At 45.8% G+C, this 71,129-nt stretch overlaps 2 protein-coding genes and 1 pseudogene across 3 annotated transcripts in view; 2 read left to right on the top strand and 1 right to left on the bottom strand.

Annotated features, from left to right (window-relative positions):
- Positions 1–10,881, bottom strand: part of LOC101610526 (double homeobox protein B-like) — a 13,632-nt gene extending 2,751 nt beyond the window's left edge. The window contains exons 1-4 of the mRNA XM_045137720.1: positions 10,799–10,881; positions 4,712–4,798; positions 3,870–4,024; positions 402–507 (exon numbers count right to left, since the gene is read on the bottom strand). Coding sequence (XP_044993655.1) covers positions 402–507; positions 3,870–4,024; positions 4,712–4,736 — 286 coding nt within the window. The 5' untranslated portion in view covers positions 4,737–4,798; positions 10,799–10,881. The remainder of the gene's footprint in view (positions 1–401; positions 508–3,869; positions 4,025–4,711; positions 4,799–10,798) is intronic.
- A 28,625-nt stretch (positions 10,882–39,506) lies between these two features.
- On the top strand, positions 39,507–48,064 carry Tmem254 (transmembrane protein 254). Of its 2 annotated transcripts, none has more exons than XM_045137701.1 (4): positions 39,507–39,642; positions 41,190–41,293; positions 41,489–41,548; positions 46,007–48,064. In XM_045137701.1, exons 1-4 carry the CDS (start codon positions 39,553–39,555, stop codon positions 46,125–46,127), a joined length of 375 nt encoding a protein of 124 aa, XP_044993636.1. In that variant the 5' UTR covers positions 39,507–39,552; the 3' UTR covers positions 46,128–48,064. The 2 variants fall into 2 exon arrangements, with proteins under 2 accessions (XP_044993636.1, XP_004658054.1); XM_004657997.2 differs by lacking the exon at positions 39,507–39,642 and adding an exon at positions 39,860–39,964.
- Positions 48,065–52,515: 4,451 nt separating this feature from the next.
- LOC123455834 lies at positions 52,516–54,375 on the top strand (annotated as a pseudogene).
- Positions 54,376–71,129: the final 16,754 nt, after the last annotated feature.

Below are 71,129 nucleotides of genomic sequence, written 5' to 3'. Positions count from 1 at the left end.
TTGTTTGTTTTTGGTTTTTCGAGATAGGGTCTCACTCTAGCCCAGGCTGACCTGGAATTCACTAAGTAGACTCACGGTAGCCTTGAACTCATGGCAATCTTCATACCTGTACCTCCCGAGTGCTGGGATTAAAGTCGTGCACCACCGTGTGCTGCCTTTTTTTTTTTTTTTTTTCCGAATTTACTATGTAGCCAAGGATGCCACGGGACTTCTGCATCCTCCCCATTCTACCCCCAAATGCTGGGATGATGCCACGTGCCACTACATCTGGTGATGTAACGTTTATGTCTTTGACACTATGGTACCAGGGCCTGCTGAGAGCGGTCCCTTATTTCAAGCATGTTTACAGAACCTTTGACCTAACAAGTAGTATTGCATAAACAACGATGGTAGGATTTTACCTTTAGCTTTAAAGTGAGGCTTTTCCTGTCCTTGGCTTTGACATTCTTCCAAGGAACCTTCCCACTCTAGTCGCTTCTGATTTTTTCTGTGCTTTTGAAACCAAGTCTAAGTGGGAAAAGAAAACAGGGTGCCAGGGAGTGGAGAAGAAGATTTGGCATCGGCCCTTGAGGACACATCCACAAGAGAAAGGCAGGAATGTGTTATTCCAATATTTTTTTTTAAAGTTTTTTGAAGCAGGGTCTCTCTCTAGCCCAGGCTGACTTAGAACTCTGTAGTTCCAGGATGGCCTTGAATTCTCCTCCCTCTGCCTCCCAAGCATTGGGATTAAAGGCATGTGCCACCACACCCAGCCAAGAATGTTATTTTTATCTCAAAACTACCAGCATGAAACTCAAGATAGCACTTAGCATTCAAATTAACATGTCACCTCTGGTCATTTTAATAGCACCCAGTCAATTTCTTTGGGTTAAAATATTATTGCTGCTGGGCTGGAGAGATGGTTTAGCAGTTAAGGCATTTGCCTGCAAAGCCAAACGACCCAGGTTCGATTCCCCAGGACCCACATAAGCCAGATGCACAAGGTGGAACATGCATCTGAAGTTCGTTTGCAGTGGCTAGAGGCCCTGGCACACCCATTCTCTCTCCAACCCCCTTTCTCTCTCTCATAAATAAATTTTAAAAAAGTAAATACAATAAAATATTCTTACTGCTAGCATGGTGATACATGCCTTTAATCCCAGCACTTGGGAGGCAGAGGTATTACCATGAGTTTGACACCATCTTGGAACTTCCAGAGCATTCTAGGTCAACCTAGGCTAGAGGGAGACCCTACCTTGAAAAACTAAATAAAAAGGCAGAATTGGTCAGAGTAAACAGCCTAACACTCATCTCTGCTTATGTCTATCTTACTTATTTCATTCCAGGGGAAGCCATAAGTAAGGAGACGCCTAGGAACCCAAATATTTAGTTTTAAAACTCTATCTGGCTGGAGAGAGAGCTTAATGTTTACGGTGCTTGCCTGCAAAGCCTAATGACCCAAGTCTGATTCCCCAATACCTACATAAAGCTATATGTTCGAAGTGGCACATGTATCTGGAGTTTGCAGTGGCTGGAGGCCTTGGCACGCCCATTCTCTCTGTCTCCCTTCTCTCCACCTCTCTCTACTTGCCAATAAATAAATATTTAAAACTATATTCACTACCATAATCAATTGGATTTGTGCCTTAATCCCTCAGCAGGAGGAGAAATTGCTCCATGTAATTTAGTGATATCTGTGCATTTTATTTGAATAACCTGGTCGTTTATTCTAACGTTTCTAACCTTAGTGACTAGCAATGGTGTTACATCCAGAGAATAATCCTGAGGGCTAGTTATGAAGGCTCCACATGTTCTCCCTATTAATTAATCAAAATAATATTCTAGAAAGTTTCAGAACAGCTGGAACCTTTCAACAAATGAAAAGTACCCGCATCACCCTGCACTGGTTCTGGATCTATTCTGACAGCCCCCATGAGCTCAGTTTCTCAGGCAGCCAATCACCAGGTGTTACAAATTCATGAACACTAATTGCACCAACCATCTCCCTTCCTAGGATGGAATGTCCAGACATAAGAAAATTCTCTTCTAACACTTCCAAAGATTGAAGTCATTAGCAAAGACTATCTATTCAAATATATCCAATGCCAAAATTTCAACTAGTTTTGTCACCTTGAAAAGTTTAAAGAATTATCTTTGGGGCTGAAGAGATGGTTCAGCAGTTAAGGCACTTGCCTGCAAAGCCAAAGGACCCTGGTTCAATTCCCCAGGACCCACATAAGCCAGATGCACAGGGAAGCACATGTGTCTGGAGTTCATTGGCAGTGGCTGTGCCCATTCTCTCTCTCTTAAATGAATAAATAAACAAACTGGGTGTGGTGGTGCACGCCTTTAATCCCAGCACTTGGGAGGCAGAGGTAGTAGGATTACTGAGTTCAAGGTCACCCTAAGACTACATAGTAAATTCTAGGTCAACCTAGGCTAGAGCAAGACCTTACCTTGAAATCCTCACCCCGCTCTCCCCTGGGGGGAAAAAAAAAATTATCATTGGTTTAAATACCATTTCATCCAGGCTTGGTGGCACACGCCTTTAATCCCAGCACTTGGGAGATTTAGGTAGGAGGATCATTGTGAGTTCAAGGCCAGTCTGAGACTACATAGTGAATTCCAGGTCAGCCTGGGCTAGAGTGAAACCCTACCTTGAAAAACAAAACAAAACAACAATCAAAAAAAAAAAAAAAAACTTGGGCTGGAGAGATGGCTTAGCAGTTAAGTGCTTGCCTGTGAAGCCAAAGGACCCCGGTTCAAGGCTCGGTTCCCCAGGTCCCACGTTAGCCAGATGCACAAGGGGGCGCACGTGTTTGGAGTTCATTTGCAGAGGCTGGAAGCCCTGGCGCGCCCATTCTCTCTCTCCCTCTATCTGTCTTTCTCTCTGTGTCTGTCTCTCTCAAATAAATAAATAAATAAAAACTAAAAAAAAAAAACTAAATAAATAAATTCCATTTTACTTGGTATAATTATGTACTTTTCAGTTAGCTATCTCTCTGATAACTGGAGCTCATCCTTATCACATCAACAATTTTTAAATAATTCAACATAGAATTTTACTTTCATTCATGTGTGTGAATCCCATCTCAGACTTTTTTTTTTCCCAGGTAGGGTCTCACTCTAGCACAGGCTGACTGGGAATTTACTCTGTAGCTCCAGGCTGGCTGCAAACTCATGGAGATCCTACCTCTGCCTCCTCTTTCTCCTATGTGCTGGGATTATAGATAGGCCTAAGCCACCAGATCCAGCTGCAGACTTTAAAATTTAAAGGCACACACACACACAAATGTTAGCTTTCCAGGTATGGGATGAACACTTGTCATCATACCAGTCAGGAGGCCAAAGCACAGGTTTGAGGACAACTGGAGTTACATAATAAGTGCAAGACCAGCCTAGGCTACAATAGAGATCTTCTCTCTCTCTCTTTTGTGTGTGTGTGTGTGTGTATATAAGCATATGTGTGTGTATGCACTATGTATACATACACAAATATACACATAGCCAGGAATTTCCATGAGATTTTACTTGCTGTTTTCAAAGAATTATGGTAATTTTTATTCTGCTGTCTAAATTCTAACAATGAAAGATTTTGTCATTATCATGCTGATACAGTTTCCTATATTCTATATTTCATAAAGCATAATGGAGTTACCTCCTGTGGAGAAATCAGGAGCTATTTATCCTTCTCCAGCAATGCCAGCACACAGCCAAGCAATCTTTCCACCTTCAATAAAAGTTAGAGTTCCTGTTTTATCTTCCCATTACATATGGAATAAACCTCTTAGCATGAGGTCAGACCTAATAGAATTGCTCAGAAATGGTTATCTTAGCTCTTTTTTTTTTTTTCAACCTTGACTCAGAGAGAAAATATGCGTAATGCCTACCAGAATTTGAGACTCTGAAATGCCAATTTCTTTGGCCAGCTGTCCTCTAGTAGCTATGTCAGGGTACGGATTCTTTTCAAACCACGCACAAAGGGTATCCTTTTGACTCTGGCTCAAAATAATCCTCCTTCGCCGGGCTTCTCTTTCCAGCAGGCCTAGCAAAGAAATAAAGGGATAAAGGAGTGTGAAGTATGAGGATGGATTAAAATGTGGGGCATGAGCCCATGCTTTGTGCTGACTCCAGTTTACAGCCAATCAGAGCCGTGCACTGTTACTTTAGAGACATGTGCTAAGCCATGCTCACTGGGACACATGGAAGTGGAAAGATGTATGTGGGGAAGGATGACAGCCAGGCATGTATGAATACAAAGCAAGAACTGACAGAAATTCCACAGGCAAATGGGAAACAATGAGACCAAAAACATGCATGCAAACTAACAGGAGGAATGAATACATTTTAAAAAGAAAAAAAGACCCCAAAGGTTAAGTCAAATATCCAAAGTTAAACTTTGGAATAAATGACACATTTTATTTAACACGATTAAATCTGAAAATTAAGAATTTCATTTCTTTTTTTCAGGCCATCTAATGTACCAATTTTATTTAATACTTTAGGGGAAAGACTCATGTGGAAGACCCCTGGCTGTCACTGTAAATTTGAAATTATAGCATCTAATGTTAAAGTATTCATCAATCAGTAAGTAACCCAAGGTAGCACTGAAAAATAGCTCTCTCTCAAAAAAAAAGTGAGTTTTGGAGTTATGGGGTATGACAGAAAAGTTCAAGGATTCTGGAAAGTATACAGGCGCTCGGGTACTGGCCCAGGGAGTCCAGCCACTTACCACGTGGAGTGCTTCTGAGGTCCATGATGGGAAGAGTCACCGGGATCCCACCGAGAGAGTGAAGAAGTGAGGAGGAGACGGACTGAGCTGCTCACAGACACACAGGGTTTATTTAGGCCTGGGGTGGCCCACCCATTTCTTAAATACCTGTTGGTTTAATCCCTTCATTAAATATTCAGCACCGCTGTGGTTAATCTTGATTGTCAAGTTGATTGGATTAAGAGATTCCTAGAAGATTAGTAAAGCCTCCGGGTGTGTCTGTGGGGGTGTTTCCAGAGAAGATTAGATCCCCAGAGCTCTGACCTAATCACTGGATTAACCCTTCAGTGGGTAAAAACTTAGAACTCTTGGGGAGGTGATGGAATTATGGGAAGTGGGGCCTAGTTGGAGTACACTTGTTGCTGGGCCCTGACCCCATCCTGTTCCTATCTCGGCTTCCTGATTGCCATGACAAGCAGCCTCTACCACAGACAGACCCCACTGTCATCAAATGCTGCCTTTCCTCAGCGGCACAGCAATGAACCCAGCTAACCATCAACAAACCCCATTAACCGTGAACCAGAAATAACTCTTTCCTGTTTTAAACACTTTCTCTCAGGCTTTTTTGTCCTAGCACTAAACAACCTGATACAATCAGCTGAAAGGAATATGAAGTAATCAGATTAATAAATTGACTGTGGGGCTGGAGAGATGGCTTAGCGGTTAAGGCATTTGCCTGAGAAGCCTAAGGACCCAGGTTCAATTCGCGGGACCCACTGAAGCCAGATGCACAAGGTAGTGCATGCATCTGGAATACTTTTACAATGGCTGGAGCCCTGGTATGCCCATTCTCTCTGCCTGTAGCCCCCTCCCATCCAATAAATAAATATGAAAAGAAGTTGAATGTGGGGTAAAAGCAAGGATTCTTTTGGTAATTTAAAATTTATATATATATATATATATATATATATATATATATATATATAGTATTATAATTTATAATATAATATTATATATAGTGTATTATTATATTATTTATATAATATATAATATATATATATTATAATATATATATTATTTTATTTTATTTTATTTTGGTCTTTCAAAATAGGGTCTCACAGCCAGTTGTGGTGGCACACACCTTTAATCCCAGCATTTGGGAGGCAGAGGTAGGAGGATTGCCATGAGTTCAAGGCCACCCTGAGATTACAGAGTGTATTCCAGGTCTGCCTGAGCTAGAATGAGACCCTGCCTTAAAAAAAAAAGGTCTCACTCTAGCCCAGGCTGACCTGGAATTCATTCTGTAGTCTCTGACTGGCCTTGAACCATGACAATCCTCCTACTTCTGCCTTCCAAGTGCTGGAAATAAAATTTTTTTTTTTAGTTTTTATTTACTTTTTTATTTATTATTATTTTTGTTTGTTTTTCAAGGTAGGGTCTCACTCTAGTCCAGGCTGACCTGGGATTCACTATGGAGCCTAAGGGTGGCCTCGAACTCACGGCAATCCTCCTACCTCTGTCTCCCAAGTGCTGGGATTAAAGACATGCACCACCATGCCCAGTTATTTATTTATTTCAGTGAGAAAGAGGCAGAGGACGTGAGAGACAAAAAGAGAGAGAGAGAGAAAGAAAGAGAGGATGGGCATGCCAAGGGCTCCAGCCACCACAAACGAACTCCAGACACATGCACCACCTTGTACATCTGGCTCTTGTGGGTTCTGGGGAATCAAACCTGGGTCCTTTGGCTTTGCAGGCAAGTGCCTTAACTGCTAAGCCATCTCTCTAGTCCCTAAAAAAAATTATCTATTTATTTATTTGCAAGGAGATAGAGAATAGGCACACCAGGACCTCTAGCTGCTGCAACAAACTCCACACACCTGATCCACTTCGTACATTTAGTTTCATGTGGGTGCCAGGGAATTGAGCCTAGGCCATCAGGTTTTGGAAGCAAGCTGAACCATCTCCCCAGAACCATCTCCCGAGTCCACCCCCCCATCTTTTTTTTTTTTTTTTTTTTGAGATAGGGTCTCACTCTAGCCCAGACTGACCTGGAATTCACTATGGCCTCAAACTCACAGCAATTCTGCTATACCATACTTCCAAGTGCTGGAACTAAAGGCCTGTGCCAGCATGCTAGGCAGAGTGAGGCAGAGAATGGGCACACTGGGCACACCAGGGCCTCTAGCCTCTGCAAATGAACTCCAGATGCACATGCTACCTTGTGCCTGTGGCTTTATGTGGGTACTGGGGAATTGAACTCTGGTCATTAGGCTTTATGTAATTTTGCCTCTATCCTATCCTAATATTCTTGCAGATATGACTTTCTGAGCTCTCTGGCTGTACCCATATGTCTTTTTGGGGGGGTTGAGATAGGGTCTCTCTCTAGCCCAAGCTGCTATATGTCATTTTGATCACACCCATAATATTATTTGCTGTGCTAGGGATGAAACCGAGGGCCTCAAAGATACTAGGTAAATATTTACATTACTGAGCTATAGCCCCAGCCCCTCGCCTCCAATTTTTATAAATATATTTTAATTTATTTATTTGCAAGGAAAGACAGAGAGAGAGAATGGGTGGGCCAGGGCCTCCTGCTACTGCCAACAAACCCCAGACACATGTCCACTTTGTGAATCTGGCTTTACATGGATACTGTGGAATCGAACTCAGGCAATCAGATTGTGCAAGCTAGTGCCTTAACTGCTTAACTTTTGTGCCATCTCTCCAGCACCTCTAATTTTTTCATCACTTATTTTATTTATTTGAGAGAGGGAGGTAGAGAATGGGCACACCAGGGCCTTTAGCCACTGCAAATGAACTCCAGACATCTGTGCCACCTTATGCAGCTGGCTTATGTGGGTCCTGGGGAATCGAACCTGGGTCCTCTGACTTTCAGGCAAGCACCATTAACTGCTAAGCCAACACTCCATCCCTCTATTTTTTTTTAAGTTGTTCTATTCCTAATTATCCTGACGTGCCCATATTATGTGATATGTGTAACATCTCACCTTGCTTCATACTTTTTGCCTTTCCACATTTCCATCAGCTTCTCTTGAAATATTGTGTTCTTTCATTTAGCTTGTCTGAATTTAGGTCTAATTGACTATTCTAAGTGCCTTAGTTTCCTGACGAAACATGCATGTAGGTGTTGCTGTGGATGTGTTTGGCACACGTGAGTAAACAATTGAGCCAGGTTACTCTAAGTGAAGTAGATTATCCAGTATAGGTGGGACTGATCCAGGCGGTGGAAGGGAAGACCAGAAATGTCCTCCCTCACAAAAGCGACAATACACAGCAATGTCAGCCAACCATCCCTGTGACATTTCTTCCTTCCTAGCCAGCCCCTCAGCTGTATGTGTGCATGTATATATGCATGCATGCATGCACGCACACATGTATGTGTGTATGTATGTACACATGTATGTATCCATAATGTCCCATAAATACACATATGTTCTATGAGCATGTTTGTGTGAAAATTAGCAAAATATTTCCATCTCCTTTCCCCACTACAGGATCATCTAATACAAGTTGTATCAATCACTAATGAGCTGGGCTGGGGAAATGGCTCAGTGGTTAAGGCATTTGCCTGCAGTTTGATTCCCCAGTACCCATGTCAAGCCAGACGCACAAAGTGGCACATGCATCTGGAGTTCGTTTGCAGTGGCTAGAAGCCCAGGTGTACCCATTCTCTCTGTCTGTCACTCTTCTATCTCTCTCTAGTTGCAAATAAATGAATAAAATATTTAAACACACACACACACACACACACAATTGAGGGAGGCAGAGGTAGGTGGTTCACTGTGAGTATGAGGTCAGCCTGGGAACTACAGAGTGAATTCCAGGTCAGCCTGGGCTAGAGTGAGACCCTACTTCGAAAAAATAATTTTTTTTTAATGGGTGAGGGAGCTGAAGAGATGGCTCAGCAGTTTAAGGTGCTTGCCCTTAAAGCCTAACAACCACAATACAATTCCCTAGTACACACATAAAACCAGCTGCACAAAGTGGGGCATGTGTCTGAAATAAGTTTGCAGTGGCTGGAGGACCTGGCGCACCCATTCTCTCTTTCTCTGTGCTGGGCATGGTGGTGCATGCCTTTAATCCCAGCACTCAGGAAGAAGAGGCAGGAGAATTTCTATAATCTTGAGGCCAGCCTGAGACTACGTAGTGAATTCCAGGTCAACCTGAACTAGAGTGAGACCCTACTTGAAAAAAAAAAAAAAACCACAAATGAACCTCACCCAAGAACTTTGTATGCCCTTTTGAGTAAATGGGTTTAGCATTGCACACTGGAGAGTTATACAATGTTAGGTAGAGCTTTCATTTCGCTGTTGTCTGGACTTGCATGTAAGAATGGCTTCAGAGCCAGGCGTGGTGGTGCACGCTTTTAATCCCAGCAGAGGTAGAGGCAGAGGTAGGAGGATCCCTGTGAGTTCGAGGCCACCCTGACACTACCCAGTGAATTCCAGGTCTGCCTGGGCTAGAGTGAGACCCTACCTCAAATTTTAAAAAAGTGGGGGGCTTTAGGAGAGGCATACAGTTACAAGTTGACACTGCTGTCAAACCTTGAATTGAAGAATTGGGTTGGATTTTTTAAACTTCCACTGAGAAATAACTTCAGTCGCCTGTAATGCTATAGTGGGGGGGGGGGGGGGAGTCTGTGCTTTCCGTACACTCACGAGCTCACACTATCTAAGATGACAAGAAGAAAAAAAAAAGACAACGAATTGTGAGAATGACTAATTGTATCTGTAGCTAAGTGCAATCAGGTGCATTAATTAACCTTGCATTGTCACATAAGTTGTGTGCGATCCTTGTGTGTCATTCCCCAAGAGCCACACGACCCAACCGACTGAAACAAAATGTATGCAGAAAACATAACCCTTATCTGGACCCACAGGACCCTAAGCCAGATGGTAAAATACCAAAAGACCACTAATGCCCTCACAGATGGGGATATGCAAATTAAGGGGAAATCGGGGATCTCGTGTGGTGTTTCCTACAGCCTGCAGAAATTACCTAATTACTGAAACTAAAGGATGTGGGGAGAACACCTCCCCACCCTGCAGCTTGGCATTCCAACGATGATGGGGCCCACCCCCACATGGCCTTTTGTGTCCTAAGGGGAAAATGTTCGCCAAGAGTCACAAAAGGGCCCAGGATGGAAGGAGTGGCAGGGCATCAGGAAGCGGGAGAAAGGGCTGAAAAAAAAAGATGGGAGAAAACAGCCGGGAGAGCCATGCGCAGAAAAGAAGGGAACAGTCTGCAGCCCCCGCCCCACACCGCAGTGCGGAGCGGGGGGAAAGGGGGCTGCGGCTCCAGTCACCAGGCGTGCCAGCCAGCCCCGGATGACAAAAGAAAGACGGGCAGCCCCAGCTGCAGGATGAGCCCGCAGGACACACACGCCTGAAAGCCCGTGGGGGATGGGAGGAATAATGACTCCTTTCTGTGCGGCAGGCTAGCATGGGGCCAGAGACCCAGCGCCTAGCCGAGCCCACGTTGCGCCCAGGTGCCATGATTGCCAGGGGCCTATTGTTTGAGGCCGAGGCGCTCTGGGGACTTGAAACCCGCAAGACAGCGAGACTGGGGATGCTCCCCCCGGGACCGTGTCTGGGTGGGAGACGACCCGAGGCGGTGGCAGAGAGGGGGCGGGTTGGGCAGCGGGGGGCCGGGGCTGTGGTGGGAGTGGTGTTCAGTGGTCCTTCCCTCCGTGAATCAGCGCCGAGGCCGAGGCCAGCCTTGCTTGCAGAATCCTCCCCTGGACTCTGGCATTGCCTCCCTGCCACGTGTGGTTTGCAGCCGCCGCCGCCGCCGGGTGAAACAAAGAGCCCCGAGCTCGGATTTGGCAGCGCTCAGATCCACTCTGTTTTCCTGCAGAGCGCGTTTACTGCTGGGCGGGGACTGACAGCTCGGAGACTGGCAGGCAGCTGGCCAAAATCCCTTGGTGCACACGCACGCACACGCACACACACACACACACACACACACACACGCCCTGCAGAACTCCATACACTTTTGATTTCCACACACACACACTCGTTGATAGCTTCGGGGGCACACCTCTAAGGCTGCAGGGGGTTAGGGTGTATGGAGTGAGTGGGAACCTACCTGGCCCTCAGGTCACAAAGCTCTTTGTGGCTGGCAGCAGCTCTCAGGACTCGAGCAAGAGAAGCTTCTAGAGTGAATGTATCCCTGATGCTGACAATTGACCCTGACTGGGGAAGCTCTCAACCAGTATACAGCAGGAGGCTGAACAGTAGGGACTTTAACAGACTTCAGCGCTGACTCACTCGCTGCCCTCCCTCCACCTGGCAGATTCCAGCTTGAGAAGACCCAGAAAGAAGTTTCTCTGGTTCTTTATCTTTGTATCTTATCTTCATCACACTTTTTCACTCTTTTTTTTTTTTTTGGAAGTACACTTTCTACGCAATTAAATTTTTAAATTTTTGTATTCTTTTTCCTTGATCTAATTTTATTTACATCTTCCTTTATTTTGTGATCACATATTTTTTTTTATCTCTTGCACTTTTTTCTTCCTCATATTCTTTTTCCCTTCCTGCCTGCTTTTTCTTTACTTAACTTTACTTCTTGAACTTTTTCCCATTTCTTTTTAATTAATTAATTATTACTATTATTACGTTCATTCCTTTTTCTTTCTCTCTCTCTCTCTCTTTTTTTTTTTTTTTTTTTTGAGAATGGGTACACCAGGGTCTCCAGCCCCTGCAAGCAAACTCCAGATACATTTGCCACCTTGTGCATCTGGCTTATGTGGGTCCTGGAGAATTGAACCTCAGTCCTTTGGCTTTGCAGGCAAGTGCCTTAACCACTAAACCATCTCTCCAGCCCTAGTATTACTTTTACCTTTATTTTTAAGTTTTATTAGCATATATTATACACATATAATAATGAATTTCATTATAACATATTTATTATATAATTATAATATATTATGATACAATAAAATTATGATATATTTCATAACAATGGGTTTATGACATGTATGAGTTCATACATGTATTTAATGTAATTTGATTATATTAATCTCCCCATTACTATCTCTTGTCCCCCTCCAACTTCAGTTGATCCCCTGTTTCACAACTTTCTATTTTTATGTCTTTTTTTAATCTAAAAAAATTTTTTTTGAGGCAAACCCAATAGACTGGAATTTTTGTTTGTTTGTTTGTTTGTTTTGTTTTGTTTTTTTGAGGTAGGGTCTCACTGTAGTCCAGGCTGATCTGGAATTCACTATGTGGTCTCAGGGTGGCCTTGAACGCACCGTGATCCTCCTACCTTTGCCTCCCAAGTGCTGGGATTAAAGGCGTGTGCCACCACACCCGGCTTGGACTGGTGTTTTTTTAGAGAGGGAGAGCAAGCAAGAGAGAGAACTGGCACGCTAGGGCCAGCCACTATAACTGAACTTCAGATGCATGTGCCACCTCGTGCACATGTGTGACCTTGTGCGTGTGTGACCTTGTGCGTGTGTTACCTTGTGCATCTGGCTTATGTGGGTTCTGGAGAGTTGAACATGGGTCCTTAGGCTTTTCAGGCAAGCACTTTAACCGCTAAGCCATCTCTCCAGCCCTAAAAAAAATTTTTAGGGCTGGAGAGATGGCTTAGCGGTTAAGCGCTCGCCTGTGAAGCCTAAGGACCCCAGTTCGAGGCTCGGTTCCCCAGGTCCCACGTTAGCCAGATGCACAAGGGGGCGCACGCGTCTGGAGTTCGTTTGCAGAGGCTGGAAGCCCTGGCGCGCCCATTCTCTCTCTCTCCCTCTATCTGTCTTTCTCTCTGTGTCTGTCGCTCTCAAATAAATAAATAAAAAATTTAAAAAAAAAATTTTTAAATAAATTTTATCTATTTATTTGAGAGAGAGAGAGAGAGAGAGAGAATGGGCATGCCAGGGCTTCTAGCCACTGCAAACAAATTCCACACACATGCACCACCTTGTGCATCTGGCTTATGTGGGTCCTGGGAATTGAGCCGGGGTCCTTAGGCTTCACAAGCAAGCGTTTTAACTGCTAAGCCATCTCTCCGCCCATAAAAGTTTTCTTTATTTATTCACAAGCAGAGAGAGATAAAGAGAAGAGATACAGCCAGGTGTCCTGGTGCACACCTTTAATCCCAGCACTTGGGAGGCAGAGGTAGAAGAATTGCCATGAGTTTGAGGCTATCTTGAGACTACATAGTGAATTCCAGGTCAGCCTGGGCTAGAGCAAGACCCTACCTCAAAGAAACAAAAAACAAAAAACACAAGGAAGAAAGGAAGGAAGGAAGGGAGAGAGGGAGGGAGGGACGGAGGGACAGAGGGAGGAAGGGAAGAAGGGGGGAATTTCTCTGGGGCTGGAGAGATGGCTCAGCAGTTAAGGTGCTTCCCTGCAAAGCCTAACAACCCAAGTGTAATGTTCCAGTTTCCTTTAAATAAAGCTAGATGTACAAAGTGACTCATGTATTTGCAGTTTGTTTGCAGTGAACTGGTGTGCCCATTCTCTCTGTCTCTCTCTGCTTGTAAATAAACAAAAATATCTTTTAAAAGAGAGAGGAGGATCTCAACACCGAGGAGGCAGAGAATCTGTTCTTTTTCAGAATGTAGCAAGACCCAAAGAGATAAACCATCTTTCACACTTCAGCCAAGACCCAGGTGAAGTCACAGAGGAAGTGGGGAGATGAGCAAGGGCGCTGCTTCCACGGAGAGCCTGGCAATCAGTGCCAGGGTGATGGAGACAGACGCTGAGGACACTCAACACCTACCAAAGCAGAAACCCAGAAGCTCCTGTGAGCTTTTCACTGAAGAAGTCTTAAAACACACCCACCACAGCTCAGGGAATTTTTCGGAAGAGGGAATGGGAAAGATTGTAAGAGCCACAGGTTGGGACAGCATACCCAGAGGCAACCCCCCTCCCGCCCCCCCCCCCCCCAATGACTGACTGCTGCTCTCACAAGGCATAAGCCACAACCCCGTGGAGAATACCAGCAACCCCAGTGAGCTGGGCCCTCAGTGGATTAGGGGCAGGGAGGATGATGGTACCAACACAAGTTGTGTCAAATAAAAAAAAAAAGAAGTAATAATTGAGATATATCAAACTGTCATCACGGAAACGAAATACCATTTATTTCTCCTCTATGTCCAACAATGGCTACCTGCAGGCTGGAGAGTCTGAGATGCCTGTAGCTGCTCAGTCCAGGAGGCGTGATGCCTTGGAAATCACTATCTGGCACTGAAGAATTCCTGGAGTCTTCAGTCCATGCTGGGAAGCCAAAGAAGCTGGGTTCCGGGCTGGAGAGGAGGCAGATTCTTCAACATGGATTCAATGAGGCCAGCGACACTTAGTCCAATGGCCCAGTTTCTATTTCTTTTCAGCCTGATAACTTCATAGGCACCTTGAAAATATAAATCAGGGCTGGAGAGATGGCTCAGCAGTTAAGGTGCTTGCCTGCAAAGCCTAAAGACCCAAGTTCTATTCCTCAGTACCCACATAAGTAGATGCACAAGGTGGTACATGAATCTAGAGTTCATTTGTAGCACTCACTCTCTCTCTATTTCTTTCTCTCTCTCTCTCAAATAAATAAATAAAGTATAAAAAATTTTTAGTAGCAGAGGCCAGTAAGCTAGAAAGGAGATATAAAGGCAATAGAAAGGGAGGGAGGGGAGACTTAATAGGATGGTATTGGATATACGTAAGTAGAAGAACAGATTAATGGTGGTGAAAAGGCCCAAGTGAGGTCAGGGGAAGAGACTGAGCAAAGGAAAGGTGGAGGGAGGGCTAATCAAAATCTAAGAGGATATAAATAAGTCATATGGAAACCTACTTTATTAGACAGTGGAACACCCAGGAGCCATAGAATGTTACTAGAAAATTTTCAGTGCCAGTGATGGGATACCTTTCAGTGAGTTGTTGGCCAGGGAGGTTGCTGATGTCCCCAAAACATTGCTGGCCATTGCTGAGGCCCTGGTTGACCACCAAGAATAGATGGTAAGACCCTATTGCTGAAGACTCCACATAGTTGGGCTGCAAGGTCACTGAGAAATCCTGCTGGAACTGAGCTGAAAACCTCCTCCATGCCAACCAGCTGGCAGAAAGCTGGAAAAAGCCACGGTGCATGCAGTTCAATGGATGAGAGAGAAATTACCAGTGAACATACTCAATAGTGGACACTGCAAGCCTTAAATTTGGCCAGATAGGCCAAATGAGCCAAAGGATGCAATAGTGGCACATCTGATATGGGGGAAACCAACTGCTCTAATTAGATTGGAGGCTGCTCCAGAAGAGGGAATATATCCCTGATACTGAAAACCTACAACAGAGGTAGTCATGAGCCCTAGGGGTGTAACATCTGCTGCTGTCTGGCTAAATATATATACTATGCTCACTAAACTGCCCAGTAAGCACTGCTCTTAATGTTCATACCCATATCTTAATGCTACTTTCACTTTTGGTTAGAAAAGCTTCTCTTTTCAGATGGCAGTGACCTTGGGATGACTCAGAAGGCACCATGGTGCTGAGAAGAAGTGACAGAGGAGTGCTCAGCACTGAAACATCTCTATCACACCTTCCAAGGCTCAGGGTCCATTGCAGAAGAGGTGGTGGAAGGAATGTAAGAGCCAAAGGAAGGATAGGACTCCTTACAACGTGCTCCTCCAGACATAAAATGGCCTGGACATCCATGACCTCGCAGTGCCTGACACTACCTACACAAGACCATCATAATAGGAGGAAAAGGTCATGACATCAAAATAAAAGAGACACTGGTTGAGAAGGTGAGGGGGTATGATGGAGAGTGGAGTTTCAAAGGGGAAAGTGGGGGGAGGGAGAGAATGACCATGGGATATTGTTTACAATCATGGAAGTTGTCAATTTAAAAAAAAAGGAAAGATAAAGAAAAGGTAGCTGGGCATGTTGGTGCACATCTTTAATCCCAGCACTCAGGAGGCAGAGGAAGGTGGATTGCTCTGAGTTCAGGCTACTCTTAAGTCTCATAGTGAACTCTAGGTCAGCCTGGGATAGAGGGCAGGGAGAACCTACCTCAGAAAACCAAAAAAAGAAAAACACAAACCACTATTGGAATACAAAGAAAAGTCCGATCCAGATATAGTAATAGTGAGAGTATTCAGTACCCCATTCTCATCAACACAGTCAAATAACAAAGGGGCTGGAGAACTTGCCCAGTGGTTGAAGAACACAGATGAGAACTGCTGAAAAACAGCAAGCTCCAAGATCAGTAAGAGACTAGACTCCAGCTCAAGTGTGAACAGGGAAGAGCACACCTTTAATTTCATCACTAAGATGCAATGGTAAAAGGATTGCTGTAAGTTTGAGACCACCCTCAGACTACATAGTGAATTCCAGGTCAGCCTAGGCTAGAGCGAGACCCTAATTCAAGAAACAAAGCAAAAAGAAAAGAAAACAAAGGGAAGAGCAATGGAGTGGGACTCCTGACATTCAGCACGGACCACTGAAGGCGTACACACACACACACACACCCCATACTACACACGCATATAAACAAAAAGTAACAGTACAAAACTTCAGAGTTAAACTTTGGCATGCATCGCGATACATTGAAAGGACTTCATTAGAACCCACAGATTATTCCAAACAACAGCTATGGAATCCTTCTGAATAGTCCAAGGGAACTTTTTCAGAAGTAGATCACATTTTAGGCTTAACACGCACACAACATAGAATCTTTTTTTTTGGTTTTGGAGGTAGGGTCTCATTCTAGCTCAAGCTGACCTGGAATTCACTACATAGTCTCAGGGTGGCCTTGATCTCATGGCGATCCTCCTACCTCTGCCTCCTGAGTGCTGGGATTAAAGGCGTGCTCCACCACACCTGGCTTCATGGTATCTATTTTTTAAAGGAAAGTTGGTTTGTTTTTTGTTTGTTTGTTTGTTTGGCATGCCGTCTCACTCTAGCTCTGGCTGACCTGGAATTCAGTATGTAATCTCACAGTAGCCCCAAACTCAGTGATCCTCCTACCTCTGCCTCCTGAGTGCTGGGATTAAAGTCATGCGCCACCACACCCAGTTTGTTTATTTTTAAAAGTATTTAATTAAATATTTTTTTGGCAAGCAGAGAGAGAAAGTAACTGACAATGGGCATACCAGGGTCTTCAGCCAGCTGCAAACAAACTCCAGACACGTGCACCACCTTGTACATCTAGCTTATGTGGGTACTGGGAAATCAAACCGGGGTCCCTGGGCTTTGCAGGTAAGCACCCTAATGGCTGAGCCAGCTCTCCAGCCCAATTCATGGTACCTTATCAGATCAATAACATAAAACTAGAAATAAATAGTACGAGAAACTAAAGAAACTACACTGACATATAGGTATTCAACAGGACACAGTGGTGGCTATTGTGTGGGAAATTAAAGAAATGAGGGGCAAACTGAAAAGTTCCTACAAAGAAATGAGGGCACACAGGCCTGCACTGGGACTGCTCACCTCTCCTTCCAGATCAAGGCAGGCTATAGGTTATGCATTCTCGGTCAGCTTTACTATTCCCAAATAAGCTGTGTCTTGGTGTTGACTATTGCTGCCGTTGACGTTTCCTGACTCATAGGGCCTTTGGTTTTTCTTCTGTCATTATTGGGGGCAGGGTCTGTCTCAGCCTCAGGCCAACCAGGAACCCATTTCAGACGAGAAATGTCAACCTCCTTGTTGACAGGATTAAGGGTGTGGGGCAATGCACTCCCTTGGGCTTTGGCTTGAATAGATTAGCTGTTTGTTTTAATCCCCACTCTTGCATAAATACTCTGTGCTGGTCTGGATTGAGCCTGTATCTTGCTCAGTCGAATTTTAGAATTAGCTGGTAAATTGTTCCACCCCATCTACTAGATCACTGGAATAGCAGACTGCCTCAACACATAGGGTCACTTCTGCCGTTTTCTTGGAGTATAAGAACTACACTTGGCCCCTTAAACTCCTACGCCGGAGACATATAAAGTCAGACTTACATGGCTAAGAACACTGCAGATAATTAGAAAACCCAAGCATCAAATGAACTCAAGATGGAAAAATCTCTACATTATAATACAAGAAACACAAAAAAAAATCAAGACAGGGCTGGAGAAATGGCTTAGTGGTTAAGCGCTTGCCTGTGCAGCCTAAGAACACTGGTTCAAGGCTCGATTCCCCAGGACCCACGTTAGCCAGATGCACAAGGGGGCACACACGTCTGGAGTTCATTTGCAGTGGCTAGAGGCCCTGGTGTGCTCTCTTTCTCTCTCTCTCTCTGTTGCTCTCAAATAAGTAAATAAAGTCCCCATAGTTTAAAAAAAAAAAATCAAGACAAAACAATACCACTAAAAGTTAAAAACTGCCAGGCGTGATGCGGCACGGCTTTAATCCCAGCACTCTGGGAGGCAGAGGTAGGAGGATCACCCTGAGTTCAAGGCCACCCTAAGACTACATAGTGAATTCCAACCTGAGCTAGAGTGAGATCCTACCTCAAAAAAAAAAAAAAAAAAAAAAAAGTTAAAAATTCATCTGAGTGAGACTGCTTTAGATGAAATGTCTGACAAAGTTTTCGAAAAACGATTATATCTCTACTCAAAGAAACCTAAGGAACTAAAGAGAATAAATTCTTAAAGAACACAGGAGGCCAACTCAATGAAATACAATCAATACAATACATGAGTAACAAAATCAAAATAATGAAAAAAATACCAATCAGAAATACTAGAAATAAAAAACAGAGGAAGTCAAATAGAAAAGTCTGTAGAAAGTCTCACTGGGAGAGTGGATGAAGGAGAGGACAGAATATGTAAACTGGAAGACCAGGTGGCAGATCTAATACAGTCCAACAATGAGAAAGACAAACTAATAGGAAGGCATGAATGGGAATCTCAAGATACTTGGGACACTATGAAGAGATCAAACATAATAATTCAGGGTATAGTAGAAGGAGAATAATTTCACTCCAAAGGAATAGTAGGTGTTTTCAATAAGATCGTAGAAGAAAATTTCCCTTAAATAGGGAAAATGTTGCTAATACAGATACAGGAAGCCTCCCAAGTGCTGGGATTAAAGGCATGTACCACCACACCTGCTTCATTTTGGTTCTTTATGGTAAATGGACATACATCACATTGGAAGTAAGCCAAAATTAATATGTCAGACATTGATTATGTTTTACTTGATAAATTTAGACTATAAGACCATGTGTGACGGCTCACACCTTTAATCCCAGCACGCTAGAAGGATTTCTGTGAGTTCAAGGCCAGCTTGAGATACAAAGTATGTTGTAGGTCAGCCTGGGATAGAGTGACTAAAAAAAAGGGAAGAAGGCCTTGAACTCATGGTGATCCTCCTTCCTCAGGCTCCCAGGTGCTGGGATTAAAGGCATGAGCCACCACGCCGGGCCGGGCTTGGGGACGTTGTTTAATTTTCCTACTTTCCATGAATCCCTTTTTTGGTCATCCCCCCCCCCCCCCCCCCCCCGCCCAGGCACTGTGACAGCGTGTCTCCAGGCTTCCTGATCTGGGATGGATGGCTCCTGGTCCTCAGATGCCCACTGCAGATATGCTTAAACAACTGGCGCCTGGTTACGAAATTCTAGACATTGAGGCAATAGATTTCTTCTTCTGTCTAGCGCAAAGACTCTCCCACAGATCAACTCTCCCTCTCTGGATTTAAGGCTTCAGAGAACTGTGGGTTTATCTTGCAGCCAAGCTGAGGCAGTTTAGGGTGACTGGGCCCCCAAGTGGGAAGCAGGACTGTCCATGAGTATGCCCCTTGCAGTCTGCACTTTACTAGAGGGCAGAGAAGGATCTCCCCTGTCCTTATCTCTTGACTAAAGGAGTTTCCTAGCTCTGTTTGTCCATAAACAACTCTGGGAAGGAGTTTCCCTTTCCTAATATTAAGGTTTCAATCTGATCCTGGAGTTGTGGTTGGCTAAGCTCAGCCCCCAAAACTTGGCATAATGGCTAGCTTCTTCTTGAGCCAACCTTTAAGCCCAGACCAATCAGCTCTGTTTTAGCCCCTGAGCCTGAAGTGGCGCCCACCGCATGAGGATTATAAATAGATGCTTACCAGGTGGGCAAGCCTCTTTTTTGGCTGTTCACCTCTCCTGAGCTTCCAGGACCTGCTCTGGTAAGGCCTCCACCTTTGTCTCAGTCCTGTTGGGCTGAGATGGGGGAACCCTTACTCCCATATGGGCTCTCTGTCCTCTTCTGTCTTCTACGCGGCAGGAACTCTGTACTTTTTCTTTCTTTCTCTTCAAGGCAGTCTCACTCTAGCTCAGGCTGACCTGGAATTCACTGTGTAGTCTCAGGGTGGCCTCAAACTCATGGCAATCCTCCTACCTCTGTCTCCTGAGCATTGGGATTAAAGGCTTGTGAAACCATGTCTTCTTAATTTTTTTTTTTTTATTTTCAAACACACACACAGAGAATGAGTATACCAGAACCTCTAGCAGCTGTAAGTGAACTCCAGATGCATGAGCCACTTTTTGCATCTGGCTTTATGTGGGTACTGGGGAATTGAACCTGGGTTGTTAGGCTTTGCAGACTTTTGAGACATTATCTCCAGCTCATTCTTTTTCCTTCCCTCTTTTTCTTATTCTTTTCTGAGGTAGGCTTTCACTCTAGCCCAGGCTGACCTGGAATTCACTATGTAGTATCAGAGTGGCCTCAAACTTACAGTGATTTTCCTACATCTGCCTCCCAAGTCTGGAATTGAAGGCGTGTGCCATCACACCCAGCATGTTTTCCTCTTTGTAGTACAGGTTACTCAAAGTCTTGTGGGGAAATAAGTCCTTTTCTTGATGAGATTACAGAATAGCTAAGCCTCTGGAGACAGTTACATTCAGGTTAGGATAAACTTTCCTATTCTGCATGTAACACACAAAGGACTATAAGTAAGCTTGTCAAGAGGAGAGATATTTTTGCATTTAAGTGGTGATTAAGTCATTTGAGAGTGATTTTGATGAGTACTCAGGGGAAATTTCAAAGCTGCCTTACAGTAGGCAAAAATTAAAAACTTAACATGTAAACTAGAGATAAAAAGATAAAAGTTAGGGCTGGAGAGATGGGTTAGTGGTCAAGAGGCTTGCCTGCAAAGCCTAAGTGCCCAGGTTTGATTACCCAGCATCCACATATAGGCAGATGCATAACGTGGTACATAACGTGGTTTGCAGCAGGTAAAAGCCCTGGTGTGCCCATTCTGTGTGTCTGTCTCCCTCTGCTTGCAAACAAATATTGATTAAAAGAAAAAGGTCTGAAAAGATAGCTTAGCAGTTAAGGCACTTGCCTGTGAAGTAGGCTTCACAGTAGGACCCAGATTTGATTCTCCAGGTCCCACATAATCCAGATGTACAAGGAGGTGCATGTGTCTGGAGTTCATTTGCAATGGCTGGAGGCCTTGGCACACCTCTTTCTCTCTGTCTCTAATCAATAAAATTAAAAAAAGAAAAATAAAAAAAGGTAAAAGACTGGTCCACTATGTGGGAGTACACATGTATTCTCTAAAAGATGAGGCGGACTAGGTTTATGGCTGTGATAAAGTTGTTACTTGAGAATAACTTATTGCCAATGTGTACTGTCTCATACATTTTGCTGTAAGTGATGTTATGAGGTTGGTTATTTTAATATATAATTATATAGAGGTATATAGTCACAAACACCTACAAATTACTGTAAAACCAGTATTGTTTGCACTAAGATTTGCTCCTTGGACCATTAGGCTTAGTTATGTTGTAGTAAATATAAAAGTACTCTAGGAGCCGGGTGTGGTGGCTCAGGCCTTTAATCCCAGCACTTGGGAGGCAGAAGTAGGAGGATCGCCGTGAGGTAAAGGCCACCCTGAGATTACATAGTAAATTCCAGGTCAGCCTGGACGAGAGTGAAACCCTATCTTGAAAAACCTAAAGAGGACTCTGGAGTCAATGCAGTGTCACTCTGTCCCTGGCAATGGAGACATAGGCCAGTGCTGCCCCCTGTAGTCTGAGGAGATTCCACCCCTCAAGGACTTCCACTCTAGAAAAGTCTTTCTATACTACAGAAAAGAATCTTCATGATGCAGGCTGGAGAGATGGCTTAGTGGTTAAGGCACTTGCCTGCAAAGCCTAAAGACCCAAGTTTATGGTTCTCCAGGACCCACGTAAGCCAGATGCACAAGGTGGTGTGTGTGTCTGGAGTTCATTTTCAGTGGCTGGAGGCCCTGGAGTGCCTATTTTAAAGATTTTTTTTTAGCTTAATTTGAAAGAGAGAGAGAGAATGGGTGCACCAGAGCCTCCAGCCACTGCACACGAACTCCACATGCATGCTCCTTCTTGTGCATCTGGCTTATGGGGAATCAAACTGAGGTCCTTTGGCTTTGCAGGCAAACACCTTAACTGCTAAGCCATCTCTCCAGCCCCATGGAGTACCTATTTAAAAAAATAAGAATTTCATGACAATTCACAGTAAAGTTAGTAAGTTTATTACATAGAAATAAGAGCACAATAGTACAGACCCAAGAAATGGCTACAATCTTCATAAGGACAGACCTTAAGTATGTGTCTAGGATCTTGTGGATTATGGAATACATTGCTCTAAGAATGTCCTCTGATTAAGTATATGAATTATATGATTAAAATTAAGTACAAAAATATGAGCTAGTTTTAAAAAGTATTTTTATTTATTTGCAAGTAGAGAGAGAAAAGAGAGACCAGAGAGAGAATGAGCATGCCAGGGCCTTCAGCCACTGCAAACAAACTCCAAATGCAAGCAGGCTTTGAATTTAGTGATCCTCCTACCTCTGCCTCCCTAGTACTGGGATTAAAAATGTCTGCAACCCCCCCCCCAAAAAAAAAAGTCTGCAACCATACTCAATTTTTCTTTTTTCATTTTTCAAGGTAGGGTCTCGCTCTAGCCCAGGCTGATCTGGAATTCATTCTGTAGTCTCAGTGTAGCCTTGAACTCACAGCAATCCTCCTACCTCTGCCTCCCAAGTGCTGGGATTAAAGGCGTGCACCACTATGCCTGGCTTTAAGAAATATTTTTAATTTATTTACGAACAGAGTGGGGAGCAGTGTGGGTGTACCAGAACCTCCTGCCACCACCGATGAATTCCAGACACATGCACCACTTTGTGCCTCTGGCTGTGTATGGGGGCTGGGGAATTGAACCAGGCCTGCCTTTTTGTAAATGAAACTGTAAGGTGCCTTGATCAAGTTGAAGGATGAGAAGAGCCTTGATACGGTCCTGCTGCTGCCGGCAGGTGACATGACTAAATGACACCTGTAGTTGGGTCTGTTAATGAACCAAAGAATTGGCAATCCAGACTAAAGAGAATTTTTCAATTACCACATTTTATTTAAGTATAACATGGACGCGAGGAAGGGAGAGGGCCAAGGAAGGGAAGGTCAAGTGGAGAGGGAGGAACTAGACCACGTGGTCCAGGAGTCCATGGAAACGAATATGACCTTGGATTAAAAAAAAAAAAGGCGAGGGGCTGGAGAGATGCTTAGCAGTAAAGGTGTTTGCCTGAGAAGTCTAAGGGCCCAGGTTCAACTCTCCAAGTCCCAGTAAGCCAGACGCACCAGGTAATGTAAGCGCTCAAGGGGACACACCTCGAGTCCAATCGCAGTGTCTGGAGACCCTGGTGCACCATTCCCTCTCTATATATCTTTTTCATTGCCTCTAAAAATAACAATAAATGTGAGAAGGAGTTTTTAAAAAGTATATTCTTCCAAGGACCCAGGCATGGGAAAAAAATAAAACCAGAAACGTTTCTCCATGAGCTCAAGTTGGAGTTTGCTGCACTCTGGAAGTAACACACACCTGTGCCAGGTGTCCCGGCCACTCGGCCTGCGCTCACAGGAGTCGTCCACCCACACCTGCAGGGAGCACGTTTGGGATGTGATTGGGGGAGAGGGCCAGACGTTGAGCCCTACAACGGAAGCAGGTGGAGGGGTGCGGGTGTGACGTCATAAGTGGGCAGTCTACCTAGGAAGCCATCTGTCTATTGTGGCCCTTCACATTAATAGGAACTGCCTGTCCCCCACTTGCCGTAGTAGTCAGAGAGATAGCACATGGCAGGCCCGCTTTCCCCCATGGCATCCAGGCCCTGAGCACAGTATTGCCCAAAGGAAGATTGTTGAAGAAACCCCATTGGTACAGAGCTGGGAGAAGAAGACCCCCTCTCTATGCTGGCTCGGCACGGTAAGGCAGAGCTTGGACTCCGGTCAGCGGCCAAGAGGTCAGGAGGGCCATACACTTCACACGAAGCGTCCTGGATCTCCCCAGCAGACTGGACAACAGAACCTGGTGAGACCCACTGGGCACAAGACACCTGAACCTGCCCAGAGGTGTTAGTGGGCGTTTGAATCAGTGTAGCCTGGAGGCCAGCAGGAGCGTCGTTTTGTGCAGGCAAGTCTCGTCTTCTTTTCCTATTAGCAAATAGTGTCTTTTTCTCTTCAGGAAGTAATCGGGCTCTTTTGTTTTGGAACCAGTTCTAAGGAGAAAAAAAGGGAAATTGTTTTTAAGTCAAATCTGCTTTTCTAGCAACATCCCACAGTGTGTTTTCACAATGGAAGAGGGTTTGAAGAGTCAATCTCCACGCACAAGCACTAACTCGCTCCCTGGGCATGAGAAGACATGGAAATCGGAGGCACTGCTTCCTGGGACTGTACACGTCCTTATGCGGCCTGGAAACTACTCTTTCTGGGTGTGCAAACTAGGCCTTCCAAGATCTCCTGCCAACCTGTCTACATTAAACAGAAGTGACCCCATCCCAGTGCCTCACCAAGCTGCCCACCAGTGTATATATACAATTCCACATATTCCTTTTTTGGGGGGCGGTGGTGGTGAGGGAGGTTTCAAGGTAGGGCTCAGAATTGGAATCCACTATGTACTCTCAGGGTGGCCTCAAACTCACAGCAGTCCTCCTACCTCTGCCTCCCAAGTGCTGGGATTAAAGGCATGCAGCACCATGCCCCGCCACATATTCTTTTTATTTATTTATTTGAGAAAGAGAATGGGCATGCCAGTGCCTCTCAGCCAATGCAAATGAACTCCAGAAGCATGTGCCACTTTGTGCATCTGGTTTATGTAGGTACTGGGGAATTGAACCTGGGTTCTTTGGCTTTGCAGGCTAGCTAGCACCTTAACTGCTAAGCCATCCTTCCAGCCCCCATGTTCTTTTTTTTTTTTTCAGTGTTATTTGTTTGCAAGCAGAGAGAATGGGTACACCAGGGACTCTTGCTAATGCAAACAAACTCCAGACCCATGCACTACTTTGTAAGTTCTTCTATGTGTAAAGAGGTACCATTTTAAACAGATAAATTTCATTCAGCTCCAATAATTTACAATGATGATGATGTCAGAAGTTCCCCACAACAAAACAAGACCTTTCTCCGTTTTAAAACTTGCATGTCTGACTTTTTACCTATCATCTCCTCTTGACCTACCCTGCCATCAAACATAACATGCACACAGTACAACCTCCAAAACACTCCTCCCCATGCCTTCCATTTCTCAAGGAAAAATTTTGTAGTAATCACTGTCTCTCCCTCTCAGTGCATGCCTGATGCCATTAACTATCATCCTCTCCACTCAAGTTCTCCCAGTTCTGGGCTGGGGATGTTGCTAGTGGGTAGAGCATATGCCTAGCATACGTGAAGGCTTGAGTCACATCCCAGTACCATATGAACTGGTTGGGTTGGCACATGCCTGTAATCCCAGCACTTGGGAGGTAGAGGCAGGAAAAAAGATAGAAATTCAAGATCATCTTGGCCACATACTGAGTTCAAGGCCACCCTGGGCTACTCTCTCTCTCAAACATATTTTCCTAGCTTAGTGCACCTCCACAGCTAACACCCAAGATGAACCAGAGTCCCCGTGATGGACGGTGATAGAAACATCTTCACCTATCCCTATTTCCAAACTTTCCTTGCAATCGCAGGTTTTTCCATCAAAGGTATGTATGGTAGAATCACAGCTCTGCAGAAATGAAAACTGACCAAGTGTTCACACACCCTTTTGATGAAACTCTTCCACAATTCAGATTATCCACAAACAGGAATAGCCATTGCAAACAACAACAACAAAAAATTGGACTTACTTGTAGTATACTCAAAGGGCAACCAATTATCCTGGCAACTTCTTCCCTGGTTGTATAATCAGGGTAAGGGTTCTTTTCAAAACATTGTTCAAGCATCAGCACAGCATCTTTTCCAAATTTGTGTCTTGGTTTCCCTTTTCCTCGGACACGTCTTGTCCCTCTCAGTAGATTGGGATCAGCTCCTTTAGCTGGGCAGCCCAACAAAGGTGGAAACAGAAATGCATTGGAGACCGCTAACAGCATTTGTAGATGAACATATAGTAAGATTTTAAAAACATGGTCATTTCCAAGTAGTGAGACGGGGCTGGGGGGGGGGGGATGAAAGGGAAAATGGGCTGGCCAGAACCTCTTGCCATTGCAAACAAACTCCAGTTGCAAGTGCTCCTTTATGCATCTGGCTTTATGTGTGTACTGGGGACTCCAACCCAAGCCATTAGGCTTTGTGAGTAAGTATGTTTAATGATTAATCAGTTTCTCCAAACAGAGTATATAATTTTTTTAAAGTAGAACTCTGCCTAATTTCCATTCATAATAAAAAATTCATTCCTATCTTTAAATTTAAATGATAAAGTAGGGCTGGAGAGATGGCTCAGTGGTAAAGATGCTAGCCTGCAAAGCCTAAAGACTCTGGTTTGGTTCCCTAGTACCCACATAAAGCAAGATGCACAAGAGTGGAGCTTGCCTCTGGAGTTTGTTTGCAGTGCCCGGGAGCCCTGGTGTGCCCATTCTCTCTCTCTTTGCAAATAAATAAAATACTTGCAAACAATGGGCTGGAGGAATGGCTCAGCATTTAAGGTACTTGCCCCCAAAGCCTAAGGACCCAGGTCTAATACCCCAATCAATACCCACGTAGAGCTAGATGCACATGTGTCTGGATATCTGCCTGTCTCTGTTTTTTTTTTCCTCTCAAATAAACAATAAAGTGAATTTTTTTTTGTTTATTTTTTATTTATTTTTTTGAGAGCAACAGACAAAGAGGTAGATAGAGAGAATGGGCGTGCCAGGGCCTCCAGCCACTGCAAACGAACTCCAGATGCGTGTGCCCTCTTGTGCATCTGGCTAACGTGGGTCCTGGGGAACCAAGTCTTGAACCGGGGTTCTTAGGTTTCACAGGCAAACGCTTAACCGCTAAGCCATCTCTCCAGCCCCAATAAAGTGAATTTATTTATGATCTGTTACCAAGGTAGGAAACAATTTTTTTTTCAAGGTAGGGATTCACTCTAGCCCAGGCTGACCTGGAATTTACTATGTAGTCTCAGGGTGTTCTCAAACTCATAGCAATCCTCCTACCTCTGCCTCCTGAGTGCTAGAATTAAAGGCCTATGCTACCATGCCCAGTGGAACAATTTTTTTTAAAAAACTTGCGCATGTGTGTGTACATGCATATAGAGAGCCAGAAACATTTTTATGTTTTATTTTTTAATAACCAAGGGCTGCAGAAGTTGAACACACTTGCTTGGAAAGCCTTCCAGCTGGGATTTGATTTCCCAATGCCCACTTAAAGCTAGATGCAAAGTGGCACATTCCCCTGGAGTTGGTTTGCAGTAGGAACAGGCTGCCCATGTTCTCCCAATCTCTCCATGCATATATTTGTATTTTATTTCTATCTAACTCTCTCCCAGAAGTGAAAACCTGCATCCACATCAACAGGATGGGGTTAACACTCAGGAAAGAATACACAAGCACTTGAGACAATTCTTTGTAAATGATGGTCCAATACAAGGGATCTTTAGGACCATGGTATTAAAAGACCTTTTAGTCTGGGCTGGTGAGATGGCTCAGCGGTTTAGGTGATTGCCTGCAAAACTAGCTACCAGAGTTCGACTCTCTAGGACCCACATAAAGCACAAAGGGGCATGTGTATCAAATTCATTTGCAGTGGCTGGAGGCTCTGGTGCATTCATCCTCTCTTTCTCTCTGCTTGCAAATAATGAATTTTTTTTTAAACACCTTAGAACCAGCAAATTAACTTTGCTGAATCTCCAAATTTTCTGTTCTTTTAAAATACATCTGCTAAGATTAAAGGCATATGCCATCACACCTGGCCAACATGGCATTTTTTTGAACATGGTATTTTTAAAAATAGCTCATTTGTTTATTTTCAAGCAGAGAGATAAGGAGACAGACCCACTTCAGGGCCTCCAGCCATTGTAAACTAACTTCCAGATGCATGTTCCACTTTATGCATCTGGCTTAATGTGGATGCTGGGGAATTGAAGCTGGGTTAGGCTTTGCAGGCAACCACCTTAACTGCTGAGCCATCTCTCCAGCCTCACTTTTTTTTTTTTTAATGAGACTTTAGTGGGCAGAGGTAGGAGGCAGAGGTAGCTATTTGAGGCCAGCCTGTAACTACCGAGTTCCAGGTCACCCTAGGCTAGAATGAGACCCTACCTTGAAAAAACAAAATGAGGGCTGGAGAGATGGCTTAGTGATTAAGCGCTTGCCTGTGGAGCCTAAGGACCCTGGTTCGAGGCTCAGTTCCCCAGGTCCCACGTTAGCCAGATGCACAAGGGGGTGCACACATCTGGAGTTCGTTTGCAGAGGCTGGAAGCCCTGGCGTGCCCATTCTCCCTCTCTCCCTCTGTCTTTCTCTCTGTGTCTGTCGCTCTCAAATAAATAAACAAAAAAAAAAAATTAAAAAAAAAGAAAAAACAAAATGAGGCTTTAAAGTAAATTGAGAGGAGGAGAAGATGACACAGTGATTAAAAGTGCTTTAAACCAGGTGTGATGACACATATCTTTAATCCCAGCACTAGGGAGGCAGAGGTAGGAGGATTGCTGAGTTTAAGGCCACTCTGAGATATTTACATAGTGAATTCCAGGCCAACCTGGGCTAGAGCAAGATCCTACTTAAAAAAGAAAATGGAAAGAAAAGTGCTTGCTTTTTATAAGCCTGCTGGGGACAGGAGAGATGGCCCAGCAGTGAATTATCGCATTTACCTGCAAAACCTGACCACCCAAGTTTGATTCCCTAGTACACAGGTAAAGCCAGATGCACAAAGGGGTACATGGGTCTGGGGTTCCCTTGCAAGAGCTAGAGACCCTGGCGCATCAATTGTCTCTTTCTCTCTGGTGGGAGTGGTGGCACGCACCTTAAATCCCAGCCCTAACTAGGAGGCCAAGGTAGGAACATCACAGTGAGTTCTAGGCCAGCCTGAGACTATATAGTAAATCCCAACAAGACCCCTACCTCAAAAAATAAAAATAAAGCCTGCTGACCCGGATTCCATTACCAAGCCACCCACATATGCTGGATATACCAAATGATGCATGCATCTAGAATGTTTGCAGCAAAAGGAGGACCTGGTGTGTCCATTCTCTCTCCCTGTGCTCTTCTTTCTCTCTTTAAGTAGTTTAAATAGCACAGAAAGAGATAATCTTTTTGTTGTTGGTTTTTGGAGATAGGGTTTTACTCTAGTCCAAGCTGACCTGGAATTCACTATGTATTCTCAGGGTGGCCTCGAACTCACAGTGATCCTCCTACCTCTGCCTCCCGAGTGCTGGGATTAAAGTCGTGTGTCACCACAGCTGAGGGAAAGAGATAATCTGTGTGATCTTCATGAGCAATGGAGTACCTTTGGGAGCCTGGAGTCAATCTTGCTACTGCTCTGAGGGTGGGCTTCCCCTCCCAAAGCACTGCAGTGGGGTCGACATTGTCTTGAAGGCCTAATGACCCCTGGGCAACTTTATATAGTCATCAAAAAGCTCAACTATAAGATGTGAGAGCCGGGTGTGGTGGTGTACACCTTTAATCCCTCCGGAGGCAGAGGTAGGAGGATCACTGTGAGTTCCAGGCCACGCTGAGACTAATAGTGAATTCCAGGTCAGCCTGGGCTCAAAAAAAAAAAAAAAAAAAAAAAAAGCTGTGGGAGCCCTCTGCTTTCAACTGGGGCTCATGCAGAGCAGGAACTCAGAGCCTAAAACCCAAAGCTCTGCAAGTTCTCCCCCCAAAACACTGATGCCTCTTCTTTCTTCTGTCTGTATTTCTCCCAACAAAGAGGAAAGCTGTTTGTCTTGGAGTTCTGACATCAGTCCTATCCATTTTTTTCCCCCAAGGTAGGGTCTCACTCTGGCTCAGGCTGACCTGGAATTCACCATCGAGTTTCAGGGTGGCCTCAAACTCACAGTGATCCTCCTCCCTCTGCCTCCTGAGTGCTGGGATTAAAGGCGTGCACCACCATGGCCAGTTGTCTATCAACTTTTAATTATGATTATTTCTTATTAACTTGAGAGAGAGAAAATGGGCACACCAGGGCCTTCAGCTGCTGCAAATGAACTCCAGAAGCATGTGCCACCTTGTACGTCTGGCTTACATGGGTCCTGGGGAATCAAATCTGGGCCCTTAGGCTTCACAGGCAAGTGCCTTAACTGCTAAGCCATCTCCCCAGGCCAATTTATGATTATTTCACTCTTCAATACAGATGCTCAAACCCAGGTCTTGGTTTTTCAAGGTAGCCCAGGCTGACCTAGAATTAACTATGTAGTCTCAGAGTGACCTCAAACGCATGTCGATCCTCCTACCTCAGCCTCCTGAGTGCTGGGATTAAAGGTGTGCGCCACCACGTCTGGCCCATGAATTTTTAATACAACACTTGGCTTTAGACCTTAATAAGAACCTCCTGCCCCCAGTCCTGCCTCACTGGTTGGAAATTAAACCTAGAGCCTTAAACCTGACCTCAGCTTTAGTATCCGATACCTTTTACCCACCTACCCAGCCTGCTTTTTACCTGCCACCTTCATTAGTTCAAAGGGCCCCAAAGCATACCATTTTACCCACAGTTTCACATATATCATCAAAACGTGAGAAATCTTTTTCATTATCTTTCAAATAACACTGAAGCACCTTCATTTTAGTGAAGTAGTGGAAACCGACCTGAGGACTTTATCCATGTGAAACAAGCACTTCATTAAGCTACATCCTCAGCTGGAGAAATCTTTTACATACCCACAAATTCATTGTAAAATACTGAGGCCTCTATAGAAAGTCATACCCTCCCCATTTTTACTGTGCAGAAACTCACTGGTCACATGAGCTGTCCCTGTCCTACATGACAGTTTGAACCCCCCACAAACCCACCCAGCATCAGAAACTCAGCCAGTTCCACACAACAGAGATTACCCCATCAAACTCACCATTGGGAGCCATGAAGACCCTGCTGGGAATCCCTCCTTAGAAGGAAAGCTTGGAACTCTTCTCAGAGTGGGGAATTCTCTGAGCGAGAGGGTGAGGAACTCTGAGGCTCACCCATTATATAGAAAATTGGTAGTGCCCACCATCGACACGCCCTAAAGAGTCCCCAATCCAGGCGCCTCTGAGGTTCACAGCTCCACCCTAGCGCCCGCCCCACCCTGCTTGTATCTGCAGGCTAAAAGGAATTCAAACTTTTTTTTTTTTAATTTTTTTTTTGGTTTATTTTTATTTATTTGAGAGCAACAGACAGAGAACAAGGCAGAGAGAGAGAGAATGGGCGCGCCAGGGCTACCAGCCACTGCAAACGAACTCCAGACACGTGCGCCCCCTTGTGCATCTGGCTAACGTGGGACCTGGGGAACCGAGCCTCAAACCGGGGTCCTTAGGCTTCACAGGCAAGCGCTTAACCGCTAAGCCATCTCTCCAGCCCTTTTTTTTTTTTTTTTGAGGTAGGGTCTCACTCTAGCTCAGGATGACCTAGAATTCACTATGTAGTCTCAGGGTGATCCTCCTACCTTTGACTCCCGAGTGCTGGGATTAAAGGCATGTGCCACCAAGCCTGGCCTACTTTTTTTTTTTTTAATTTTTCTTTCTTTATTTGAGAGTGACAGAGAGAGAAAGAGGCAGAGAGAGAGAGAAAGAGAAAATGGGCACGCCAGGGCCTCCAGCCACTGCAAACGAACTCCAAATGTATGTGCCCCCTTGTGCATCTGACTTAACATGGGTCCTGGGGAATTGAGCCTCGAACCAGGGTCCTTAGGCTTCACAGGCAAGTGCTTAACTGCTAAACCATCTCTCCATCCCTATTTTTTTAAAATATACTTTATTGTTTATTTGAGAGAAAGAAAGAGACAGATACAGAGAAAATGAACTCCGGATGCATGTGCTCCCTTGGCTTATGTGGGTCCTGGGGAATCAAACCAACCGCGCTTCTTTGTCTTTGCAGGCAAGCGCCTTAACCACTAAGCGATCTCTCCAGCCCTATGGAATTTTTAAAAACTATTTTAATGAGATATTCCAAAAGCATAGCCTCTATGGCTTTTTTTTTTAATTTTTATTTATTTATTTGAGAGCGACAGACACAGACAGAAAGACAGATAGAGGGGGAGAGAGAGAGAGAATGGGCACGCCAGGGCTTCCAGCCTCTGCAAACGAACTCCAGACGCGTGCGTCCCCTTGTGCATCTGGCTAACGTGGGACCTGGGGAACCGAGCCTCGAACCGGGGTCCTTAGGCTTCACAGGCAAGCGCTTAACCGCTAAGCCATCTCTCCAGCCCTCTCTGGCTTTTGAATATCATGCTAAAAGGTTTCCTTCTCCTTCAAAGACTGTAAGAGTGCAGTGGTCTGTGTCTTCTGACTGCCCAGGCCGGACCTATCTGCAGTGGGGCTGGTGCCCCTGTCCAGCCGCCCTCCTGGACCATGTCTCAGGCAGGGCCCCAGGCTGGGCTGCAGGACAAGAAACTTCAGACATCCTGCGTTAGAGTTTGACTTTAGCGATGGGCACAGCAGCATTCCAGCTTCCAATCCTACTTATAAGGTGACATGGTGAAAACACTGTTGGGTGCCCCGTGTGAGTGGGCCAAGAGTTCTCACTGTGACAGCCAGCCTCACCCAGGGACACCACAAGACACTGACAGAACTTATTAAACAGGCAGGCACAACGATGGGGGGTGGAGGAACACTCTCCATCAAAGGAAGATTATAGTGAGAAAAGGAAAGAAGTTGAAATCATCTTGAAGAAAACATCAGACTGGGGCTGGAGAGATAGCTTAGTGATTAAGGCGCTTGCCTGCAAAGCCAAAGGACCTTGGTTGAATTCCCCTGGACCCACATAAAGCGATTGTACAAGGTGGCACATGCATCTGGAGTTCGTTTGCAGTGGCTAGAAGCCCTGGCACACCCATTCTCTCTCTCTCTCTCCCTCTTTCCCTCTCTCAAATAAATAAATAAGTAAATAAAATATTAAAGAAAATAAAAATTCAGGCTGGATATGGAATTGGTCAAGCTAGCCAGAAAAATAGCCCTCCCCTCAAAGAGTTCCTTTTTCTACACTATCTAGTCTCAGCATGAGAAACGGAAGTGTTGTGAATAAGGGGGACACTTCCTCAGCAGATTTTTTGAATGCTTGTCTGCCATCTCTGCTGCTCTCTTGTCTGCTGGTCACTGGACTGGGGATCCCTACCAGAAGGCATCTGACAGCTCCCACCAGCACCTGCAGAATGGGGTCCAGTGTGTTCGTGTACCTGTTGGGATTCCTTTCCGAGCTTGTGGGCAGCTACTGCAGAGCAATCACGATCCTGGAGCTGCACAACTTCTGTTTCTTTGTTCTGTAAATGTGACGTCCCTGATTTTGTAAGGCAGTAGACACTGAAATCATGACCTGTAATTATACCTATGGGCTCAATTAATAAGCATGTCTGACTTACCGTAAGCATTTGGTAGTGAATTGTCTTTGGGCATTAGATATAAATAGTCTGTTTTGATTTTTAAAAGCATTTTTATTTGCAAGAAGAGAGAAGGAGACAGAGAATGAATGCCAGGGCTTTTTGCCACTGCAAATGAACTCTAAGACACATGTGCCAATTTGAGTATCTGGTTTTACGTGGTTTGGGGAATCCAACCTCAGCTGTCAGGCTTTGCAAGCAAGTGCCTTTAGCTACTGAGCCATCCCTGCAGCCCAAGTATAAATCATCTTACACAGCAGTTTAACTCAGTTAAACACTTTATACTTCAAAAGAAGTAAGCTTTCTGGATTCAAACTATATATATATATATATTTTGAGATAGGGTTTTGCTGTAGCCCAGGCTGAACTGGAATTCACTAAGTAGTCTCAGGGTGGCCTTGAACTCATGGCTATCATCCTACATCTGCCTCCCAAGTGCTGGGCTTAAAGGTGTGCACCACCATGCCTGGCTTCAAATGATATTTTTTGAATGTAAAGGATTTGTAGTGTTATCTCATTGAGCAGTGGGTGAATTTAAATATTTAATTTATTTATTTGAGAGAGACACAACAGAGAGAGAAAGAGAGGCAGGTAGATGCCAGGGCCTCTAGCCCCTGCAAACAAACTCCAGATGCATATGCCACCTGGTGTGTCTAGCTTACGTGGGTAAGGGGGAATCAAACCTGGGTCCTTAGGCTTCCCAGGCAAGTGCCTTAGCCACTAAGGCATCTCTCTAGCCTAGCAGTGAGTGGCTTTAAATCTGATTTTCAGTGATTAAAAACAAGTGTGATTATTTGAATGCATGAGCAAAATGATGACCATTGTGATGGGCTAAAAATATTATGGACTATTTACCACATATTTCCATTTATAGTTTCTCCGAAGGAAAGGATTAGTCAAACTAACCTAAGCTATTAAGTATAGCATGACTGCAGAACTCATGTTGTCCAGCAACAAAGCATGGCATAGGTTCATATTTAGCCCATCTTTGAGTTTGATTTTACCATCTCAGCATTATAGACCATGTTGACGCTGGACAGTAAAGGCACTACATACACTGTTTTTGTAGAAGTTTGTCTTGTTGAACAACCTTTTAGCATGGAAACACTATTAGTCAGGAGAATTTTTGGACTCTTTCAGAGAGGGCAGCAATTGAAATCTTTTTTGTTTGTTTCTAGGTAGGATCTCAGTCTAGCCCAGGCTGACCTGGAACTCAGTAGTTTCAGGCTGCCCCTAAACTCACAATGATCCTCCTACCTGTGCCTCAGTGCTGGGATTAAAGGCATGTGTGTGTGCCACCATGTCTGGTGGTAAATAAAACCTTATATAAACATCAGAAAAGTCCTATTGTACAGCAGACTAGACAAGAAAAAAGTCAAAGGGGCTCAAGGTGAGGGAGTGAAATTAACATAAATAGGGGATTTTTTTGTTTGTTTGTTTGTTTGTGCTATAGTCTCATTCTAGCCCAAGCTGACCTGGAATTCACTATGTAGTATCAGACTGACCTAGAACTCACAGTGATCCTCCGACCTCTGCCTCCTGAGTGCTGGGATTAAAGGTGTGCACCACCATAGCCAGCTAACTAAGGAATCTTTGGTGAGGACTGACCCTGAGGGTAACAGTGGACTTCTTGTCTTTGACGTGTGTGGGGTACTTGGTAAAGATGCCCAGCAGGCAACTAAGGAGAAGCCAAGTCTAGAAAGACCATTGGCATCATCCACATGGAGGTGAAAACGGAATCTCACATCACTAGAGCACGAAAAAAGGAGAAAAGCTGGGTGTGGTAGCTGTGCCTATAATCCCGGGAGGTCAGAAAAGAGAAAGAGAAGAAACGTACATGTAGTCATGTTCCCATTGGGTTATACTCTCATGTTCCCTCTCCCCCCGCCCCATTCTGAGGGTCCTCCTCAGAGGGGATACTGTTAGGCACCGTGGGGTAATGAATGCACTAGTCAGTCTGAGTGCCGGAAACAATGCCTCAGAATACACCCTCCCCTCTGTGGCTCTTAGAACTTTCCACGCCCTCTTCCATAATGTTCCCTGAGCCATGGAGGCTGTATTGCAAGTCTTCTTTAGTGTTGAGCTGTGTTTTTGTTTTTTTTGTTTTGTTTTTGAGGTAGGGTCTCACTCTAGCCCAGGCTGACCTGGAATTCATTATGTAGTCTCAGGGTGGCCTTGAACTCACAGCGATCCTCCTACCTCTGCCTCCAGAGTGCTGGGATTAAAGCCTGCATTGCCACACCCAGCTCTTGTGTTGATAGCTGACTCTGGCTTTTTGCCTCTGTGAGTTTTGGGTCTCCACAGTTTCTACAGCCTTCTCTCTGGAGGTGGTTCCCAAGAAAGTTGTGAAAGCAGCAATCATATTTAACCTGCCTCTTCTGTAGTGTTTCCCAGGCCCTGGAAGTTGTTATAGAAATGTCTCGTCTAGGCAGTCAGCTTTCTTTTCTTGCCCTGCTGATGGATCTTGGGTCTCCTATTGGGGAGATTTTTGTTGCTTATATTTTCTTGCTTTATAAAATTACAATTTTGTTTTTGTTTTGTTTTATTTTTTTGAGGTAGGGTCTCACTCTAGACCAGGCTGACCTGGAATTCATTATGTAGTCTCAGGCTGGTCTTGAACCTCTCAGCAATCCTCCTACCTCTGCCTCCCGAGTGTTGGGATTAAAGGTGTGTGCCACTGCACCCGGTTTTAAAATTACAATCATTTTTGTGGGGGAGTTTTTCAAGGCAGGGTCTCAATCTAGCTCAGGCTGACTTCAAATTCACTATGTAGTCTCAGGGTGGCCTCGAACCTTTGCGATCCTTGTACCTTTGCCTCCTGAGTGCTGGGGTTAAAGGTATACACCACCGCACCTGGCTAAAGTTACTTTTTTTCCTTGAGACATAGTCTCAGGTAACTGGGGCTGGCCTCTAACTCCATAGACAGCTGAAGTGGGCCTTTGATGCCTTACCTCCCAGACTTTCCATCTTCCCTTTCGCCTTCCAAGTGCTAGGGTTACAAGCATGCACCATCAAGGATGGCTTGGATTTGGCTTTTTAAAAAACTTAATTACCTGGACTTTACTCCTTCCTGCCCTTTCATGGACAGGAGCACTTCATAATCTCTCCTTCTCCCTCTTTTTTTTTCTTTTTTCTTTTTTTTCCTTCTCCCTCTTAATCTGATACAATTTCTCTAAACACACAGACACACACACACACACACACAGCTCTATGTGGTTGTGTATGCCTTTAATCCCAGTACTTGGAGGCAGAGACAGGAGGATTGCTGTGAGTTCAAGGCCACCCGGAGATGACATAATGAATTCCTAGCCAGCCTGGTCTACAGCAAGACCTTACCTCAAAAAATCCACACACACACACACAAAAAAAAGAAAATAAACTTCCATTTGCAAGTGTGTGTGTGTGTGTGTGTGTGTGTGTGAGAGAGAGAGAGAGAGAGACAGAGAGAGAGTGTGTCTGCATGCACGCACATGCGCACACACCAGGGTCTCTTGCAACTGAGAACAGAACTCCAAATACTTGCACCACTTTTTGATTCTAGGTTTGTGTGCCTGGCATGAGTGGTGAGGAATTGAACTCCAGGCCAGCAGACTTTGCAAACAAATGCCTTTAATCACTAGGCCATTTCCCCAGTCCTGGGGTTTGCTTTTTTAAGACCTCATCTCATATAGTCCAGGGTGATCTTGAATTCCTGTCCTTTCACCTCTACCTCCCAAGTGCTGAGATGACAGGTCACGTGCTTGACGCTCTCACTGGAAATTATAACTTATTAGCACTGTGTTTATCTAGGAAATGGATTGTACCCATATTCTGAAATTCACCCTTCAACATATTGCCAGAGACTCAAGTAAAAATTTAGGAAACAGAATCTTGGCTGGTTTCCTAATGAAGTTCAGGGGACTTTGTGCCACATTTCACATAGCATGGTCATTAGAAATGCCCTCTCTGGTTGGGGCCACTGCCTCTCACCTGGCTTCTACTATCCCCTATCACTTCTACATCACAAGACTTTGACATCTGTAGCAGTCTGAGTGCATGTTCCCCAAAAGACTCAAGTGTTCTATTAAAAGCTTGTAACTTGGGCTGGAGAGATGGCTTAGCGGTTAAGCGCTTGCCTGTGAAGCCTAAGGACCCCAGTTCGAGGCTCGGTTCCCCAGGTCCCACGTTAGCCAGATGCATAAGGGGGCGCACGCGTCTGGAGTTCGTTTGCAGTGGCTGGAAGCCCTGGCGCGCCCATTCTCTCTCTCTTCCTCTATCTGTCTTTCTCTCTGTGTCTGTCGCTCTCAAATAAATAAATAAAAAATTTTAAAAAAAAAAAAGCTTGTAACTTGGACTTCCAGGCAACTGTTTGGAAGAGGTGTCACTGTGGGCGGATCATAGGGTTCAGCCCTAAGGTGTGTTTGGGGGTGGATCTGAATTTCCAGGCCAAAGGTAAGCAGAGAGGTTTTGCATTCTGGTGTGCTTGGTTGTGGCACCCTTTGGTAGTGGTTTCTCTCTGCTTGGATCTTTTGTGTGTGTGTTTGAATTCTTTTTTTCTTTTCACAATTTTTATTAACATTTTCCATGATTATAAAAAATATCCCATGGTAATACCCTCCCCTCCCCCCCCCCACTTTCCCCTTTGAAATTCCATTCTCCATCATATTACCTCCCCATCTCAATCATTGTACATACATATATACAATACCAACCTATTAAGTACCTTCCTCCCTTCCTTTCTCTTCCCTTTGTATCTCCTTTTTAACTTACTGGCCTCTGCTCCTAAGTATTTTCCTTCTCACGCAGAAGCCCAATCATCTGTAGCTAGGATCAACATATGAGGGAGAACATGTGGCGCTTGGCTTTCTGGATCTGCTTGGATCTTTGAAAGGGGGCCAGCTTGCTCTGCCGTTATAAAACTTCACCTGGATCTGTAGGCCTGAAAGAAATCCCACTCCTCCCATAAACTGTGCGTGTTTAGAAATTCATTTCAGCAACAGCATCTACAACATCATCTTTCCAACAAGCAAAACAACTGGCCAGGTGAGGCTGACCACTGGGGAGGCAGAGGTAGGAAGATCCGCTGTGAGGGCAAGGCCATCCTGGGGCTACAGCGTGAGTTCCAGTTCAGCCTGGGCTAGAATGAGACCCTACCTTGAAAAACCGAACAAAGCATACTCAAATCAAGACAACTGTGTATTGTGGAGGCTTGTGGTGAGGATGAATGGAGCCAACCCTTGTACAGTACTTATCTTTGGAAGTTCAATCAAAACACTTGGACTCCCTATGCCCGCCCCCTTTAATGATAAAAAAAAGACGTGGTGGCGGCTGGGTGTGGCAGGGCACGCCTTTAATCCCAGCAGTAGTGAGGCCGAGATTGGAGGATCATCGCTATGAGTTCGAGGCCACCCTGAGACTACACAGTGAATTCCAGGTCAGCCTGGGCTAGACCGAGAGTCTACCTCAAAAAAACAAAAACAAAAGAGAGAGAGAAAGAAAACAGAAAACATGGTGGGGCCTGGTGCAACCACTAAAGGCTCAGGTTCTTTTGTTTTTCTGGGAGGGGATCCTTGGTAATATTAGTTGTCAATATATTTTAGAAAACACTACTAGCCAGTGACGGTACTCTCTTTGCAGATAAACCCATTTAACCCTCCCTCCCCCCCCACCACCCCTCCCAAAAAAAAAAAAAAACAACAACCTGGGAATGACATATTCCCTGCTTTTTTCTTTCTTTTTAACAGAAAGAGAAATTTAAACACGTATGGCCTTAGTAACTACCCTAAGCCTACAGAAATAGCCAGGACATCTGTTTTACAGACCCTAATGCAGGCCATAAAGGAGGGAGGGCAGCTCATTTCTTTCTTCTCCCAGCGCACGCCAATGCAATGGCTGTGCATTTACAGGGTGGTCAAACCCCACCTTCCTTAGCATCTTTAAATGCAGAGATTTAAAATGCAAGATTTCTGGCCCACCAGCGCACGCACGCACGCACGCACACACACACAGAGCCCAGCTAGCAGGCAGTCAGGCTCCCGGGGCGTGGGGGCGGGGCTGCGCGGTGGGGAGCCTGGCTCCCAGAACCTTCCAGGCCCCGGCCCTGCAGGGATGCGCGGGAGGCCCCTCGCCCGCCCCGCCCCGCCCCGCCCCCGCGCGCGCGCCCGCGCCGAGACTGCGCATGCCCGCTGAGGTGCTGCAGCAGCCGCCATGGCGACCGCGACGGGCGACGCAGCCTTCTTCCAGCGGGGCAGTCTGCTGTGGTTCCCGGTCATCATCCTCTCCTTTGGCTACTACACGGTAACGCAGCGGCGGCCTCAGAGGACCAGGCCGGGGACGAGCTGCCTGGCCAGCGACCTGGCTCAGCGGGGGCGATGCACCGCCGGGGCTCCGAGCCCCGGAGGAACCGGCTCGCCGGGCTTTCCAGGGCGGAGGTCGGGGTGGAGGCGGGGGCGGGGACGGGGACGGGTGCAGCTCGCGGCCCTCGGGCTCAGGTATCCACCGAGACGCAGAAAGGATGGTGGTGACGGAGGCGGCGGCCAGCAGGGATGCCACTGCCTACTTCCGTAAAGCCAGACCCTGGCCCACGCTCGTCACGGTCCTGGGGCTGGGGTACTTGGCGGTGAGGCTGGAGGGCGGGTGTGCAAAGCTGGGGTCGGGAGGGGGCTCGCATCGGTTTGGGCCGCTCAGGCCCCCGTAGGGTGAGGGGCGCTGGGGAAAGGATGCTGGTGCGCGGGCGCGCGCCCGGCGGTTGCCTAGGTTACGGGTGACGGGGAGGCTCCGTGGGCTCGGCTCTGCGGTGTTTCTTCTGCCCTTGAGTCGTCCTCACGCCAGAGCTATGGACGTTTAACTCTTTTTTAAAAAATATTTTTAAAATACTTATTTTTTATTTATTTGCGTATTTGAGAGAGAGAGAATGAATGGGCGCGCTAGGGCCTCCAGCTGCTGCAAACGAACTCCAGATGCACGCACCACCTTATGCGTCTGGGTTATGTGGATCCTGGGAATCGAATCTGTGCCCTTTGGTTTTGTAGGCAAGCGCCTTAACCGCTAAGCCATCTCCCCAGCCCTTAACTGAGGCTTAACCTTTCACAGAGAGGGGTGGGAGAGGTTGATGCAGTGACGCAGGCGTGTCAGGTCAGGGTTAGGTATTCAAAACAGAATGTTTATAGTTGGGATTGCTTGGAAAATGGGGGTTAAACTTGCAGGACGAGGGAGGATTTACTTGGCAGGAAGGGTTAGAGAGACACTTAGTGTCTGGGCGTAGGTGTGGAAGTAGGAAGACAGCTGGGCAGAGGAAGAGCTGCTAGAGATGGCGTGTTTAAAGCACAGTGGGGAGGGGCTTGTTTTGTTTTTCGAGGTGGGGTCTCACTATAGCTCAGGCTGACCTGGAATTCACTATGCAGTCTCAGGGTGGCCTCAAACCCGTGGCGATCCTCCTACCTCCGCCTCCCTACTGTTGGGATTAAAGGCGTGCGCCACCACGCCTGGCTATTTCTGCTGTTGTTTTTGAGATGGATTCTCACTCTAGCCCAGGCTGACCCAGAAATAAATCTGTAGTCCCAGACTGGGTTCAAACTCACAGCAGTTCTCCTACCTTTGCCTCCCAAGTGCTGAGAATAAAGGTGTGCATCACCATGCTCGGCTTGGAGATTTTATATATGTATATGAGAGAGAGTGAGTGAGTATGGGTGCACCAGGGTCTCCTCTCTTTGCAAACAAACTCCAGATGCATGTGCCACTTTGGGCGTCTCACTTTCACTTGGGTATTGGGGAATTGAACCCCAGGTGGACAGGCTTTGCAAACTAACTTCTTTAAGTATTCTCTGTTTCTGGTTCTCTTCCAGTGGGTTGTCTTCTGGCCTGATAATATCCCTTATCAGAGTCTTGGACCACTGGGGCCCTTCACCCAGTACTTGGTGGACCACCACTACAAACTCCTGCTCTATGGGTAAGGGCAGCTGCAGAAATGGTCGTGGGCACTCAGCTCCAATCTCTCTGGAGCCCTGGAAGGCCTGCAGTGACCTGTCCATGCCTCCTGGTGATGCTAGCTCACATTGAAACATTTTCCTTCTTACAGTTTCTACCTTAGATTTCACTAGTGGATTCATCACCTTGAACTAGAAATTCCTTTCTTTCCTTTCAGGTATTGGCTTGCATGGATGATTCATGTGGGAGAGTCCTTCTATGCCATGGTATTGTGCAAGTAAGTAGTTTGGTAATAATAGGTCCTTGTCACCTTTCTCTTGGTGTCTCATAAATTGCAAGTAGCCATGTTTAAATACTTCATACGCTTTCAAGTGGAAAGCACCCTGAGGTAGAGCCTGAATTCCCTCCCTATACCTGATACTGAGCCTGGCACAGAGGGGCGTACTCAGTAAATGATGAACGAATGTACTTGGTTAATGTTGGCTAATCCATTATTTAGCTACTCAGTTGAGATACTTGGTTTTCTTTCCGAAGCTCTGCTGAGCCCTCTCTGGGACAAAGGATGAGGAGTCTGTGTTCTGTTTTGCAAAAGAGCTGAATAATTACTATTTTAGCTTGATAGTTCTGGGTCCTGCTTTCCAAGCTCAGTCACTGGAAGAGGGTTTTTTCTTTTTTTTCGGTTTTTTGAGGTAGGGTCTCACTCTAGCTCACTAGCTTAGACTGACCTGGAACTCACTATGTAGTCTCAGGGTGGCCTCAAACTCATGGGGATCCTCCTACCTCTGCCTCCCGAGTGCTGGGATTAAAGGGGTGCACCACCATGCCCGGCTGGAAGAGCTTTTTCAAGCTGTACCTGACTTGTTCCCAGACAGAGGCCTGGCGCGTGCTGAGCTGTCTCCCCAGCCTTTTCATGACTTGTTTCTCATTTTCAGACAGGGTCTCTCTAAATTGTTGATGCCGGCCTTGAATTCATTCTGTAGCCCAGGCAGGCCTTGAACTTGCAAGCTTCCAGACTCAGCCTCTAGAATATCTGGGACTACAGGCCTGAACTACCAGACCTCACTTTTACATTTGAACCTTATGTAAAATATACAGAAAGTACAGTGCGATGAAAAAGATGGCTATAGGAATGCACTATTGCTTTGCAATTTTAATGTTTTTATTTGGTCAAGATTAATTGTGACCTCTAGGTTTTTTTTTGTTATGTTTTGTTTTGTTTTTTTTGTTTTTTTTTTTTTTTTTGAGCTAGGGTCTCACTCTAGCCCAGGCTGACCTGGAATTCACTATGTATTCTCAGGGTGGCCTCGAACTCATGGCGATCCACCTACCTCTGCCTCCTGAGTGCTGGGATTAAAGGCGTGCGCCACCACGCCCAGCTCTTTTTTTTTTTTTTTTTTTTTGTTGTTGTTGTAAGATAAGGTCTTGCTGTAGCCTAGGCTGACCTGTAACTCACGCTGTAGTCTCAGGATGGCCTTGAAACTCACAGCGATCCTCCCACCTCTGCCTTCCGAGTGCTGGGATTAAAGGTGTGCGCCACCGTGCCCGGCTGGCACTGGAGTTCTGTGTGTGTGCTGGGGATCGGGCTTGGATTCTCAGGTTTGTGCAGCAAGTGTTCCTCATCATAGCATCATCTCCCCAGCCCCCATTTCCATACTTACTGCTGTGGCTACTGTTTCTAGTACAGTGTAGAGTAGACATCAAGACTGTTTGTTATTTTTGCTGTTGTTTTTGTTTTTCTTCTTTTTTTGTTTTTGTTTTTCTTTTTCGAGGTAGGGTCTCACTGTAGCTCAGGCTGACCTGGAATTTACTGTGTAGTCTCAGGGTGGCCTCAAACCCATGGCGATTCTCCTACCTCTGCCTCCCTAGTGCTGGGATTAAAGGTGTGCGCCACCACACCTCGCTATTTCTGCTCTTGTTTTTGAGGTGGGTCCTCACTCTAGCCCAGGCTGACCCAAAAATAAATCTGTAGTCCCAGGCTGGGTTCAAACTCACAGCAGTTCTCCTACCTTTGCCTCCCAAGTGTTGAGAATAAAAGGTGTGCACTACCATGCTTGGTTTGGAGATTTTATATATGTATATGAGAAAGGGAGGGAGGGCGGGCGGGCACACCAGGGTCTCCTCTCTTTGCAAACAAACTCCAGGTGCATGTGCCACTTTGTGTGTCTCACTTTCACTTGGGTATTGGGGAATTGAACCCCAGGCAGGCAGGCTTTGCAAACTAACTTCTTTAAGTACTGAGCTATCTCTTGTGCCCCCATTCCTGATTTTTTTTTTAATTTTTTTGTTCATTTTTATTTATTTGAGAGCGATAGACAGAAAGAGGCAGAGAAAGAGAGAGAGAGAATGGGCGTGCCAGGGCCTCCAGCCACTGCAAACGAACTCCAGACGCGTGCGCCCCCTTGTGCATCTGGCTAACGTGGGTCCTGGGGAATCGAGCCTCAAACCAGGGTCCTTAGGCTTCACAGGCAAGTGCTTAACCGCTAAGCCATCTCTCCAGCCCCTGATTATTTTTTTTATATATATATATATTTTTTTTTTTATTTGAAAGAGAGAAAGAAGTGTGCGGGGGGAGGAGGAGGTTAGGCAGATAGGGAATGGACAGGGCCTCCAGCTACTGCAAATTCAGATGCATGTGCCACCTTGCACATCTGGCTTACGTGGGTCCTGGGTAGTCAGGCCTGGACCCTTTGGCTCTGCAGGCAAGTGCTTAACTGCTGAGCCATCTCTTGCTCCATGCCTGATTCTTAATCTCAAAGGGAAATTTGCAACATGTATGTTGTAATATGTGTCATGTTTACCCTTGACTTCTAGATCACCTTGTTCAAAATTAGGAAGCTGCATTGTGTGTCTACATTTGTTGAGACATTTGTATGAGAATGGATGCTGCGGGCTAGAGAGATGGCTTAGCGGTTAAGGCACTTGTCTGCAAAGCTTAAGTACCCAAGTTTGATTCTCCAGGACCCACATAAGCCGGATACACAAGGTGGCTCATGCATCTGGAGTTTCTTTGCAGTGGCTAAAGGCTGTTGTGTGCCTATTCTCTCTCCATCTCTCTCTCAAATAAATAAATAAAATGTTTTTTAAAAAAGAATGGATGTTGGAAGCTGGGGAGATGGCTTAGTCAATCAAGTGCTTGCCATACAGGCATGAGGACCTGAGTTGAGATCCTCAGCACCCAAGCAGAATCCAGGTAGAGTGACATGTGCCTATTATCCCAGCAATGGAGAGCTGGAAGCACGAGCCTGTCTAGCTAGTCTTAACTGAACCAGTGAGCTCCAGGGTCACTGAAAGACCCTGTCTCAAAAGTAAGGTAAGCCGGTCGTGGTGGCGCACACCTTTAACCCCAGCACTCGGGAGGCTGAAGTAGGAGGATCACCATGAGTTGTAGGCCAGCCTGAGACTACATAGTGAATTCCAGGTTACAGCTAGACCTTACCTTGATACACCAAAAAAAAAAAAAAAAAAAAAAAAGTAAGGTAGAAGGGGACGGAGAGATGGCTTAGTAGTTAAGGCACTTGCCTGCAAAGTCAAAGGACCCAAGTTCAATTCTGTAAAGCCAGATGCACAAGGTTGTGCATTTGTCTGGAGTTCATTAGCAGTGGCTAAAGGCCCTCGGGTGCCCGTTTTCTCTCTTTCTTTTTCTTGGGCTGGAGAGATGGCTTAGCCGTTAAGTGCTTGCCTGTGAAGTCTAAGGACCCCGGTTTGAGACTCGACTCCCCAGGACCCATGTAAGCCAGATGCACAAGGGGGCACATGCATCTGGAGTTTGTTTTCATTGGCTGGAGGCCCTGGTGTGCCCATTCTCTCTCTCTCTGCTCTTTGTCTGCTTGTTGCTCTCAAATAACTAAATAAAATAAAAAAGAGCCCTGTGCAGGCGTAGGGATTTGTTTTATGCCTGCGCCAGGCTCTTTTCTAGGCATTGTTTGTCTGTTACCTCGTTTCACCTCAAAACACAGCTAGATACACTGTTCACTAGCTAGATACGCTGTTCCTGTTTTTCCAGTGATTGGCTGGTTCACCACTGTGGAGTGTCCAGCTAGGCTTGTCATCTGGTCTGCCTGCAGACACTTGCTGTGAAGCCCTATGAGGTTGGTTTGGATGAAATGTCCCCCATGGGCTCATGTGTGTTAAGTCCTGGGTCCGAGCTTTTGGGAGGGGAAGCTGTGCCGGGTGAGGTGTGTCATTGTGGGCAGACCTTGAATTTATTAGTCCAGCCCACTGGGTGCTCAGGCTCGCCCACTCCCACACTTCCTTCCCACCAATGTGGAGATGTGACCCAGCTTCTTGGTCAGGCATGAAGTTTCTGGAAATCACATCTTAGCAGTGCTTTCAAAGCCTGTCTGGGCTAAATTCCCCCATCACCCACCCAAAGCCAGACAGGCAGTCATTAGCAGTGACAAGTGGACTGGGCATTTACACGCACACGTGTGCATGTGCACACACACACATAAATACAAACATGACATACAGCAGAACGGCCAGACATGGTGCCACACACCTCTAATCCCAGCACTTGGGAGGCAGAGGTAGGAGGCTCGCCATGGGTACCAGACCACCCTGAGACTACGTAGTGAATTCCAGGTCAGCCTGGGCTAGAGTGAAGCCCTACCTCAAAAATGTATGTATCAAAACAGACCCAGTGAATGTAGTTGGGAGTTATAAATGAAAAAAAAAGCGAGAAGAACTGGAAGCCTCACTGATGCCCAGAGTAAGTGTGACCCTTGCTCTTTTTCAGACGTAAGGGCATCACGGACAGCCAGGCTCAGCTGCTCTGGTTCCTGCAGACCTTCCTCTTCGGCATAGCGTCTCTCTCCATCCTCATTACTTACCGGCCAAAGCACCTGAAGCGCACTTAGATGGCGCAGCGCTTCTTCTCCGCCTTTACTTTCAAACTCTGGTGCTGAGTTTACAAAGGCTTTCTACTTCCCGGACGCCGTCTGTCAAGCAAAGCTAAGACCCTCTAGTTACTCGTTTCCTCTTAGATGCTCTGATTGACCTGGAAGAGACAAGTTATTGCCTGGGACAGAAATAGGAAAGATTCTGGCCTTCCGGTTCTCACCTACATGGCAGGAAGCTTTGGGCCTCCTCCTGTGGTCCTTGGCTGTGCCAGGGCTCCCCTGCCATGTGGCTGAGGCACCAACTAGCTTTGCTTGTTGGTTCCCTTTTGCCCCACTTTCTGACAGACACATCCTCATTCTCCCACCGACATCTTAGCTTCAGTTTCCAGTTTTGTTTTGTTTTTTTTCATCTTTTACGACCAAGATAAAGTGACACTTTGTATCATTTCCATCCACATCAGGCACCTGGGCGGCATGCGCTTCATCCCCTACTTCCGTGTCTTCAACAACAGAGAAAGATCAGGGACACAAGCACGAGCCTGGTGCAGCTGAGCTGTCACACAGGCTCGAGGGACCTGCTGAGACCTGACAGCCGAGGGTTGAGCCCCCCATGATGTTGCCAGCTAGGGGTGCTCCTGCCCTACTTGTGGCTCCGGGAATCCATGCTTGTAGTGTGCAGGGAGCTGATGGTCACTGCTATCTTGCTTGTCCAACTCAGGCCACCTCTTAGCTTCCCTTGCCCCTAGGTGCCTGTATTCCAGCTGGCTGTGCCCCATCCATGGTGCCACAAAGTCAGGACCCCGATCTCACTTTCCCCTGCTCCATATGAAACTGCTGAGTCCAATCAGTGCCCCATTATCGCAACAGAAAAGCTCAAGGCTGCCTCTTGCTGGCAGTGCCACCTCTCCGTGGGTCTTTGCCCTGATGCCCTGCTCAGCTCTGGTGTACACTCACACCAGTGTTCCTGGTCTGTTGACTCTAGCCCACGGGTTATCAAGCTCACTAGTACCTCCCTGTTCACCTGGATGTACCTGATGACTGACAGGCTGAGGAGGAGCGGTCACTGCCTCTGTCCACTAACCCTGGGCCAGGAGGGTGCCTTCCCTGGAGAACCACCTGTTCCTCAGTCTCCATGTGTGATACAGCAGGGCCAGTTGTTTGTATTAAAAACACTTATGAGAAATGACTCACCCCCGGCTGGGGAAATGGCTGGGCAGTCAAAGGTATTTGCCCATAAAGCCTGATGGCCTGGGTTCAATTCCCCAACACCCAGGTAAAGCCAGCTGCGGAAATCGGCACATGCGTCTGGGGTTTGCAGTGGCAGGAGGCCCTGGTGCACTCATCCCCTCTCTTCATGTCCCTCTCTGCTGCAAATAAATACTTAAAAAAGAAAACCACCCAAAAGATTCCCCAAGTGAAGGTGTCCCCTAAAAGATAATGGGCTGTGAATTGTTTTCGTGGAGATGGATCTTTGCAGCATTGGGTCTCTCCTCTGTTTTGTGATTAAGGGGTTTTACTTGGTTAACAAAGATTTTCTTTTTTTTTTTTTTTCTTTTAATCACAAACATCATGGAAATCTACTCTAGATTTGTTTTGTTTTGTTTTAGAGAGTGGTCCTCCCGGAGTATTGAATGGAAAGGATCGACTGGAGTCAAATACTGTGAATTGTCTCTCTGACCAAATGCATCTGTGTTTGTCAGTCTTGATGTCTTGGCCACATTGGACGCTTTTTCTCAGATAGGCTCCTCCGTGAAACTGTCCCCTTCAAGTACCGTCTGTTTCTGATACGGAGCTGCAGAACGCTCTGCTTGTGGCTGCGTCCTTCCCTGTGTTTGTCCGGCTGCCTGTGGCCCACGTAGCGCCTGCATGCTCGGTCACTGTGGTGACGCTAGTGTCTCCTTTCCATTGTGGATTGTTCTTGTTTGCATTTCCAGTTAATAAAATGTGTGCAACAAGTCAAGAGTGTTCTGGTATATTTTAAAATGCCAAAAGTAGGAAATCTTAGCACCTTAACGTATGTATTACGGTTCAGGACCAAGTGGGGGCTGGAGATGAAACTTGGTGGTCGAGCACTTGCATGGCGCACATGGGTTCTGTCAGCACTGCCCTTGCTGTGATTTATCTGTTTATTTCCATGGCAGTGCTGGCATGCCAGGGCCTCTTGCTGCTGCAAATGAACTCATCTGGCTTTACATGGGTACTGGGGAATTGAACCCAGGCTGTTAGGTTTTGTAAGCAAGCACCTATAACTGCTGAGCCATCTCCCCAATGCTGCAGGGCCCTTTGCTTCATCATCCCATGAATACATCCTGGTGAGGATGAGGTGACTTACCCAATCCCTTGCCACAGAGAGGCAGGACCCGGGCCTCGTGCTTCCCTCTCCGTATAGCCCAGGCTGCAGAAGCAAATCTGTGAAGCAAAAAGTCAACACACATGGATCGTGATGGCTCTGTGTTGTGCTGACAGAAAAGAAAGAACTGGGGTAACAAGACCAGAGGCATCTTGGGGCCAAGATATAAGACAAGCAGACTAAATTGCTTATTGACCCCAAAGATTCCCAGAGCCCAGGCTGATTCGGCACTCACTTCGTAGTTCCAGGCTAACCTTGAGCTCAACAATCCTCCTACCTCCTAGTACTGCTGAGTTCAAGGCTAGCCTGGAACTGCATCAGCCTGGGCTCGAGTGAGACCCTACCTTGAAAAAAAAAATGAGTCTTCATCAGAATCCTTTTTAACAATACTTATTTGCAAATAGAGAAAGATAGAAGAGAGACATACAGAGAGAACGGGCACACCAGGACCTCTAACCAGTGCAAATGAATTCCAGATGCATATGCCACTTTGTCATCTGGCTTTATGTGGGCACTGGGGAATTGAAACTGGCTCATTAGGCAATGCAGGCAAGTGCCTTAACCGCTGAGCCATCACTCCAGCCCTCATCAAAATCTTTAAAAACTACAGTAAGTTATATGACTTAAAATCAGTAGTGGTGGGCTAGAGTACATGTTACCATAAGCATGGTCTTTGTTCGTTCCCTAGCGTGTGCGTGCACACACACACACACCACACAAAAGTCATTTCTGGGGCTGGAAAGATGACACCATAGTTTACGCATTTGCTTGCAAACCCTGCTGGCCTGGATTCAGTTCCCAAGCTGCTCACAGAAGGCTGACGCAGACAGTGGCACACATGTCTGGCTTTCATATGCAGTGGCAAGAGGCTTACTCCACCTCCACGCACACAGGCAAATAAATTTTTTTAAGTTTATAGTAACAATAAATAATCTAAAAAATATCTCAAGAAAATCCCGTTGATAAGAGCTGCCAAAATGGGAAAATTATATACATATCTATGTTTTTCGAGGTAGGGTCTCACTCTAGTCCCAGACTGACCTGGAATTCATTATGTAGGGTGGCCTCAAACTCACGGCGATCCTCCTACCTCTGCCTTAGTGCTGGGATTAAAGGCATGCACCACCACGCTGATCTGGGAATAGTTTTTAACTTAAAAAAATGATAATTTATTTGAGAGAGTGACAGAGAAAGTGAGAATGGGCATGCCAGGGCCTCCTGACACTGCAAATGAACTCCAGATGCATGCACCACTTTGTGCATCTGTCTTTACATGGATACTGGGAATCAAACCCAGACCATCAGGTTTTGCAAGCAAGCCCTTTTAACTGCTGAGCCATCTCTCCAGCCTCATGTTTTAACTTTTTATTGACAATATACCATGATCATAATCCTCTCCCACTTCCCTTTTCACCGCCTGAAGCCACCCTCCATTCAATCTCATCTTTCCAGTTAGCCTTTCCTCTATTTTGATGCCATCTTTTTTTCCTCCGATGATGCAGGTCTTGTGTAGGTAGCATCAGCCTCTGTGAGGTCATGAATACCACAGCCACTTTGTGTCTGGAAGACGGTATTGCAAAGCCCTCCTCCCCTTCCTTTGGCTCTTACACTCTTTCCACCACCTCTTCTGCAATAGTCCATGCGTGAGCCACGGAGGGTGTAATAGAGATGTCTCAGTGCTGAACACTCCACTGTCACTTCTCAGCATTTTGATGAGTTTTAAATGTCCCCAGTGGTCACCACCCCCTGATAAGAAAACCTCTAAATGAAAGAGTGGCATTGGGCTGGAGAGATGGCTTAGAGGTTAAGGCGCTTGCCTGTGAAGCCCAAGGACCATGTTCAACTTTCCAGGCCCCATGTAAGCCAGACGCACAAGGTGATGCAAGCACACAAGGTCACACATGAGCACCTGCTGCTGATGAACTCTGCATGTCAGTTGCTGGTTAATGCTGACATCTTGGGAAGGGTTCTGAGACTATGGGTTTGCAAACTGACTCATCTGGTAGTCACTTAATTCTTGACAATTTTCCAAGAAGAGCTGAGTTGCCTGACTGCCCTGCTCTCCCTTAGAGGGGAGAATATCTGTCTCCCACACAGCACGAGAGCCAATGGATGCCCACATCATTATGAACGTGGCAACTACAAAAAGAAAAGAAAGCCCAGCCTGGGCCTGGAGGGATGGCCTAGCAGTTAAGGCACTTGCCTGCAAAGCCTAAGGACCCAGGTTCAGTTCCCCAGGACCCACATAACCCAGATGCACAAGGTAGCACATACATCTGGAATTTGTTTGCAGCAGCTAGAGGTCCTGGCATACCCATTCTTTCTCTTTCTTTCTCTACTTCAAAAAAATAACTAAAAATAGAAGAGGACTGTAGAAATGGCTTAGCAGTTAAGGCACTGGCCTGTGAAGTCTAAGGACCCAGGTTTGATTCTCCAGGTCCCACATAAGCCAAATGGTGGTGCATGTGTCTGGAATTCATTTGCAGTGGCTAGAGGCCCTGGCACACCCACTCTCTGTCTCTAATTAATAAATTAATCAGAAAAATAAATAAATAAATAAATAAAAGCCCAGCCTAGCCACTAATACAATTCTTGCATGTCTCCAAAATCCATCTTTATCTTGCTCAACTTGCCTGAATGGTATTTAAACACACAGGATATGAGATGAAGTCATGCTTATGATGTGCTTAGAATCAGTATGCTGGCCAGGTGTGGTGGCACACACCTTTATTCCCAGCACTCCAGAGGCAGAGGTAGGAGGATCGCCGTGAGTTCAAGGCCACCCTGAGACTCCATAGTGAATTCTAGGTCAGCCTGAGCTAGAGTGAGACCCTACCTCAAAAAACCAACCAACTGAAAAACAACAACAAAACCAGAATGCTGGAGGGGCAAAATCCTCCTGCCTTACTTTATATTGTGAGAAACAACAGAATATCCCACATCCAATCGGCTGGCCAATGCAGGTCCCTAACATCTCGACATTTCACCCAGCTGCCTGTCAGGAATGCCGAGTGAACCAACCAAAATCATGCTCTCCCCAGTATGTCTCACTCCCCAAGTATTTTTGCAAAGTTATCCAAGAATGATGCATCCAGAGAGAAGTGCCGCTGTCATGAGCTGCCTTTAGCCCTACATCCTGTTCATGTTCCTGGCGCCTGCCTTCGACACCGTCTCCATAGCAATGCACAAATATCATAAACCTTCTGCAGACCCAGGGGGTTTCTTGACATTAGCTAGCAGGGCAGTGGTAATATACTACACATGTGCGCAGGGCAGGGTGTCCCCAGCATTTAGGAACCTTTACCACAGGCACAGTCAGCTTAGAGACTTATGTTCTGGGTATTGGAGCATTTCCTAGGAGACTAGAAATAAACACATTATGAAACTCCAATGTTCTCTGCTTTGTCTGGGCATCCTGTCATGTCTGTTGCAAAACACAGTTTGCCCAGAAAATGTTTGTTTCCTTATGCAATTCCATCCTGCCCTTTGATTTGGTAGGAATCCCAAAGAATAACTTTTACCTTAGTAAGAGCAAACATCAACTGGACACTTCCTGTGTGCCTGGCACCATGCAAGAGCCTTGCATCATCTCTTCATCTAATCTTACATCAACCTCCAGGCAGATCTGGTTCCTGATGGCTCCATATGTCACCAAGTTGCCTGTGTGAGCAAGATTGAATGAAAAATCCAGGGCCCGGGTAGATGGCTCAGAGCTTAAGGGCGCTTGCTAGCAAAGCCTGCTGTCCTGAGGTTCAATTTGCAAGCCACCCACATAAGCCTGATGTGGAAAGTGTTCCAAGCATCTGGCATTCATTTGCAGTGATAACAGACCCTGGTGCTTACACACACACACACACACACACACACACACGCAAATAAATTTGAAGAAAAAGAAACATTCAAAGTAACATTCTCACCAGACATGGTGGCACACACTCGGGAGGCAGATTTAGGTGGATCCTGTGAGTTCAAGGCCACCCTGAGACTACATAGTGAATTCCAGGTCAGCCTGGGCTAGAGTGAGACCCTAACTAAAAAAGGGGAAACCTTTTGGGCATGGCGGACACACTCCCGTAATCCCTGCACTCAGGAGGTTGAGGCAGAAGGTTCACAAATTTCAGGCCATTTTAGGCTTCAGGATGAGACCTTGTGTAAAAAATATAAAAATAGAAAAAGGGAAGGGAGGAAAAAAAAAAAAAGGAAGGACAAAAAAGAAGAAAGAGAAAAGAAAGCTAGGTGATGTGGTTTAGTGGGTGGGTTGCGTGCTTAGCATGCGTGAAGCTCTGAGTTTGAGCCCAGCACTGTGTGACGCACCTCTGTAACCCCAGCGCTTGAGAGGTGGGGGCAGAGACTCCAACGTTCGAAGTCACCTTCAACTACATAGTGTTGAGGCCAGCCTGAACTACACGAGAGCTTGTCTCAACAAAGGATGGAAGGCATATGTCTGTGAAGCCTAAGGATCCAGGTTCGATTCTCCAGGTCTCACGTAAACCAGATGCACATGGTGGCACCTGCATCTGGAGTTCGTTTGTAGTTCTTAAAAAAAAGAAAAGGGAGTTCGATCGGTAGCGGGAGCGGAGAGCGGACCCCAGAGAGCCCTGAGCAGCCCCACCACCGCCGCCGCCGGCCTAGTTACCATCACACCCCGGGAGGAGCCGCAGCTGCCGCAGCCGGCCCCAGTCACCATCACCGCGACCGTGAGCAGCGAGGCCGAGACCCAGCCGCCGCCCGCCGCCCCGCCCTCGGCGCCGCCGACACCAAGCCCCGCACCACGGGCAGCGGCGGCCCGGGCGGCCTCACATCGGCGGCGCCTGCGGGCGGGGACAAGAAGGTCATCGCAAGGAAGGTTTTGGGAACAGTAAAATGGTTCAATGTAAGGAATGGATATGGCTTCATCCACAGGAATGACACCAAGGAAGATGTATTTGTACACCAGCCTGCCATAAAGAAGAATAACCCCAGGAAGCACCTTCATAGTGTAGGAGATGGAGAGACTGTGGAGTCTGATGTTGTTGAAGGAGAAAAGGGTGCGGAGGCAGCAAATGCTGCAGGCCCTGGTGGAGGTCCAGGTCAAGGCAGTAAATATGCAGCAGACCGCGACCATTATAGACGCTGTCCACGTCGTAGGGTCCTCCACGCAATTACCAGCAGAATTACCAGAATAGTGAGAGTGGGGGAAAGGATGAAGGATGGAGAGCGCTCCTGAAGGACAGACCCAACAACGCCGGCCCTACCGCAGGCGAAGGTTCCCACCTGACCACATGAGGACGCCCTATGGGTGTCGACCACAGTCTTCCAACCTCCTGTACAGGGAGAAGTGATGGAGGGTGCTGACAACCAGGGTGCAGGAGAGCAAGGTGGACCCGTGAGACAGAATATGTATCGGGGTTATAGACCACGATTCCGCAGGGGTCCTCCTCGCCAAAGACAGCCCAGAGAGGATGGCAATGAAGAGGACAAGGAAAATCAAGGAGATGACACCCAAGGTCAGCAGCCACCTCAACGTCGGTACCGCCGCAACTTCAATTACCGACGCAGACGCCCAGAGAACCCTAAACCACAAGATGGCAAAGAGACAAAAGCAGCCGATCCACCAGCTGAAAATTCGTCCGCTCCCGAGGCTGAGCAGGGCGGGGCTGAGAAAATGCCGGCTTACCATCTTTACCATCATCCGGTTTAGTCATCCAACAAGAAGAACTGAATATGAAATTCCAGCAATAAGAAATGAACAAAAGATTGGAGCTGAAGACCTTAAGTGCTTGCTTTTTGCCCATTGACCAGATAAACTAGAACTATCTGCATTGACTATGCAGCATGGGGTTTTTATTATTTTTACCTAAAGATGTCTCTTTTTGGTAATGACAAACGTGTTTTTTAAAAAAGCCTGGTTTTTTTCAATATACCTTTAAAGGTTTTTAAATTGTTTCATATCTGGTCAAGTTGAGATTTTTAAGAACTTTATTTTTAATTTGTAATAAAAAGTTTACAACTTGATTTTTTCAAAAAAAAAAAAAAAGTCCACAAACTGCAAGCACCTGTTAATAAAGGTCTTAAATAAAAAAAAAAAAAAAGAAAAGGATGGAAGGCCGGGCATGGTGGCATGCCTTTAATCCCAGCGCTCAGGAGGATCACTGTGAGTTCAAGGCCACCCTGAAACGACATAGTGAATTCCAGGTCAGACTGGGCTAGAGTGAGACCCTACCTTGAGAAATCAAACTAAATAAATAAAAAGAAAAGGATGAAGGGTGGGAGAAAGGAAAGGGAAGGGGAAGGGATGAGGGAAAGGAAGGGGAAAGAAATGGGGGTTGGGCTCATGAGCAAGCAGCTTGTGTACATCAAACGTCCATCCAAAGCCATTTATAACAGGAGTCCGGGGCTGACTGGTTACAGATTGCACAGCAATCACGGCAGTCTCCCCAGAGCGTTCATACATTATTCACCGTGAAATATGCATCTGCAGTGGACTCCACTACGTAATTCCCAACACAGAAATGGCTACATCTCTACTTCAAGTAATGAACCATCTTTGTTGTTGTTGCTTTGTGTGTTTGTTTGTTTGGTTGGTTTTTGGTTTTTCAAGGTAGGGTTTCACTCTAGCCCAGGCTGACCTGGAATTCACTATGTAGTCTCAGGATGGCCTCGAACTCACAGTGACCCTCCTACCTCTGCCTCCCAAATGCTGGGCTTAAAGGCATGCACCACCACCCCTGGCCCTTTTTACATTTCTTCCTGGCTCAGCACATGGGCTCTCAGACCCTGTGGGTGGATACAATTTCCTTCTCTTGGTTTTGTACTTCCCTCGATAAATATAATTTCATAATTATCCTTCTCAGTTTGGTTTGCCCAATTCTTTGGTTAAATACAAACATGACCTCAGGGTTTGGGGTTTGAGGACTCTATTCCTGAACCCCCAATGCCCTGTAACACTCTCTAAATTTATCCTCTGGTCTATGGTTTTCAATTGTTGGAATTCGTAAGACAAGAGCCTGGAGGCCACTGACTCACTGGAAGCTCTGTATGACTGTGATGGTCTGGCACCCAACTCCTGGGTTACAGCCCAACCAAGAGCCAAGAAAGGCTCGGGTACTCTCAGAGATACCTCAATCATATCATATCATATAATCGTATCATATTGGTGCACTGGTCAGGAATATGGCTCTGTCACAGGCACTTCCTACATCAATTTGGTGGCACATGTCTATAATCCCAGCACTTGGGGAGGAGGAAGACTCACAAGCTTGACACCCTCTCAGCCGATTTTAGCAAGCCCATGTCTCTCAAATTAAGGAAAAAAAAAAAAAAAGAATCTCTTTTTGTTTTGCTTTTTTCAAGATGGGGTCTTGCTTTAGCCGAGCCTGACCTGGAATTCACTATGTAGTCTCAGGCTGGCCTTGAACTCACAGAGACCTCACCATGCCCAGCATCCTCACTCTTGAATTGAGCAACCTCATTGCACTTCAGTTTATGATTGATGGCTCAGGTTACAGCCCAATCATTGAAGACGCAAGGGAGTCTCGGGAAGACTTCGTTCTCAATGCCATTCGCTCTCTGCAGAAACAGCAAAACATTTGGTGTAAGGCATTCAAAGACAGCCACAGGAGGAATGGTCACAAGAGCTATGCTAGAACCAAAATAATTACAGGAAATTACATCAGCACAAACTCAATTTTCATCACTGATTTTGTCCCTTATACTGAGGTTAGGTTTCATAAAAACCGTGCAAACATATGCATGATAAAATTATGAGAAAGTTGGGCTGGAGAGATGGCTCAGCTGTTAAGGTACTTGCCTTCAAAGCCTAATGACTTGGGTTCACTTTCCCAGTACCCATGTAAACCCAGATGCACAACGTAGCACATGCATCTGGAGTTTGCAGCAACTAGAGGCCCTGGCATGCTCATTCATTCTCTCTCCTTGCAAATAAATAAACAAAATTTTTAAAATAATTATTTTTAAAGAAAGCAACTTAATAGACGGGAGTATATAATAGGTAGAGAGGACAATAGGTTGTAGCCATTCTCAAAGGTGCTAATTTGTAGATGGAAGCCTCGAAGCATCAAATTCCTATACCTCTGAATTGCTGAAGAAACAGTGGAATATCCCAAGTGGTCAACCACTTTACATAAGGGAAGAGTCAGTTTCACCATGTAACTGATTACTTGATTACAATTAGCAAGTTATTTTAGTCTTCCAAACATTTCTATTTCAAAAATGTTTGTACATATACAAAAGTAGGGAGAATAAACACATTCCTAAGTACATTTACTCTCTAAGACTCAGCAGTTTGTTCCACTTTTCCCAGAAGTGCCTTATAACGTTGCTTTTAAAATAAATAACCTGGCACAATACTTTGCCCAAAATATTCCTCTACCTTTGTGCATTCTCTTTTAAATCCACAACTCCTCCCTTTACGCCCTATCCCTCTCAACACTGACATGTGGAAAACGACTTAATCACTTTGCACAATGTCTTAAACTACTGTTTTTTAATTTTTTTATTTTTTAGAGAGAGAGAGAGATGGAGAGAGAGAATTGGCATGCCACGACCTCAGCCACTGAATTGAATTACAGACGCTGTGCCATCTACTGGGCATGTGTGACCTTGCGCTTGCCTTGCCTTTGTGCATCTGGTTTACGTGGAATCTGGAGAGTCGAACATGGGGCCTTGGGCTTTGCAGACAAGCACCTTAACCACTAAGCCATCTCTCCAGCCCTAAACCATTGCTTTTAATTTTCTTTCAAACAGAGTCTCATCTGTAGCCCAGGCTGGCCTCAAAAATTTTCTGTGTGGTCAAGGATGATCTTAAATTTTTGATCCTTCTACATATACCTCCTAAGTGCTTAGATTATAGGCTGTTGCCACTATGTCTGGTTTATGCAGTGCTAGGGATGAAACCAAGAGTCTCATGCCTACCATTTCAACTAAGCTACATCCCATAGCTTTGGAATTAAGCTAAATTTGCTAAGCTTGTGCAAAGCACTACATGAAAGTGATCTAGTTTACTACATAAAAAGAAAACATATCTATGATATGCTTCTGAAGGTAGGAATCATAGTTAATAATTAGTTTTCCACGTCATACAAAAACAATGGCTTAGTGGTTTAGGCACTTGCTTGTGAAGCCTGAGGACCCAGGTTCAATTCCCCAGTACATGTGAGAGCCAGATGCACAAGGTGGTACATGCATATGGAGTTCATTTGCAGTGGCTGGAAGCCCTGGCACACCCATCTCTTTCTCTATCTGCCTCTCTCCCTCTCCTTCTCTCAAATAAATAAATAAATAATGAGAATTTACTGGAGGACTTAGCTCCTACTAAGTTTTTTATTTCTCTCATAGACTTTTGTTGGAAAGGGGAAAAGTTTGCAGAAAACCTAAACACAGAATAATTGTGGACTACAGCTTAGTCTGGGCAGTTGTGAAGAGCATCTCTTTGTAGAATATAACACTAGGGATCTCACAATACTTTGTATGAGCTTCTCTAACCTTTACCATTGTTGATGCTGGATGAATCCAAGGCAGATTCTTCAACATGGATTCAATGAGGTCAGCGACACTTAGTCCGATGGCCCAGTTGGTATATCTCTCTAGCCCAATAACTTCATAGGCACCTTGAAAAAAATAAATCATGGCTGGAGAGATGGCTTAGCAGTTAAGGCATTTGCCTGCAAAGCCTAAGGACCCAGGTTCTACTCCTCAGTACCCACATAAGCAGATGCACAAGGTGGTGCATGTATCTGGAGTTCATTTGCCTATTCTCTCTCTCTCTTTCTGTCTCTCAACTAAATAAATTAATAAAGTATAAAAATTTTTTAGTAGGACTGAAATTCAGTAGTAAGGCCAGTAAGCTAGAAAGGGGATATAAAGGGAACAGAAAGGGAGGGGAGAGGACTTAATAGAATGGTATTGTATATATGTAAGTAGAAGAACAAATTGATGGGGGTGAAAAGGCCTAAGTGAGGTTAGGGAAGATATATTCACAAGCAGAGAGAGAGAAAGAGAACATGAGCGAGCAAGCCAGGGCCTCCTGCCACTACGTATGAAATTCAGACACATGCATCACTTTGAGTATCTGGCTTTAAGTGGGTACTGGGGAATTGAACCCAGGCCTTCAGTGCCTTTAACCACTGGGCTATATCTCCAGACCCTCTTGTCTTATTGTTTTTTGCTCCAAAGTTTTTTTGTTTTTGTTTTTGCTTTTTTATTTTTATTTATTTAGTTGAGAAAGGAAAAGAGGGAGAGAGAGAGAGAATGGGCATGCCAGAGCTTCCAGCCACTGCAAACAAACTCCAGATGCATGCACCATCTTGTGCATCTGGCTTACGTGGGTCCTGGGGAATCGAACCAAGATCTCTTGTCTTTGCAGGCGAAGCACCTTAACTGCTAAGCCATCTCTCCAGCCCCTTATTCTTTTTTTAAAAAAAGATGTTATTTATTTGTATTTATTTATTACAGTCAGAGAGAAAGGGAAAGTGTGTGAGAATGGGCGGTCCAGGGCTTTCAGCCACTGCAAACGAGCTTCAGATACATGCGCCACTATGTGCATCTGGCTTACATGGGACCTAGAGAATCAAGCTTGAGTCCTTAGGCTTTGCAGGCATGTGCCTTAACCACTAAGCAATCTCTCCAGCCCCTGCCTGTCTTATTCTTTTTTTTTTTATTTTTTAATTTGTATTAACATTTTCCATGATTATAACAAAATATCCATGGTAATTCCGTCCCTCCCCCCCACACACTTTCCCCTTTGAAATTCCATTCTCCAGCTGCCTGTCTTATTCTTAACACAAAGGAATTAACTGAAATTCCAATTAAATAATACTTTTCTTTATGTGCAGATCAAATTCCTCAAAAGTTACAATATTCAACTAAATTGCTCCATATTTGAGCTATCAGCCATCTTGCAAAACTTCTCTGTCACTAACACTGACTGAATGCTCATCAGTAATGCCTGTGTACATATGTGACCTTGAGCTATCTTTGACCCTTCTGTTTTACAGAGGAGGAAAATGGGATAAATCTTGAAGGTTAATGGCTCCCAACACTACAGTTAGTTTCAATGTCATGACTTAAATCCAAGCCCCTATGGACTCTACTTTAAAGTAATGCCTTATTTTGTTTTGAATATGAAGATTATAAAAAGCATGATTTGGGGCTGGAGAGATGGCTCAGTGTTAAGATGCTTGCCTGCAGCCCCAATGACCTGAGTTCGATCCCCTAGTACTCACGTAAAGCCAGACACACAAAGTGGTGCATGCATGTGGAGTTTGCAGTGCCTAGAAGCTCTGGCACTCTAATTCTGTCTCCCCTCCCTGTCTCCCTCTTCTCTCTCTCTGTCTCTGTCTCTTTCTCTCCCTCTCTCTCTATGATTGCAAATAAAATAAAATCTAAAAAAATGATTTGGGTTGGAGAGAGAGCTCAGAGGTTAAAGTGCCTGCCTGCAAGCCTGCCGGCCTGGTTTAAATTCCCCAGTGCTCCTGTGAAGCCAGATGCACAAGATGGCGCGTGCATTTGGAGTTTGTGTGCAGTAAGTAGCAAGAGGCCCTGGTGCACCTACCCCATACCTCCAACCCGCTTCTCACAAATAAATAAATTAAAATATTTAACTAAAAAAGGTAATTTTTTGAAAAGAATGCTTTTCAAAATGGGGACATTACTAGATGAGTGTTAAAAGATAAGTTAAGAATTGCTTAAATGAGCTGGGCGTGGTGGTGCATGCCTTTAATCCCAGCACTTGGGAGGCAGAGGTGGGAGGATTGCCAAGAGTTCGAGGCCACCCTGAAACGACATAGTGAATTCCAGGTCAGCCTGAGCCAGAGTGAGACCCTACCTCGAAAAACCAAAAAAAGAAAAAAAAGAATTGCTTAAATGGGCTGGAGAGATGGCTTAGAGGCTAAGGCATTTGCTTCAGGAGACAAAGGGCCCAGGTTCGATTCTCCAGGACCCACGTAACCCAGATGCACAAGGGACACATGCGTCTGGAGTTCGTTTGCGGTGGCTAGAGGCCCTGGTGCGCCCATTCTCTCTCTGTCTCTCTTCTCTCTAGCTCTCTCTGCTTGAAAATAAATAATTTTTTTAAAGAGAATTGCTTAAATACTGTCCTCTATCCAAGGTTTTTGTTTAGGTGACTATGAGGCTAGTAGTGCCCAGGCTTACCTCTCGGGGTAAATCAAGCCTAACTGGTGAGAAGAAGCAACGTGAAGGCTGCTCTCACTGTTCCTTCTTCACTCACCCTCGCTCGCGACTTCTCTAGGAAAAAGCATTTGCTTTCCGTAGGGAGACTGGTTAGCGTGTCTGACTTGTCTAAATTAGCCTCGCCCGCTTCTCAAAGATGTTCACTGCATACTTAGTAAGGAAGCTTTTACCAGAGCAGGTCACCATGAAATGCCTTATAATGTTATCTACACAAACAGGAAATGAATCCTCCCAAGCCACCTCCACTCACCTTTCCACCACCATCTTACACACTTCTTTCCAATTTTCACTGTCATCATCTGTTCCCATTTCTGGATTCAGTTCCCCAGGAGAGGAACACTGGCCACATACACCCCACTCCACACAGCCACAGTTAAAACAAAAAGCGGGGCGGGGGGGGGGGGACATGGGCTGAAGAGATGGCTTAGTGGTTAAGTCCTTGCCTGTGAAGCCTAAGGACCCAGGTTCAAGGCTTCATTCCCCAGGACCCACATAAGCCAGATGCACAAGGTGGCACATGCGTCTGGAGCTTGTTTACAGTGGCTGGAGGCCCTGGCATGCCCATTCTCTCTCTGTCTCTTTTTCTCTCTGTTGCTCTCAAATAAATAAAAACATTTAAAAAGGGCATTCTAGACATTTATATTATATATACAGACATATATATAGTTTATTTAAGAGAGAGAATGAGGCAGATAAAATGGGAATGGCAGAGTCTCTAGCCCCTGCAAATGAATTCCAGATGCATGTGCCACCTTGTGCATGTGGCTTACATGGCTCCGGGGAAATGGAACCTGGGTCATTAGGCTTTGCATGCAATTGCCTAACCACTAAGCCTTCTCTCTAGCCCAACATTTCTGTTTAAAAACAATGTACTTTTAGTTCAGATTTCAGCATTGATGCAAACCTGAACACCAGTTGATATTGTACCCCAGTGCAGCTCCCCACTTTGAAGGACAACTGTTTTGCTATTTGCTCTAAGTAGCAACAATGTGACCTTTTAAATTTACCATCACTGTGCCAGAATTATAAAGAAAATAAAACTCTTGGGCCTCTCTAGGTTTGGGATGGCACAAGGAATTCTAATTCGGGATCCCTCTTCTAACTTCTTAGAATCCTCCTTGAATGCCTCATTCCAAAGTAAAATTCCTATGGATTTTACCCTTGGATGCTTAGCTGTTTCCAAGGCCTCCTTTGTTGGATTATGTGCTTAGCCATCTTTGTATCCCTTAGGGTTCTGTTCTGGTTATTTTTCCCATTCTCTAACCACATACCTGACAAGAAAGTTGGCTCAGGGTTGGGGCACGGGAAAGCACGGATTGCAAAGCCTGCCAGCCCTGGGCTTTACTCCTCACTACCCACATCACCAGGTGCACAAAGTGGTACAAGCATTGGGAGTTCGTTCGCAATGGGTAGAGGCCCTGGCATGCCCCTATTCTCTCTCTCTCTCTGTCTGTCTGCAAATAAATAAAAACACTTAGAAAAAGAAAGCAAGCCGAGTGTGGTGGCACATGTCTTTAATCCCAGCACTTGGGATGCAGAGGTTTGAGACCACCCTGAGACTACTCAGGTGGGAACATCATCACTCCCATGGTATACTCCCCCCAAACTCACTAAAAAACACTTAAGTTGAAGGGCATTTCCACACATACACAAAATATGCTAGTATTCTTTAGGAGTGCCCAGATTATTTAAAAAAAAAAATATATATATATATATATATATATATATATATATATATATATATATATGAATTTGGAGTTCATTTGCAGTGGCTAGAGGCCCTGGTGCACCTATTCTCTTTCTCTATCTGCCACTTCCCCCCCCCCCACTCAAATAAATAAAAATAAGATAATAACAATGACAATAAAATCACCAGTATGGGCTTGTTACAGAAACCGATTGGCTCACATATCAGACACCAGAGGGGGAGTGCAGAATCAGAAGATTTATTCTTTGGGCCTGCATGGCCCAGGGGAATAATTCCCAAAGCCTGGGCCCTCAATTCCAGTCGCACAGGGCTTATACTTACAGTTCACCATCATTTCTGTTCCTCTCCGTCTTTGGTGGGGTTAAAGCGTTCTGTCTACGTGACTAGGGCCATGAGCAGGAAGCTTCTAGAAGCCGAGAGGCAGTTAGTGAGACCAGTAAGGCTCTGCAGAACAGAGTGAGGCTTTTGCAGGCAGTGGCACACCTGTGTTTGAGATAAAGTTCTGTACACAGGATACAAATGGCTCTTTTATGAGACGGGGCACTGGCCTTGGCTTTCTGCCTCATTTCCACAAGCAGGATATAAGGAGGTCCATTATGAGACAGGGCGCCAGAGTTTGGCCTTGGTTTCCTGCCTCAGGCTCTTAAAACCCATCAAAATTATAAAAGATCAGTCTAGGGAGAGGCTCAGTGGGTAAAATGCTTGCTGTAAAGCTCTGAGTACGTGAGTTCGAATCCCCAGACCTCATGTAAAAGCCAGACCCTGCGGCGGGCTTCAGTAATCTCAGTGAACCTAAGGCAAGAAGGGAGGCAGACAGGTGAATTTCCTGGAAGCTCTCGAAGCAGCCATGAGAGACCCTGCCTCAAAATGAGGTGGGGGGAGGAATGACCTGAAAGTCCTCCTCTGGCCTCCGCATGCGCACTGTTGCAGCTATGTGCCCCAACTCGGATATATGAAATAAGTAATTTTTTAATTATGAAGGATAAAAATGCCTGAGGAGCTGTTAGCTCAGAGGATTCTAAGGAGACAGGACCGCTGAAGCAGGTGGGTGGGGGCTGTATCCCCGAGCTTTCCCTCAGTGATATTTCAAGGGTTCATCAGCAGTTTGGGAATTAGAGCCTCCCAGAGGCGGTGTATTGTTGGGGGCGGGCTTATGGCTATATAGCTAGCTTCCCCTTGCCAGTGTTTGGCACACTCTCTTGTTGCTGTTGTCCATCTGATGCTGCCCAGGAGGTGATATCCACCCTCTGCTCATACCATCGTGTTCCCTTGCCTTCGTGGAGCTTCCCCTTGAGTCTGTAAGCCAAAATAAACCATTTTTCCCTGTAAAAATAAAATAAAATAACAGTGTCATCAGTCTGACCAAACCTCCCTCATATGTAGTTCTCTTTTTCCTTTCATCACCCAGCACCCTCCAGACTCCATGGCATATGAAATCGACTGTTTAGAATTCCCTCTTCATGTTCAGATCCCTTCATGAGCCTTGGCTCAGTGCCTACTCCAGACACCAGTCAGCTGCGGGCTCTGTGGGGTGAACTCAAGCGCTGATCATGCCCTTACAAGAGGACAGAGCCATAGCAGGCTCACAGGAGCCTGGGAGAGCAGGTCAAGGGTGGGCAAGGGAATTCTGTTATGCCGAGGGGTATTCTAAAAATATATTTATTTCTTTACTTGAGAGATAGAGACAGAGAGGGTGAGGGGGGTTATGGGTCCACGGGGCCTCTTACTACTACAAATGAACTGCAGATGCGTATGCCACTTTGTGTGTCTGGCTTTATTTTGGGTCCTGGGGAATTGAACCCAGGCCGTCAGACTTTGTAAGCAAGTGCCTTTAACCACAGAGCCATCTTTCTAGCCTCTGTTTTGTTTTGTGACAGGGTCTCACTAAAAAGCCCAAACTGGGGGCTGGAGAGATGGCTTAATGGCTAAAGTGCTTGCCTGCAAAGCCAGAGGACCATTCCCCAGGACCCACATAAAGCCAGATGTACAAGGTGGCACATGCATCTGGAATTCGTCTGCAGTGGCTGGGAGCCCTGGCATGCTCGATCTCTCTCTTTCTATCTTCCTCTTTCTCTCTCACAAATAAATAAATAAAATATTTTAAGAAAGAAAAAGAGAAGAGAAGAAAGGAAAGGGAAGGGAAGGAAAAGAAAAGGAAGAGGGCTGGAGAGATGGCTTAGTGGTTAAATACTTGCCTGTGAAGCCTAAGCACCTCATTTCAAGGCTTGATTCCCCAGGACCCACGTTAGCAAGATGCACAAAGGGGTGCATGCATCTGGAGTTCATTTGCAATGGCTGGAGGCCCTGGCATACCCATTCTCCCTCCCTCCCTCTCTCTCTCTCTGTCACTTTCAAATAAATAAAATAAAAATTAACGAAAACCAAAAATTTTTTAAAAAGAAAAGAAAAGGGAGACCCACAACAAAGCCAGCCAGGATGTAGCTCCACTGGTAAAGTACTTACCTAGTGCATGCATGAGGCCCTGGATTTGATCCTCCATAGCACATAAACCGGATGTGAGGGCAGATACCATAATCCCAGCCTGGGCTACAGAGGAGACCCGGTCTCAAGACAAAAGCACCCTAAACCTCAACATTTTAAACCCTCTGCCTTCTTTTCCCAACCCCACTAGAGACAGCTCTGCCCACCCAGGCTCATCTTCAACTTCAGCTGCCCTCCCTCTGCACAGATGGGTCTTGTCCACCACCCACCACCCACCACCGCGGACTCTCCTGGCCCAGGCCTGCCTGTGGCTGTGAAAATCCTCGCAGGTGCCAAGAGCAGAAAACAAGAAGGCTTTGTGTAGCCCTGAGCTACCAAAGAGTCTCTTAATTGGATATCCTTCTCACCCCACTGCCGTGCTCAGAGGGACAGCCAGCCCTTAGTTCCTGCTTCCCTTGGCCCCTTGCTTTGGCATGAAGAAGACCAAACCCCTGCCAAATTCCCAGACATTTGTCACCCAGCCTAGACGGAGGGGACCCAGAAACATGCCTGAGGCCACATCTGCAGCCCTGTGCCACCTCACGGTGTCAGTCTCAGAGCTCCTCCTCCCAACTTGCTGAAACTGAAGTCTTCCTTCAAAGGACCCACTCTGCAGAGGATCCGGACAACCTGTCTCCTCTCCCTCTCATTGACAAGTCTGTCACATCCCACGGGCACAGCCATTACCTTCTCTCTGTCATTCCCTCTCTCCTTCCTTCCTTCCTTCCTTCCTTCCTTCCTTCCTTCCTTCCTTCCTTCCTTCTTTCTTTCTTTCTTTCTTTCTTTTTACAAAGGTTATAGTCTTTATCTTATTTTATTTGAGAGAGAGAAGGAGACACAGAGAGAGAGAGAGAGAGAGAGAGAGAAAGAGAGAGAGAGAGAGAGAGAGAGAGAGAGAGAATGGGTGTGCCAGGGCCTTTGGCAGCTGCAAACAAACTCCAGATGCATGCATCACCTTGTGCATCTGACTTGCGTGGGTCCTGGGGAATCGAACCTGGCTCCTTTGGCTTTGCAGACAAGCACCTCTCCAGCCCAAAAGTACATCTTATTTTAAAAACAAGGATAAAGATATCTACCCAAGTGGCTGGGAGGTGACTCAGTGGTTAGGAATGCTTGCTGGAAAGCTGGAGGACCTGAGACCCTCAGAATTCCATCTCCTACAGTCACGTACACAGTTAGCTGGGCGCGGCCTGCAGGAGACAGAGACTTGAATATCACTGGGACTTGCCGACCCAGGAAAAAAATGGTGAAAACAGCAGCTCTGGTTTGAGTGACAAGAAGAGGACACCTGACATTCTTCTCTGGTCTCCACATGTGTATGCACAAGACACCTATACCTGCACACATAGTGCACACACTACATGCACGTCACACCACACCAAACATATTACACACACACACACTAAAAAAGATATCTGGGCTGGAGAGATGGCTTAGCGGTTAAGCGCTTGCCTGTGAAGCCTAAGGACCCCGGTTCGAGGTTCAGTTCCCCAGGTCCCACGTTAGCCAGATGCACAAGGGGGCGCACGCGTCTGGAGTTCGTTTGCAGAGGCTGGAAGCCCTGGCGCGCCCATTCCCTCTCTCTCCCTCTATCTGTCTTTCTCTCTGTGTCTGTCACTCTCAAATAAATAAATAAATAATGAACAACAAAAAAATTTTAAAAAGATATCTACCTAGTAGGCTTACTTGTACAAGGATTAGACAAGCTAAGGTCTATACAGTCTAATGCCAAGTTCAGTGAAGAAATCCAGCAAACGGACGGGCAACAGTAAGTGATGGAAACAATTACACTTAGGCCCCGCTGACTGGCAGCTTGCTCTGATGCCTGGCAGAGGGCTGGCATAGTCTGCTATTTCCCCCCACGATGCCAGCCTCCCCTGTTTTCAGTCAGTGCTTGTTTCCAGAGAATGGCGGAAGGAGGACATTGGCAAACCATCTGTACCATTGTCTTTCCCACAAATTTCTCTTTATATACTTGTGCCGCCTTCTGTTGCTGTAAGAAAATTAATTTCCCAATGCTTAAATTCAACCAGTTTATGGAGTAATTTATCTAGTTCTAATCCTATTTGTTTTGTTTTGTTTTTTATGAAAGCAATCAATCTACTATTTGCAATATTCTGTGCAGGTCAGCCTGCGCTAGAGTGAGACCCTACCTTGAAACACAAACAAACAAAAACTCAAGAAATTAGACCTTCAAAATTATTTTCAGATAATATTGGGAATTTTTTATGATCTTGGTATTTATTTTATTTATTTATTTTGAGAGAGAGAGAGAGATAGAGATAGATGGGGGGGAGAGAGAGAGAGAGAGAGAGGCAGATATAGAGAGGGAGAGAGAATGGGCACACCAGGGCCTCCAGCCACTGCAAACAAACTGGCTTACATGGGTCCTAGGGAACCTGGGTCCTTAGGCTTCCCAGGCAAGCACCTTAATCACTAAGCCTTCTCTCCAGCCCGAGTTTTTATGATCTTGATGTGAGGAGCGGTTATGGGGCGGTCTCCAGGTCCCTCTGAGCTCAGTGGCAGCAGCAGCAGCCTTGGCTCCTGTCCTCCCAGACTGGAAGAATTCAGGTGGAGCACAGCATATATGCCTTTATCTCTCTCAAATAAGTACATAAATAAATAATTTTTTTTAATTATGAAAGGCCTCACAGGAGCCTAGCCCGTCAGAAATACATGGCTATGTAATATGGACATGCAGATCCATGGGTGTGGGCAGCTGCCCGCACTCCCGGGCCAATGCCACGTGTAGTTTTGGAGCTGCAGTGGGTGTGGTGGACAAGGAGGCACCCCAGGCCTCTGGACCAGCCAATCCAACCTAGGTAAATCATCCTGGAAGCTTATGACCACGAAGCCTCTGCAGGAGCTCGCCCTCTAGTGGAAGAGAAAGAAAAAACCCTCACCATCACAGGGTTGAGGCCGGGAGACAGGAGATGCTGTCAGAAGTTCTCTGAACTGATTGGAGAACTCCCCTCCTGGCCTTCTGGTGCGAGAAGTTGCACAAGACCCCAGATCTGCGCTTCAGCGCGCCGCTACTGATGATTTGCCTGAGGCAAGAGAGAACTTTGTTTGGTTTTGGTTTCAAGGCAGGGTCTCACTCTAAGCCCAGGCTGACCTGGGACTCACTCTGTAGCCCAGTCTGGCCTCCAACTCAAGGCGATCCTCCTACCTCTGCTTCCACCATGCTGGGATAAAGGATGTGTGCCACCACACCAGGCCCTTTTTTTGCTTGCTTAAAAAAATTTTAAAGGGCTGGAGAGATGGCTTAGTGCTTAAGGCATTTGCCTGCAAAGCCAAAGGACCCAGGTTCAATTCCCCAGCACCCATGCAAACCAGATGCACAAGGTGGTACACACATCTGGAATTCATTGACAGTGGCCGGAGGCCCTGGTGGACCCACTCTCTCTCTCTCTCTCACCCTCCCTTTGGGTGAGACTCTTTCTTGCTCTCTCTCTCAAATAAATAAATAAAAATATTTAATTTTTTTTTTTTGTTTTTTTGAGGTAGGGTCCCACTCTAGCCCAGGCTGACCTGGAATTCACTATGGAGTCTTAGGGTGGCCTCGAACTCACGGCGATCCTCCTACCTCTGCCTCCTGAGTGCTGGGATTAAAGATGTGCACCATGGGCTGGAGAGATGGCTTAGCGGTTAAGCGCTCGCCTATGAAGCCTATGGACCCCGGTTCGAGGCTCGGTTCCCCAGGTCCCACGTTAGCCAGATGCACAAGGGGGCGCACGCGTCTGGAGTTCGTTTGCAGAGGCTGGAAGCCCTGGTGCGCCCATTCTCTCTCTCTCCCTCTACCTGTCTTTCTCTCTGTGTCTGTTGCTCTCAAATAAATAAATAAAAAATGAACAAAGAAAAAAATTTAAAGTTGTGCACCACCATGCCCAGCAAAAATATTTAATTTTTAAAAGTTTTAAAAAGAGAAACTTTTTTATTGTTTTTTTTTCTAATTTTTAACAATTTATTTATTTGAGAGACCAAGAGAGGCAAACACACAGAGAGGAAAAATGGGTGTACCAGGGCCTCCAGCCACTGCAAACAAATGCCAGATGCATGTGCCACCTTGTGCATCTGGCTTACGTGGGTCCTGGGTGATCGAACTGAAGTCCTTTGGCTTTGCAGGCAAACGCCGTGACTGCTAAGCCATCTCTCCAGCCTGTGTTTTTGTTGTTTTAGATAGGGTCTTAATCTAGCCCAGGCTGACCTAGAACTCACTCTATAGTACAGTATGGTTTTACACTCACAACAACCCCCCTACCTCTGCCTTCTGAGCCTGGAATGAAAGGTGTGACAGCCCACCATTCCAAGTTAAAAGGAGAAACTGTATTACTGAGAGAAAGCAAGTTTGGGGGGAGGGGAGTTTATTTCCAAGAGGAAGCAAACGTCAGCAGCAGGAAGTGGACCCAAACTGCACTGTGGATGGGGAATTTTATGTCCTGAGGACCAACCTGTCCTTGGTCCATATGGAACTTGGTCACCAAGTTGAGATGAACGTTATTGGTTAAGCTTCAATATATAAAGGACTGTGACTGGCTGGTGGATCAGAAGAAGTGTGCTCAGAGTCTTCTGGTAAGTCTCAAGGGAGGGCTTCATGGGAGCCAGCAGAGCCTTCCCAGACTAGCTTTGCTTTCCCAAGAGCCCTGTCCTTCCTCTTATCTGGTCAGTTTGGCTGTCTCATATCCAGCCACAGGAACCTCTTATTTTATTTTATTTTATTTTTTTCCTCTAGTGTTCAGGCTTAACTGGTCTAACCCTAACACTCATGTTCACTCTTACGTTCCCAAGGCAAGGACAAAAGATAAAACTGCTGCTGTTAAGCAGCTGAGTTGTAGCCAAGAGCACAGAGAAAAGGGGCTGGAGAGATAGCTTAGTGGTTAGGCACTTGTCTGCAAGGCCAAAGGACCCAGGTTCGACTCCCCAGGATCCATGTAAGCCAGTTGCAGAAGGTAGCACATGCATCTGGAATTTGCAGTGGCTGGACACCCTGGCACACCTAATCTCTCTGTCTTCCTCTCTTTCTCTCAAATACATAAATAAAAGCAAAACATTTAAAAAAAGAAAAAAAAGAATACAGAGAAAAAACTGCTGACTCTCCAGGGGCCTACCCTAACCTCCTAGCAAGCTTTTTCCTCCTAGTATTTAAGAACCTGGCCAATCTGTCTCTAATAGTGTTTTGCACCCATCCCTTTGGCTTTTGGCATAGTAACTTTCCAAAAGGGAGTAGATAGTTAGGGTGACTGGATCCCTAAAAGTAAAAAGGGCAGGATAGTCTGCATTCCCTTGAATTCTTTTTTTTTTTTTTTTTTTTTTTGGTTTTCCAAAGTAGGGTCTCTCTCAAGCCTAAGCTGACCTAGAATTCACTATGTCGTCTCAGAGTAGCCTCGAACTCATGGTGATCCTCCTATCTCTACCTCCGGAGTGCTGGGACAAAAGGCATGCGCCACCATGCCCGGCTTCCCTAGAATTCTTATCTTTTACCTAGACCTGGTTTTTCACAAACATCCTGGACCCCTCCTAGTAGGAAGGAGTTCGATGTAAACATTGTGGTTGGGCAAGTTCAGCCCCCAGAACTTAGCTAGCCTCTTTCTGAGACAGCCCCTAGCCCTAACCAATAAGATGTCCCTCTGGCACACCTGAGCCAGAGGACAGGACTCACCATCATAAGGTTTAACCTTTATGAGGGGAGGGCATGCACTCGGAGCTGTCTGACCACTTGGGAACTTCCAGCTGAGGGTGAGTTTTCCCTCTGCTGGGCCCAGGCAGAACCCCCTAATCCACATCGGTTCTCTGTCCCCTCCAGCTCCCCACATGACAGGAGCTCCTTGAGCTTTCTTTGCTCTCTTCTCTTTCCACAGTTTCCCCAGGCCCTCCATGTGGGAGTTGTAGCCACATGGGTGGCTTTTCTTTGCTCTGTATTTCCCTCAATAAATATAAGACTGCAATAATTAATTATCCTATGGGCTGGAGAGATGGCTTAGTGGTTAAGCACTTGCCTGTGAAGCCTAAGAACACCGGTTCGAGACTCCATTCCCCAGGACCCACGTTAGCCAGATGCACAAGGGGGCGCACGCATCTGGAGTTCGTTTGCAGTGGCTGGAGGCCCTGGTGTGCCCGTTCTCTCTATTTTTCTCTATCTGCCTCTTTCTCTTTTGCTGCCAAATAAATAAATAAAAATAAATAAATTTATCCTAGGTCTTTTTTTATTCAATTCTTTGATTAAAGTTAGAAACGAGGGCTGGAGAGATGGCTTGGCAGTTAAATGCTTGCCTGTGAAGCCTAAGGAACCCGG

The sequence above is a fragment of the Jaculus jaculus genome, chromosome 18 (assembly GCF_020740685.1).
Source record: "Jaculus jaculus isolate mJacJac1 chromosome 18, mJacJac1.mat.Y.cur, whole genome shotgun sequence".
NCBI classification, from domain to species: Eukaryota; Metazoa; Chordata; class Mammalia; order Rodentia; family Dipodidae; genus Jaculus; species Jaculus jaculus.
The sequence above is the reverse complement of the archived record's forward strand: the minus strand, read 5'-3'. Positions and strand labels throughout refer to the sequence as shown.

What these genes read in the sequence shown, in the direction of transcription:
- Tmem254 (XM_004657997.2), top strand. Translation starts at nt 39,860, where the DNA reads ATGGTGGTGACGGAGGCGGCGGCCAGCAGGGATGCCACTGCCTACTTC. An exon ending in TACAAACTCCTGCTCTATGG is followed by an intron (nt 41,294 to 41,488) that starts GTAAGGGCAGCT and finishes CTTTCCTTTCAG; the next exon opens with GTATTGGCTTGCATGGATGA. An exon ending in TATGCCATGGTATTGTGCAA is followed by an intron (nt 41,549 to 46,006) that starts GTAAGTAGTTTG and finishes GCTCTTTTTCAG; the next exon opens with ACGTAAGGGCATCACGGACA.